This window comes from Rhipicephalus microplus, chromosome 2 (genome assembly GCF_043290135.1).
Source record: "Rhipicephalus microplus isolate Deutch F79 chromosome 2, USDA_Rmic, whole genome shotgun sequence".
Taxonomy (NCBI): domain Eukaryota; kingdom Metazoa; phylum Arthropoda; class Arachnida; order Ixodida; family Ixodidae; genus Rhipicephalus; species Rhipicephalus microplus.
The window spans coordinates 244090186-244162274 of NC_134701.1; the positions used below are offsets into that span (position 1 = coordinate 244090186).

General features: G+C 43.8%; 1 protein-coding gene across 1 annotated transcript; it reads right to left on the bottom strand.

Moving 5' to 3' along the window:
* Positions 1-8514: 8514 nt before the first annotated feature.
* Positions 8515-19913, bottom strand: LOC142775881 (sterile alpha motif domain-containing protein 3-like). Its single transcript, XM_075878285.1, has 9 exons — positions 15353-19913; positions 12396-12505; positions 12088-12318; positions 11936-12020; positions 11072-11218; positions 9434-9658; positions 9128-9302; positions 8920-8993; positions 8515-8833 (listed from the first exon to the last, which is right to left on the bottom strand). The coding sequence occupies exons 1-9, from the start codon at positions 15494-15496 to the stop codon at positions 8564-8566; spliced, it is 1461 nt and encodes a 486-aa protein (XP_075734400.1). The 5' UTR covers positions 15497-19913; the 3' UTR covers positions 8515-8563.
* Positions 19914-72089: the final 52176 nt, after the last annotated feature.

Sequence of the window (72089 nt, forward strand, 5' to 3'; positions counted from 1 at the left end):
CAGCACCGATCTTCGTCTTGTTCTTTCGTGGGTGCGTAAGCACATCTGCTCCATTACTCCCATTTAAATGTGTGAATCGTAGCGGTATAGGAAGGCATTGCTCTCATATACTGCTCGAGTGATTCCATGAGTCGCCTGAGATAAATTTCTCACGCCTGTAAAAATGTGTTTAGAGCCAGGAGAATCACTGTAACCTAGGTGTTTTTCTTTCACTTTCCTTCTATGGGAAAGCCAGTGTAAATTCACGGTGAATTTCGCTGGTTTTCTCGCCATGACGTCAGCTAGAGACTACATTATTCCTAATAGTAGGAATGAAGTTAATTGTTTTCAAAGAGGGCCACAAACTTAGCTCAGCAAGCTCCAGAATATTCTTGAGGGGACAAAGCGGCAAAAATACGAGTAAACGCTTCGCAATTCGTGATGTTACTCTAGCACTGACATGCGGAAGTTTTCACGTGAAGTTTACAAAACAAATTTCGACCTTCATTTTCTCTTTCACTAAAAAACGTATCAAGGCGAAATTAACCTTAGAGTTTTCAAAAATATTCACAAATACCCTTTTTTGTCTTCTTAGTCGACTGTATTGATCCTTCACCCTTCCCCCGACAGCTCTCAACGCCCAACGTGTTTCTGCAGTGCCTCCGGGATCAACGCACCTTTGAATAGGTTATGACGTCATAGTGTGACATCATGATATGAGGTGTCATGGGGCCGTCATACGGTGACACCATCGTGTGACGATTTTTTGCATCCCTCACGTTGACGCCGAAGGCAATGGTCGATTTGAGCGCTTCATGAGGCATGCAAGGCTTTCACGTTAATGGTTTACGAGCCCAATCACATTAATTGTTTCGCCTTAGTGTCCCTTCATAGAAAAGTAATGCTTGGAAAGAGATAATCTAAAAAACAACTTTAGATATATGGAAGCGAGTGCTGTATTGTTAGAAAAACGCTTTCTACGTCGCTTTGTAACAGTCGCGGTAACCGGTCGGTTCGCAACACGCTGAGAGTGGTAAACGCGGCCCTGTTGCAACACTGCCTCGTGATGAACGGTCGCATGTTGGCCGCTCCTGAGGCGGATTGTAATCTCGAAGGCACGGTGAAGTGCCCTGTAATATATGATCTAGGCTTGACCCCTCGCAGCAGTGCCGCTATTTCGGACGTCTTGCTTTATTCCAACGACAAAGGTATTCGCACTGACTTATGAAGGCACCGCCTAAACCAATTTTCTCGTTCCCTTAAAAAATATCGAGCGCCCCTTCAGCTCATTTATTAAATTCACAGGATTCCAGACACACAAATGTCCTTGTTGCGCTACTGTCTTCACTTGAAATTTCGATAGTCTTGCGTTTCTTCCCTCCTCTTTCACGCCCTTGCTCACACATTTTTTTTTCATAGTGATCTAAGTTTTTACAATAACATGAATGATCGTAATTATTCTATTCCGGGCCGACGTTGGAAATCGGCGTCAGCAGTACAAACTAAACAGATGATAGCGTATGCAGTGTCTAAAACGTGATGTAATTACGCGTTTGCGGTTCCCGCAGCTGAATGCAGTACGTTCAAAGCACGAAAGTATATCTGTAAAGAGAGAAAGGGAGAGGAAAAGGCAGGGAAGGTAACCAAGCTTGGGTCGGTTGGCTACTCTATACTTGGCGTGGGGAAAAGGGGCAATATTAGAAACAGATAGAAAAAATTCACAGCATATCCACTAAAAGAATGATGATGATTGGGCAAAGATCAGGAGGTACATCGGTAAGCCGTGGATCCTCCGTAAATCTTACCCAGTCAATCATCATGTAAAGACACCGAGTACACGCTGCAGTTGTTTTCTGAGTCCTCCGCTCCACCGCCTTGTTTTCGTCGCTTTTACTGGAAGTACACAAAGTGCCGGCAAAAGAGGAAGCGCGCCAAGAGCAAACGCATTATAACGCTAGAGAGAACACTGTCTCCTATCACACGAGAGTACGCATCGGAGTAGAGCGAGCACCGCAGCACCATCTAGTAATTAATCCAAATATTAGCAGGATGGATGGATGGATGGATAGATGGATATGGCTGTACTCTTTAGATCAGGCGGTGGCTAGCGCCACCAAGCCGTAATACTTAATGAACTAAAAACTATATTTTTTTCTCTTAATATAGTGAGGTTGAGGATTCGTACTTTGCAGTGAAGGGTTTAATTTTCACTCGTGCCTTGACTTTAGCCACCAATTAGATAACCTCCTTCTAGTTGATTCTACCTGCTTAAAGTCTATTTTGCCCTCCCGGTCCCTAAACCCCAGTGCTTTGAAAAACTCTGCGCCATCATCCTGAACTATAGGGGGAAGCCCTTTACAGAACATTATTAAGTGTTCGGCAGTTTCCTCCTCATTTTCACATGTACTGCATACAGTGTCTACCCCTTCGTATTTGGCCCAATAAGTCTTGGTTCGCAATACTACCGTCCTGGCCTCAAACAGTAGAGAACTACCCCGAGTATTATCATAGATCCTTTCCTTGGCAATTTCTTGCTTAAAAGTTCGGTAGATCTCTAGTGCAGACTTCTTAATCATGCCAATTGTCCACATATCGGTCTCAGTTTCCTTCACCTTCTTCTTAACCGATAATTCTTTTTGGTTTGGCCCCCTGCTGTTTTCCAAGTATTTACCAGTCAATTTTCTGGTTCGCTTCCTCCATTTTGTATCGACATTCTTCATGTACAAGTAGCTGAATACCTTCCATCCCAACGCTCCTCCCCCATTTCTCTCAATCGCTTCTCAAATTTTATCTTGCTGCTAGTTTCCCTGCCCTCAAATGATGTCCATCCCATATCACCTTGTACTCCCTGATTTGGTGTATTCCCGTGAGCTCCTAAGGCAAGCCTACCTATTCCACGTTGCTTAATTTCTAATCTTGCTTGAACTTTTGATCTCATGCACAAGACCGCATTGCCGAACGTCCGACCAAGAACCATGACCCCTTTTCATATTCCTCTCACAACATCATACCTAATGTATTTCTACAGTGCTCTGTTTTTCATTACCGCTTCATTTCTGTTACCTTTAGTCGACAAGTATATTTCGTGTTCCCTTGGGTACTCGGCCCCATTGTTTATCTATACGCCCAGATATTTGTATTTATCTGTTATCTCTAGCTTGACCTCCTGCATTTTAAGCTCACTACCTTCATTGCCATTAAAAATGATGACTGCTGATTTTTCCTTACTGAATCTGAAATCTAACCTATCTCCCTCATTACCGCAGATGTCCACCAAAATCTGCAAATCTTCCTTGTTGTCGGCCATTAGCACTATATCATCTGCGTACACCAATGCTGGTAGTGCCTGTTCAATGCGTTTTCCTTGTTTGACGAATGAGAGGTTGCGGCCCAGTCCACTTCCCTCTAATTTGGCCTTTAATCCTTGTAGGTACATCATGAATAATAAGGGTGACAGGAGACACCCCAGCCTAAGCCCCCGTTTTACCTGTGCAGGCTTGGATACCTGTTTTTTCCACTTTATAATTACCTTGTTACCTTTATAGATATCCTTTAAAAGATTAGTGACTACATCTTCCACGCCTAGTGTGTCCAGTATTTCCCACAATTCCTCTTCAACCACGCTATCGTACGCTCCCTTGATATCCAAAAATGCTAGCCACAGGGGCCTGTGTTCCTTTTCTGCTATTTCAATGCTCTGCTTCAGTGAGAACAGAATGTCTTTCAACCTCCTGTGTCTCCGAAACCCATTCTGCAGTTCCCCCAGCACCCCCTCATCCTCTACCTATGCCTGCATTCTTACCTTTATAATCTGCATCGCCAGCCTGTAGACCACTGATGTCACTGTTATAGGACGGTAGTTGTTTATGTCAGCTTTGTCCCCCTTTCCTATATAGATCATGCTCATGCTGCTAACTTTCCATCCATCGGGAACTTCTCCATCGATTATTATTTTGCTCACTGCCTCTCTCAAAGCCTGCTTAGACTTCGGACCTAATGTCTTTATCAGCATGATTGGAATGCCATCTGGGCCTGTCGATGTACTACTAGGAACCCTTTTCTCAGCCCTTTCCCACTCTTGTTTTGAAAATGGAGTCATTGCGCCACTTGATTCATCCCTTTCTACTGTGGTGCATAAAGCACTTAGTTGAAATTTTTCTCTCCCCCTTGTTCTTATATATTCAATAGCTTCGTCCCCTTCTAGCCTAGCACCTTGAGCTGTAGTTATAAATATCTGCTCTAGACTTGTCTCATTTCTTAGGGAGTTTAGATGGTTCCAAAATTTCGCAGCTGCCTTTCTATCTTTCTTATGTACTTCTGTGAGCCGCTGGGGTCCCTTTCTTCTAACCTTTTCATTGATCAGAAAGGATGCAGTCATTTACAGCTTAGAAAAATTTCCCCTTTTCTTTCAACATCATCTGTCGGTTCACCCCGCTGCTAAGCATGTCTGTGTTCCCTTGAGGCTTCCTGACGTATTGCTATGGCTCTCTTAACTTCCTCATCCCACCAATTTTAGGGTTTGTGTCTTTTTTTTTCAGGTGGACTTGTCACGTGCCTTAGCAAGCTCTCGCTCAAAAAGTTTAATTAGATTCGTGTATGTCCACACTGTTTTATTATCCTCAGTGATTACTTTCTCAATCAGTTTAGTGGTTATTTCAATTTGCTTTCAGAATAAATATTTTCCTGTAGTTGCTCATCTTGTCTCCTTCCCACTTTCACTGCTCTTCCAAAACTAAGCTTGATACGTTTGTGATCACACCCCAGACTTTTGGAGCCACCTTCATCTATGTGCATTCCCCTGAGCTTATCATACATCTTATGTGACATCAGTGCGTAATCTATCGTCGACTGCAGCCTTCCTACCTCCCATGTTATTTGCCCTTCACACTTGTCGGTACTGTTGCAAATGATCAAATCAAGCCTTTCACACATATCCATGGTCATTTTGCCTGTCGGATTGGTATACCCATCTATATTGTTACGGTGCATCATCGACAGGAGCAAGCGTGGCACTTAGCGAAGATGAAGAAGACGCCTGTGCGTTAGGCGCTTGCACGAGAGGCAACTCAGCCATCTTGTTCGGCTGCCGACTCTCGGTGGACGCTGTCCTGTAAGCCAAGACCTCGCTCCGTCACATTTGGTGGAGGTGCTGGGTAACCGCCTCGCAACGGAACTTCGCAGCGGCCGACGTTTGAAGGGTCATTCCACAACGATGACGGAGAGTACGGCGTCTGCATCTGCTCCTGGTGTTCCTGCGGCCGGAGATGATGCACCGTAACAATATCTTCTATATGTGCATTCATATCTCCTAGTATAATTATCTCGCACTCTGCTCCTAACTCCTGAATGTCCTTTGATATACACTCTACCATTGCCTTGTTTTCTTCTTTGGCCTTTGCTCCCGTCCACAAGTACACGAAACCAAGGAGTGTCATTTGCCCTGCCACTTTCCCTTTTAGCCATAAATGTTACTTGCACTCCTGCTTGACTCTTTGCCAGTCTGTACTTTTATGAATGAATGCCCCAATACCCCCCCCCCCCCTTTCTGTTGCCTTCTGTTCGATTACAATATTCCCACGCGTAGTCCGCATTGTTAGGAGGTTGTTCCATGTCCCTGAGATGTGTTTCTACAAAACCATATACCATCGGCCTCTCCTCCCTTAGCTGTTCTTCTATCTTTTCCCACTTCAGCTTGTTTCTACCACCCTGCATGTTAATACACCCTTTGTCTGAATTGGCTCGGCGCTCGTGGCTACGTCTATTTCTGCCACGGACTCTACCTATCTTAGATACTGGTGCCACTTTGGAATCGCATCTGTCCATACCACCTGTCAAAGAGTCTCCCTGGTTGTTTTCCTCGTTACTAGCTATCCTGCACCCCGAACGGCCTGCTGCTCCCGAAAAAAGCTACTGCGTGTCCTGCAAGTCGCCAACCCACCTCATGACCTAGCCGCCCATCGAAGTGAATTCTGTCTCGTTGAAAACCAGCCCACCTATGCACCTATCTGTTTGTTTCCACCACCTCAAAGCCTTTCTCTCGACTCATCCGCCATATCTCTTGGTTTGCGTTGACAACCGTTCTTTGCAGGTTGCTATCACGCACCGGTACCTCCAGTATCGTGCATATCGCTACCTGTACCTGAGGAGAAGTGGCGTGCATGTCACCGACGCCTTTCGCCAGTGTAGTTGCTAGTCTTGCTGTATCTTCATTTAAGACATCATTTAAACCGCCTGAAGTTATCACGAGGTTTCGTCTATCAGCTGTAGTTTTGAGTTTTGCGCTCGCTTGCCTCATGACTGCTTCCAGCTTGCGTCCTGGGAACGCCCCTACAGCAAGCCTCTTGTCACTTCTTACCCTCTCTTTTATGGCTTCTGTGCATCGATTTAAATTCGTGTCCCCGGCGATTATCACATGCTGTGACTTTTCAGCTGGAGCGTCCTGCACCTGGGGTTACTTGTACCTGTGACGCCGTCTGCTTTGTCCCCTCCCAGCCCCACCACTACTTCGCTGAAGCTAGGCCTTGCGACAAATGAACCAGCTGAACCTGTTTTTTTTTTTCAAACTTGCTTGCTCTTTCTTCTCCGCAGTTCTGATTGCCGGTTCCCTGTGCAAGTGCCGGTTCCCTGTGCGAGCAGTGCGAGTGCCACCGTGCCATCTAGTGAGTGCTCTGAGTACTAGCAGTGGCTAAAATACGCGGGACTTGCCTACGCCTTAAGGAGTTTCGCCCCTCAAAAGAAGAAGAGCAATGAAGAGATGCATAAAATAGTCAGCTTGCAGACTACACACCCTAGTATCGCGCTGTCCGTTCTCAAGAGCTCCCGAAATCCACTTGTCCTCAAGAGGCACAAGAGAGCTTTCGTGGCCTTGAACGTATGCGAGACCGTCAGCGAAGGTCCCAGGAAAATATTTTCTGTAAGTGGTCGTGAAACCAGGTGACGGGGCTTGGGTTCCATAGCAGTTCGATAAGTTCGGTGATGAATTTGGGGATTCGTGGTAGTTGCTGAGGAGAAACCACTTTTGTAATGTGGGTTTGGACCCATGGTCTAGCGAAATGAAGGCTCGCTGTTTGTAGGTGACGTCACTGACCCTCGTTGAGGCCAACGCAGAGTAACGTTCTACGACAAAGCTGTATGTAGTTTGGAAGTGGAAAAACGCGAACTGTTAGTGCGCAGAAACCATTATTAAAAAGAAAAGGAAGCATATGCTATATCGAAGGGTCTCCGCATGGAATCGTTTGTCTTGTGGTTTTGTGAGCATATATAGTGTTACGGGTGTTTATTAGGGTACACGCAACGACCGATACGATAGCAGCAATAGCAGGCAAGGCGTAGCCAGGGAACGAACAGCGGAGCGAGCCCGTCGATGGCAATGCACTTCTGCACGTGTCTCTTTTAATTCTCACATTCACCCCAGTATTGAAACGTATCTATCCTGGCTACCGAGAGAAAGGTCAGAGGATCATAATACGGCTGGAGACGGTCAATATGAACTGTTTCTCGGCCCCGACGAGGAAGGTTGGAAGATGGCGTAACGGGTTCAGCCACATATTAAGCAGGACAAGTCTGCGCAACCGTGGTACTTTAGAAGTAGCTTAGACGAAAGGCCGAGAACAGCAACTGACGGGACCTAAAGCCACACAATAGAGTCGATAGTCAAAGGGTCAGGAGAGATTTCGGAGTCGCGAGGCTGTTTTTGGCAATACTGTTGGCCGTACACTCTTAAAAAAAAAGTAGTGCTACTTGCTACTTTTGGGTAGTAACAGTTTGTCACATATGTTACAACCCTGTTAGTAACGGGAGTTAGTAACGGCAAGCGTAGTCACTGTTACTACTCTTGCCGTTCCTAGCAGCAGCTAGTAAAAGCAAGGGTAGGAATCCTTACTACCGTTGCTGTTACTAACAGCAGGTAGCAACAACAAGGGTAGTAACTGTTACTGGCCTTGCCATTACTACTTCCTGTTAGTAACGGCATATGTAGCAATAGTTACTACTACTCCCATTACTATAATATGGTTGTAACATATGTGACAAGCCGTTGCTACCCAAAAGTAGCAAGTTCCACTACCTTCTTCCAAAGTTACGAAGCTAATATGTTAGTAATCGATGCTACGTTCTTACTAGCTACGGCTGGTATGGAGGTACGACAGACTCTTCGAATACACAATTGTGTGCACACCAGGTTAGTTGAATTGATTATTCTGATGGCCATATTTTACCGAGAACATTGTAGCTGTAATGAATGCGACGAAAATGCGGGTATATATACCAATAATATAGATATGCACTATACATATAAAATCAGAATAATTGCCAATGTATTGCATCATGGTATTTAGCACTTTTTCTTGGAAAACACCTGGTTCTGTTCCACACTGCGAAATATATTATCATGAAAGACACTACGAACACACCTCCAAATTCACTGCTGAGTGTCAACGGCCGTATAAAACCACAGGTTTATGCGGCTGACATTGTCAGGAACAAAACAATGCATTGTTCCAAAAGCCAGGGAGCAATGAAATATGCCACACAGTGCATTTTTATATGAAAACATTTATTGATAACACACGTCTGTAGGCATAACTTAAGTTGCCTTTTCAAGCGATGATATTTGCCGTATGACTAGCGGCATCTGCTTTGCACTTGTCGGCAAGCCACAGAAATGTTCAAGTAGAGTGAATGTTTTTTTGTTGGCGCCACTGTACTTGACATCGAATATCCAGTATATTTCCATAAGCGCCGTCATACCTGCAATTACATCAAGCACCTCTACACTAAGCCCTTCAAAGCTCGCAACTATGTTTGTAGCTTCAGAGGCATTTTTGCCCTTCAGCGAAAGGGCAGGGTAGGTGTCCTGTAAAATGAGTAATACATAAAATCAGCATCACTGATGAAAAGTATACTAGCTGATATAAAAAAAGGTAAAGCAAATAAGCTCACCGGTCCCTGCAGAAATCGCGGCTGCTCCTTTAGGAGCATGGGCAGCAACTCGACAATGCCAACGGCAAAGCGATCTGTTGACGAAATATTTTTAGGCACATCAAACTTTCACATATAAGGGCATTGACAGTAATACTCCTATGAAAATGACTTATAAAAGTTTGGAAATTTGGGAAAACTGGAAAAGCTGGCAAGCTTCTACACGTACATTTCTTTTCGTCACCATCCAGTGCCTCGACTTCTTCTTCAATTGCTTTCACAGCTTCCTTCGCGCAACGACGACACTTCGCAAGCTCAAAACACCGGTCTCCATACCGGTTTATAAATTCCAGGACCTTTTTTTCTAAGTTAACGCCAGTGAGAGCAATGAACTCCTCATGAAGCTAGAACGACAAAAAAATTGTACCGAATCACCAACAAATTTGCAACTATCGATAACATAAAAAAACTCATTGTTAAGTTCTCTCACATACATTTCTGCAGCAGGATCAAAACCACAGCTGTTTCTGCTCACCATTTCAGCCTTTGCCAAAGCAGGGTATTTCAGCACCACATCTGCTGTTGATGGCCTCATTTCCTTCATCCACTTCTGTCTAGATGGTCTTGTCTGCTCCATAGAATCACCGAGTTTTTGCATGTCAGGAATAGGCCGCTTGATTTCTTTCACCATGTAGTCAATATGGCTATTAATTGTAGCCTCATCATGCTGAGAAGCGACATGTTGGGAGAGATCTACAATCTAATCAGCAAAAAAAAGATGGTACTGCACAGTGAAAGATCACGACAAATGACATGAAATAGGCAGACATGAAAACTCAACTTTTTGCTAGCTCAGTTGAAGAATGTTGGCATTTTTTTGAACTGGACATGTGTAGAGAACTCAATTACAGGGTTGACTTACGTAAGAGAACTGAAGCAGTGTGTACTGATACCATCTTGCTCTGCGAGTGTGTCATAAATTATGTTAATATCAAAGTTCTCACAATGATTCTCTCCAATGTCGACCACCTCGGCACTTCACCACTTCCAAATTTACACCTTGTGAACCAGCATATCGCAAATGTGTGTGTAAAACCAGTGAACCACGCCTCCTACCTATATCAGAAGGAGTCTGAAGAGGTAACACTGATTTTAAATATTGCCAACTGCGGTGTCGGTGTTAGAATACAAGAGTTGTTGCCTTTATATGTATGTCATATATGTAAAACTTTGACCAGATATTAGTTAGTAGTGCTTGTTCTTTCATATAAAAAGAAAGTTTGAAAACTTGAAATTTCGAACCTAATATGTATCTTGCCTCCCCCCCAAAAAAAAATGTTCACCTCTAAAAAGCTTCTGGAAAAACATTGGTTTATGTATAGTTACATGGTGTAGTCAACAAATAAAGAGCAATAAGGAGCTTTTCTAATGTAGAGGACAGACAGATATTGAAGCCAAGCATAGCATATGGGCATTGTTTATGGTGGCCACTGAAAGGGCATTAATTATCGCTGGTTGGAGCTTTCACATCACATGCTCACTGAGCTGCAGTAGTTTGATTTCACCTGTCCACTTATTTCAGTACTCATGCGAGTTTAATAGTTGAATCAAAGGATTGTCAGTCACTTTCAGTGATAAGTATGGTGCAAAATGTAGAACACAATATTTAAAGCTGGAATGATGCATGATGTCAATAACAAGCTGATACCGAGCAATAAATCTACTACTTGCTAACCAAGGAGCATGGAATCAGCCAAGTCGGGAACCTAGCTACAAAATGAAGAAAAGAATGAGGAATCGAGCAACATGCCCGCGGCACTTGCTGAAACGCCGAGTTTTAAACATACAGGGACACATAGAAGTTTGATAGAGCGTTACCATCTTGACTCAAATAATAGAGCCTTGCATGAAAACTGTGAAAGTTGTTGTTTTGTTCTCCATAGGAGATAAGATGATTTTTTTGTTTACCAAATTTATTTTGTCTTATTTTGCATTTACTATACTTTAACTGTCAATATGGCCCTGAAAACTTGCCTGGCTTCTTAATGTGTTGATATGAAGAGGTTATATCGTTAAAAACATGAATAATGTTTTACTTCAGTAGCTCACACATAAAATAAGAGTGACTTCATAGTTGAGTTCTATGTACCAGTCCATTTGACGTTTCACTTACCACATGGCAGTGCCGCTTAGTATTGGTGCTTTCTTCTAAGTCTTTGCGTTTTCCGTAAGCTGCTCTCGCTGCTTGAACAGCTGGAACTGTGCACAGAGACTTCCTCATATATGCGAATTTGTATTTCAAGGAGACTTTCCATGAGTCCTGGAAACAACAATTTTTTTTATTATTTCAAATTTCCGCACAGTGGACACTGTCCTCTTTGAACATGGTCACTTTTGAAGCAAATGATTCTTTGGGAACCTTGATACACTGCTTTTAACCTGCTATGGGGCAGAAGCAGATTCAGGTGACAATACCTGGCAAATTTAGCTGTTCCTAGTAATATCAGCATATCTGTTGTATTTTAGCTTTATCTGCTCATTCCAAACTCCGGTTCCTGCATTTTATGTATGTGCTGGAGCCATGCGGCATGGCGAAGATCGTGGCATTTCAGTCGCAGAACTGAGCTTGTGTGAGCCTCTATTCAAGCTGTGATTAGAAACTACATATACCATTAGTGGTAATATTCAATCCCCAGAAGCGATGCATTACATCTGTATTTATCCTCTTAAACCGGTGTTAAAGCTTATAACCAGGGCCAGTTTTTAACTTTATTAATGCATGATATGAATATATTGGCCATGGGCACCTAGTTGATGATTATTATCAAACCCTCAAGTTAATGTCTGCCATTATCAGAGTTCGATGAAACGACTCTAAGAACATGCATGGCAATTATTCAAATGTAATAAATATGGGGTTGAAACTTCTTGAATGCTCTCCAAGAACAAAATAACTTGAAGGGCACCTGCAGTCTAGCTCACCAACATGTATGACATCCCAATAAAGTTATAGGAATGCCATTGCTTTAGTGCTTACCCAGCCTGTGCCAATAGTGTCCCTTAGCACTGGATATTCCAACACGAGAGATTTTGCAGCTGCTTCGTAGAGGCTTCCTGGATAGCTGTAAAAAAGAGCAACTTTAAAACCTGTACTGAATTAAACACATGCAAATACATGCCTATACTTACACTGTTATAGTCATGAGATGATTTGCAATCCACCCTACAATGCGGGATTTAGTGTGACTGGACACTTTTCCTGGTTGTGTCCTTTCAATCGCATCCTTAATATCTAAGGGCACAGGTGGTAGCCTATAATCATTTTCACAGCAGGCAAGCTGCTGACTAGGTGACTGCTCATTACTTTCAAGGGTCTTGGGCAGGCTACCTTCATGCACTGCTGTCACTTTGTCAGTTGTGCTGAAAACAGAGGCTAGTAAGTGATGCAGTTTTCCAAAAGCAATATTAAACTTGGCACCTGAAATTTAGGTACTGACCTGCAGCTCATTAAGAAGTTTTCACTGCACACAAGCCTGATTTTATCTTTCTCAGAGAAGACATGGCCAGCTGGTGGGTCCACAAATTCATCATGTCGGACGTTGTATACCTGAAAGAGATTCAGATGTGATGTTCAAATTCCCATAAAGTTACCTCAATAGGCACAGAACCTGAAGTAAGCAGACTACCAATGTTATATTCAATAGCACCCTAGAATCACTTTACTTGTCCTGTTTTTTTTTATTATTATCATGATGCCGTGTGTATTGTCGAGAAACCCTTAATGTATGTATTGTAAAGAGCATTGTAAATTACTCGTCTGGACATTCGGTATCAGTAAGTTCAGATTTGTGAAATAGTGACAATTAAACTTGTGAAATTTCACTGTTTCATAACATCAATTAGAAATAAACAAAAGCATTTAATGATTGCTGTACTAGCAGAAGATAATCACTGTGCTACAACGAAAAACCACACTCACAGTATCTGCTATCTATAAAATACTGTATACGCTAATGGCACAAGTCTTCATTCAATAGACCATGGAGCCTTATATTTTCGCACGTTGAAGGAATTATTAGGCTGCATTTCTTGCGTGCGCTAAGCTGAAGCAAATTTTTTAGCTCTGTTGTTATCTCTGTCGTCAAACTTTTCTTCTACAGTGTATCACAATTTAGAAATTAGAAATGGCTCTAGCCAAGTTCGTAGAGATCTCGACGTTTCGGAACCAATTCGGTATTTTCCTAAGGAGATGACTATATTGGTCATGGAAGCATCTCCCCGTCTTGTTTGACAATGGCCCCTGCTTTCTCTTTCTCTCGCGTATCGGAGGCTGTGAACGTATACAGAGGGAATTGTTCCTAACGACCGGTTCATGTTTACAGGTGTGTTCTGAATGTAACAGCATTTGAACAAGAGCCTCCTTCATAGATTCCTTTCTGTTTCAAGAACAGAAGCGATGTCGAAGTCGATCTTATGATCGTGCTTCTCATATTACTCTGCAAGAACGCTATGCTGCACTTCTATCTTCCAGACTGTTTCTGGGAAACACTTTCTCTGACCTATGTAGCTGGCTTTACCTGGCAGCTATCACCTTTACAAAAATGGCTAAAATTCAAACTGTGTTTCAACATCCAACACCACCGCTTGGCAACACCATAGTTTTTTGCAGAAGCGAAATCATGCGCTAATAAATACAGTGTTGATAGCCCATTAATGTTTCGAGTGCACACATTTCGGCAATGAAATAGCTAAATAGAGATAAAGGATCCGTCGCTATTCCATTGGTAATTTGAATACTCACACACCTAATAATTATTGATGATTTCACTACACAAAGCAACACAATATATCAAAGAATACAAAGCATTAAACACACCTAACGACACCTGCGAGACAGAAATGCCGACCGTGGGGCAAACGTACAGCATTGGTGAACAAGCATCCAGAACACAAGACTGCGCGCGCACGCACGCACGCACGCACGCACGCACACATACACACACGCACACGCACGCACGCGCACACACACGCACGCACACACACGCACGCACACACACACACACACACACACACGCACGCACACACACGCACGCACACACACACACACACACACGCACACACACACACACACACACACACACACACACACACACACACACACACACACACACACACACACACACACACACACACACACACACACACACACACACACACACAACACTTTACGCTAGCTTTGAGAATTTTCAGTTTCTGACGAGCATACCTGGGAGCACAGCTGGCGGTCCCCCCGCCCCTCACCCTATTGTCAATTAAGACGTAGAAGGGGGTCGCCATGTTTGCCCCACTCATTGACACAATAGGGAGAGGGGTGCTGAGTTTCAGAAGGCAGCGCAAAGTCAGCCAGGGTAGTATGCAGATATCTTTTTCAGAGGGGAGGGCACGTTTCTGATCTATAGTGGGTACCGGGCAGGTAAACGTTCATTTTGTTCTGTGTAGGCAGAGCGAAAAAAAATTTCGGGGTGGGGGGAGAGAACGTGCCCGGCGTGCAACCTTCACCCAGCCCCCCTCTTCAGAGGGGAACCCTGCGCATGCCGATGCTAACAAGCAGCTTCTGCACCCACGCTATTTTCACTATGGAAGATACATGCAGTAACCACAGAAATTAGCCTATTCCATGTCCTTCGAAATTGATAATAAGTCTTTCTTGTAGTCCAATTTTATTGATTTCATGTTTTACGTGCGGTACAAAAGTCTTACTTTTTTTTGCTGATCTCCTTACATACCTAACCTCTTAACATCCTAGCTATGCCTTTATTCGTGAACAATCTCGCTCAATTTGAACACCAGGAAACGAACTCAGCGACGGCCACTCATCTTACCAACGCCGTGTCTTGGTGCATTGCCTGCTCGATAACTGGATGACCAAGCGCGCTGCCCCACTTTCCGCTAATGAAAGTTCGTGCGTGCCTCCGAGAGACAGATCGAGTGCGCATTTTTTTTTACCATTTTCACCTCTCATCCTCTACATCTGTCATTCCCACTTCCCCATCCTCGGTGCAGTGTTGTTGAGTTGACCTCCGAAGTGAGCCACAGTTACGAGGCCACACTTATTTCTTCACTTTTTTTTTAAAACCACCCCGATAGCCGATTCGCACCATTACATTATCGCAACACAACCACTGCGAATGCCAGCAAAGGGTGGTTGCGCGCCGCCGAAGCGGAGATTAAACCTGGTTTACATCTCCCATCAGCAACTCCGAGACCACGTGCACGCTTCGCGGGCCGACAGCTCCAGTGAGAGAGCAGGGCAAGAAAAGCCCCACGCTTCGAAAAGCGCGAGCGCATGCTTGGTAAAACTGTTGAAGCACGTGCTAACAACGGAATATAATCAGTACTGTTTGGGCCACTGTCACAATGCAATTCGATGCACTTCAGGATAGAGACAACATACCTCAATCCGGCATGCTTGCAAAGAATGGCCAAAGTCTGTCGTCTTCAAGGCTTCCAAAATGTCCGCCTCCGTCGGTCCACGAGCAGAAATAATCTTCTTGCGGCCTTGAAATGACACCAAATATTGGAATTCCGGCGGCTCCATGAATACACAAGCACGTGGGCGCGGGAGGAAAGCTGCTGACACGTTCACACTGCGACAACCTGCTCTTTGCCTGGCTAGCCACCCTAGCCTGGCTCAGCTTCCGTCGATGTGTGCGCCCCCTGCCGCGTTTCAGTAATCAGCGCCTCCTGAAGGTAACTATCACAACGACGCTGTCTGTTGTTAAAATTTTGAATCTTGAAGACCATTTGGCTCTGTGCAGCGGAAATTTGTCCTGTCTGAAACCTGTAGCTGGCATGCGAAGGTAATAAAGAACATTTTATTCATTATGCCGGTCCAGTTGGGGACAGCGAGTGAGTAGAAGGGCATGAAAAGAGAACAAGTTCTCCCCCCCCTTTTTTTTTCCTGGTCTCTTCTCTCGCTTTCTTATTCCCATTTCATCTCTCCACTCTAGTCTATTATCCCCCTTCCCCAGTGAACCACTGCTCAGGTGTCGCAGTTGGCGGCAAATATTTGCGGGGTTCACTTTTCCTTTCTTTTCCGATTCTGAAAACCACTGCCCCCCCCCCCCCCCTAACGTTCGACACTGTAACGCGCCACCACCTTCCATGTTTATATAGCTTACAATTATGCGCTTAACCAGATGGACATTGGTACAAATAAGTAAGACCACCACAAAGAAGCTAACTCAATTCAATTTGTGTGCATCGAGCGCACAAATTAATTAATTTATATTAATTCTCTGCTGCATGACTCGCTCGTGTAGGCAGATGCCACGTCCGTTTTAACGTGAATTTACGACGACAGAAGTCATGTGCAGCTACCACTTCGCTCAATACTAATTAAGCAGCGGTTGTGTTATTTCAGATAGTGTGATGCAGCTCCCCACGTGTTGTTTTGAAAGGTGTGAGACACAGTTTTCAAGGCCACTCGTAAAAACAAACTGCTTCAAGCATAATGTAGGCAAAGAATTCTGTTATCTCTCGGCCATTCGATGAGAACTTGAATATGTTCTCCGAGCACGTGAATGAAGTGCTAAGATTTCATTTATCGTGGCCATTGAGTTCGTGACAAAACAATCACCGGTGTCAACATCATTTATTCTACAAGCGATATTATGTCACTTCCGCACGGTCTCACTCCGAGAGAGACTCTAATGGAGTGATTGTGTTGCATGTAGGTAATATTCACTATCAAAACCTGTGTGAGAAATTTTTTTTGTTGCTTCAAGGTCTTGTTGTTCTGTTAGGAAAGATATACATACATTGGCTGAAGGAAAGAAGTGAAAACTGAACGGCTCGTTTTTCTTTGTTCGACAGAATATTAATGAGGACTAACAGACAATGATGCCAGAGATAGTATAGGGAATGTTATTCGTAGTTATTGCAATGTAAGTTTGACGAAATAAAAGTGGACGAAAAGGTAACTTACCGCAGTCAGGGACCGAACCTTCGACACGTGCGATGCTCTAGAGCAGAAGTTGGCACAGCGACGGGCCAAATGGAAGGGGGGGGGGGGCTTTGCGAGCAAAGGGATAATGTAAAAAAACTGTAAAATCATGTTTATTTTAAGCACGCGTCATGAGGTTCCAATTAAACATTGGTTACTAAAAAAATTGCATTTTAGGCCAAAACTGCCTGGTCCTTTAAGTATACGAAGAAATAAGGTTAGAAGGAGAGGGGGGGGTGGACGTCCTGCCGGGGCCACATATATAGTAGTGCCTCGCGGGCCGCAGGTTGCGAACCCCTGCTCTGGAGCATCGCATGCGTTATTCGAAGGTCACAGGTTTGGTCCCTACCAGCGGACTGCTATCTTTCCATGCCATTTTCTTTCTTTACATGTACATTGCAATTACTTCTAATAACACCCTCTATATATTTCTTGGAGTCATTGTCTGTTAGTTCTAATTAAAATCATGTTAGTTGACAGAATAATGGGGCGGGTGGCTGCCTTTACAAAGCTCGTCGGAGATATGACCATATATAGTTTAGCTAGACCACTGCGACGCATTTAATCAGGATGGCCCCGGCATATCGTACAATTGAATGGTATCCAGAGGACCGCTGAATCACACTAAAGAGTTCAAACATATCGGGCGCGTATGTCTTCTCGATCTGCAGTTGTCCAATTAATGTTTTATTATTCTTCTTAGAAAGTATTCCCAACCTCCGCTTCTTAAGATGGCACACTGTCTGCCATATTAAACCAGTACACTGCAGCGTCGAATCGGCATGCATATTCCATCGGCATATTTCACTAGACCAAAAAAAGTGACACTTTTTGGTTGAGATCTCGGTTTGTGCTCCGAAACACGGAGCCCAGAGTGGTCTATAGCCACTCTAGACCACTCTAAGTTACTGTGACCATTGTGCCAATAGACAACTGAGGTGGGTGTACGTGGGGCAACCGGGTTGGTGTGTAAAAATGGCTGATTGTTCGAGTTGGTGTCGGTGTGTAAACATTCGGCTAAGCGAGCATCTTAATAATTCTTCTACAAACGGCTATTCACTCAAGTCTAAACACTGTGTAAAGTAGGTACCAATAACACGTGTCACCCACTTCTCGACAAAACAAACATTTGGTATCGCCGCCGGGATCGTTGCACTCGAGAGTCGTTCAAATTTTTACATCATCACCAGACGTGGACGCAAAAGCAAACCTTTGCTACCTTTTGATGATTGTGAGCTGGAATAAGCATGGTACGTGGGCGTAATCTCGGCACCACACAAGTTGGCTGGACGGTGTCCGTGGGTCAGCCACGTTGACAGAAATGCCTGGATGCCTGAAGAAGCACACCATACCTTATGTGAAATGCGTGACGGTTGCATAAATACCGCTGTCGTGTGGGAATACGTACGTAGGCCAAACAGGACGCTGTCTCAACGACCGACTCGGGAGCATCCTTTATCTCTAAAGAATAAAAGAAATGCGTATTTACCTGCGCATGGTATAGCCTGCAGATGTGATCCTCGGCTTCGCGAGGTCAAGATAATAGGCAGAAGCAACGAAACATTAGTGCGAGCTATTGGGGGCGTTTGACATTAAGAAAAGAGGCACAGCTTACATTATTGATACGACTATTTTACTTTACCAAAACGAGCTGCAGCTTTCTGACACGCGAATGTGACCAGTGTTTACCGATTTTGACGCACGCATTCGCAGAGATTTGTAATCTGGTGGCCTGTTCTTTCAAATAAACAAAGAAGTTTATCGCACGACCTTTCTGCTCCCTCCTACTTATTTACTAGAATCTGTGTTTTTTCCAAGTTTGCGGTATTATGTACCCTACTGACGTTAAATCAAATCGCCCAACAACAATTTATACTTAGTGTTGCATATTCAGAAATTTTTCAAAAATAGTTTCCTTCGCTTTACAAGTACGTTTCATAAATGTTACTTTACTGTTTCTGTCGCATACATTTCACACAAAAAATTCAACGGTAATGTTTGCTTATAACACCCTCATCACCTGTCGAGAACGACGGGTGATGAAATTGGTCCCCCGCATTGAATATGTTCCATATTTTTGATCCCATAAATTATGCAGTTTAAAAGAAAACTGGGTTCCTTTTCGGGCTGCTTGGTGCTATATACATAAAATATGAAATACTCAATCAAATGTGATACATCCTTTTCAGATTCCTGTCGATCTCACTTCAGTTCGGTTTATTACCTTATCTCCCGTGGAATCACCCGTTTAATTTCTATAACCATGGTTAGGAGACTAATTGCGGTTATGCTTGCTGTGCAGTCCTTTAATTAATGGACTTTACTTGAAACAGAGGGACGCCAATCAAAGTAAGGAGTAAACAAATGTTTTGTTTTGTTGTTCTTAGGTGCAATATCAAGACTAACAAAGAAAAACTAGCCCTTGAAATATCCACTTCTTTTCTTCTTTTTTTTTAGCTGCAAGAAAAAATTCCACGATTCGCGTACTTTTTCTTCCTGCCGTGGGGTCGTGCCTATTCTTCATGATGAGCGAAATTATATTGAGCGCACTCGATTAGCAGCGCACCTTAAGCCGGTTGAAGTTACTGGCTGTCTCCTTGCGAAAGGGGCATGCCCTTCCTGTACCGACGTGGGTGCCGCCCGCAGCCGACCAGCCGTCTTGAAAGACGTCAGCTCCTCAGGGGAATGTGTAAAAAGTTTGTTGACTGACTGACTGTCTTGGATAGGCCAGGATTTCGCGAAAACCTGTTTAAATAAGCTGCATCTTGTTCGACGACGCCGGCATTGTGAAAATAGATGCCGTGGTCCGCGAACGTACTCTTTGTCACTGGAACTTGGGGACATCGCTCTTATGTTGCCGTAGCTTCTCAGGAAGTTCAATACTTGCCCTACGAATGAAATGTCACAATAAGCACGTGCGTGGCATGAAGTAAACCAACCCATGCGCTTTCCCTACGGGCAGCCTGTATTTCGGGCACGATGAAGGGCAGGTCCAAGAAATCCACCTGCACAGTGTTCTTCCACGAAAAGCATGTCCGTCCAGTTTAGCGTGGCTTTTTCAAATCTTGAACTTGTTTTGCAAATAAACAAACGCTCGCTAATTGCAACGTATATCGTTGCAAATTTGGCGAGTGTTTGTTTATTTGCAAGACACGTATGCCCCTCGCCAGACGGTGTTTCGTCGAATCCTTCACTAGATCTTGAACTTGATTTTGAAAGAAACCGTTTCTGCATCGACCAATATTCACGGCGCTGCTAGACACGTGTAGGAATGTGTACCCTCTCGCTACCCGCAGCTAAGACGGCACATGAATTCCCGTGTAAAGGCAACTACTCCTTATCCTTATTGTCAGTGAAAATATCTCACCCTTGCCACCCCCCCCCCCCCCTTCCTCCACGACGCCCGCCTTCCAGGTGCAGTCTAGCCCGGCCGTGCAAAAACCCTCAAAGAATGCGGAGCTTCCACGTGTTGCCGGTTCATGTTTTTCGCCCTCCGCCGTCTTGTCAACTTTTTGGTCCTAAATGGTAAGCCATGCTGGCCCAGTTCGGCTGGTGAAAACTACGGATAGAACTGCAGTTACGTCTGCCATGTAGCTACCTGTAATCATGGTGAGCCGTCGGCGTACTTAGTCCAGAATACCGCCCAGCGGCTGTACGCAAATACTGCCGCGAGTGAACATGTTACACTCATGCCCAAGATGTGCGTTCTCGTCCACGAAGCTCTGCAAAGTCGTCTGGCACATAAGAGACCATCGCCACGACAATAGATTTTCTATCATGTGCGGTGTGGATGGGTGTGCGAAAACCTACAGTGAGTTCGAATCTTATCGAAGGCACATTTACCGTGTGCACAGACGATATATGGACATGGATGACGCAGAGGAAGCCGGTGTTGAACCAACAGTCCTCGAAGAACCACCGGTGCGTGCCACAACAAGCTGCGCTGCGCACGACACAGTGGGTGATCACAGTGAAATGTTTTCATCTGGTTGCTCGTCGAACATGATCAACACGGAATGCGATGCGGTCTCTGTTCCCACTGCTCGAGTGACCACAATCAACGACTTCGTGCTGAAAATAAAAAAACAGCTGTGCTTACTTTTTTTTCGTGTTGCAGAAGTGCACAAGCTACCGCACTCTACGGCAGAAAGTGTTTTCAATGACTTCAAGATTACCTTTCTCGACATAATTCGGACATTCGCTTCTGTCATTGAAAATAACATCGCGATGGAGTCGGCAGGAATCGAACTGCGCAAGTTACTCGCTGGTGAATTCTTAGAGGATATTTTTCAAGCAGCAAGTAGTAAATATAAGCGAGAGCAATTCGCCAAGCGTCACCTGCCATACGTAAAGCCTGAAGTGCGTGATCTTGGTGCTGGTGAGACTTTTCAGTTTGTTCCTATAAGTGGTGTCATGCGAAATCTTATGTCCTCTGAGAACTTCCGCGACCACATAGAGCTAGATTTCTCAACAGGAGCGCCTTCACCAACGCTGCATAATTTTAGGGATGGCTGCATATACAAAGAAAAGTTGCATGCACTACTCGAGGATGGCGCGCAGTATACGCTTTTTTTTGTGTTGTACAGCGACGAAGTGGAGATAGTGAATCCGCTGGGGTCAAAGCGGGGTGTTCACAAAATCCTTGTCGTGTATTTCAGCGTGGTAAACATCCATGCCAAATACAGATCACAGCTCAGCTCTATCCATGTAGTTTTAGTTGCACCATATAGACTTGTCATCAAGCACGGAATCAATGTTATTTTGAAGCCAGTTGTAGATGACGTATCAGCTTTATGGATGACTGGTTTCACTCTGTGGAAGAACTCTGTTGCGGTAAAGGTGAGAGCGATTCTTGTTGCCTTTTCCGGTGATAACCTTTCAATGAATCGACTTGGCGGATTCACGTGTTCTTTCAGCCGTGGTCGTCCATGCAGATTTTGTACTTCACCAAACTCGGCGTTCAACACTGCCTTTCACGAGAGTGATGTTCAGGTTCGAAATCTGCCCTTGCACCAAAACCACGTTGCAAGTGCTAAAATAAATAGGCAGCTAGGCACAGCACTGTACGGCGTTAAAGATGAATCTCCACTCACAGATGTTGCCTATTTTGATGTGACAGTGCAACTGCCTCCGGACTTGATGCACGATGTGCTGGAGGGAGCCATTCCACATGTATTAAGGCACATTTTGCAAGGCCTGCTTCGTTCTGGAGTAATTAGGCACTCAGACCTTGATCGTATCCGCACATTCGTTTTTGGTGCTCACGACAAAAAGAACAAACCGGAAGAAGTCGTGAAATCCTTTCTTAATGGGCAAAGTGCATACAAGGGAACAGCTTCTCAAAAGTGGTGCCTATTCAGATTTTTTTCTCTTATGTTTGCAGATATTGTTCCTAAACAAAATGAGCACTGGGAAGTGTACCTACTTCTGAGAAGCATTGCAGATATAACATTTGCCGACAAGATTCCTCACGACCATTTGGCATATCTGCAAGATGAAATACGATTTTTTTTATCTTCATTTGCTGCTCTCTACCCTGGTGCAATAATACCCAAACTGCATTTCTTGATTCATTACCCTCGGCTCATCAGTGAACTTGGTCCACTAAAGCAATACTGGTGCATGCGATATGAAGCCAAACACCAGTACATGAAAACTATTGCACAGCGCAACCAAAACTTTCGAAATATATGCAAGTCTATCGCAGAAAGACACCAGTTGCTGCAGAGTTTCGAATTTTCCAACTTAGAAGTGGACCGTGGCATACAGACTAAAAGATCCAGGCAGCTGAAGCTAGAAGACTTGTGCTCATACATGCGCAAAGTTGTCTCTCCTGGCATTCCAGTGTGGGAAGTTGGTTCTGCCGAGGTGGAAAACTTGGTTTTCAAAAAGTTCGATGTAGTCATCCTAGAGAAGCAACAGCTGCCACTTTTTGGCCAAATAAGAAGGCTGTATATTTACTGCGGAAGCCTTTTCCTGCTTGTAGATGTGCTCATGACAGTCAGATTCGATCGTCACCGCTGGTCGTATGTTGTCGACAATACAGACGAGCAAAAACTTGTACAGCCCTTCAATCTTCCATCACCTCAAGTTCTTGACCTATATTTTGGTGCTGAGCTGATGCTACGGCCTGAAATTATGATTGTTGAATGATGTCCAAATTGTCATCTTAGACAGCTTTTTGTCACGGGCTGAATCTAAACTACTAGTAGCGTAGCCAATGTTTTTTTAGGAGAGGGGTTTCAGTCATACTTCATATATTTTTGCTCTGGAGTTTGTGTATTTGGAAATGTCCTCCCTGGCTACGCAACTGAAGATGACGTATGATTTTATGTTACATCTCTCTTTTAGTGTATGGTTTCTAGTGTGCTGTCTTTACTGTATTTATCTTTTACTGTACCTGATGCACCCTTTCATCTACTGTTTTCTAACCAAAGCTTGTTACATTCTTTTTCTTTTATCAGTGTTATTGGTCTCTTCCCACTGTATTGCTGCAGAGCGCATGGCACTTTGTGTGATAACAAATTAAATGATATCCACCACATTTATAGTGAAACGCATTGTGCATGGTTACTTTGTTACATATTGCTCTGTTTATTTAGTAGTATCCGGAGCGGATAATTGATATGATTGTTACTTTGGACTATCTGATGCGCACATCTGCTGTTAATGTGAAATTGCTACCTTCAACTGCAACCGAAATATTATCATTCAGCGAACAATTTCGGTTAATCAACATGAAACACAATGGGCAGCCACAAAGTTACGGCTTAGGGCCTGTTAGCTTAGAGTTATGCAAATGTACAGCTGTGAAAATTTACACCTATAGAATATTTTCTGTTTTTTACACATGGTGCCTATATATATATATATATATATATATATATATATATATATATATATATATATATATATATATATATATATATATATATATAAGGGAAAGAAGTGTATAATTAAGGGCTCGTGTTTGCGTGTTTTGACACAATAATAATGAGATCTAACAGACAATAATGCCAAGAGGAAAGTATAGGGAAAGGTATTAGACCAAATTGTAATGTAAACGTGAAGAAAGAAAAGTGGGTGAAAAAATAACTTTGCCGTGGGCAGGGACCGAACCTGCGACCTTCGAATAACGACCTTCGAATAATATATATATATATATATATATATATATATATATATATATATATATATATATATATATATATATATATATATATATATATATATATATATATAAGGGTCATGAACCACCCCTGGGCTTGGTGAAGAGAGAGACCGTGATCAAGTATAGAATTTGTATTTCAATACCTTCAACTACTCAACATTTCAACTCTTTACTAACAAGAATACGAAAAAGTTAGTAATACCTCAAGTGAGGTAGTAAACGTTGCAGCTACTATACTTCTTTGCATGCAGCTAGTAACTGCTTACTAATGTATGTAGTAAATAGGTAGCAAAGAGGTAGTAAAAATTCAAGAGAGGTAGTAACAGCTGCAGTTGCTACCCTATTGCAGTTAGGTTGCAACTGTTTACTAATGTAAGTAGTAAATAGGTAGGAAGAAGCTAGGAACGGTTCAGGAAAGGTAGTAACCGTTGTCGTTACTACCTGTTCGCTTGCAGTTACTACCTTTTTACTAACTTTTTTTTAAGAGTGTATACGTGAAAGAACGGGCCAGTTGTTGGCCTTTTTCGGGGCGGTGAGCCACGGCATACACCGCATCAGCGTCAGGATGGTATGGTAGAGTCGTATCAATGATGCTCAAGGGTTCGCAGCCGTATAGCAAAAAGAATGGTGAGAATCCGGAGGGGGCTTGGGAGGTGGTGTTGTACGCAAATGTGACAAACGGAAGAACAAAATCCCAATTGCAGTGGTCTGACACAACGTACATCGACAACATGTCACCAAGAGTTTGGTTAAATCGTTCCGCTAAGACATTTGCCTGTGTGTGATATGCGGTAGTGGTGAGGTCCCCATCCAAGTATTTGGCTGGAACCTCCTCGTCGCTATGCACTCTTTAACCGTATGTAGGGAGTGCTTGGGCGATGAAATGTGTAGAGCATTTGACAATGTGGAAGCTGAACAGAAAGAAAGCATCCCCCGAATTGCTGAGTTTTGCTAATGACCGGTATTATATTATATTACCCACCCATTTGCGTAGCCCATTTGACGAGCAGAGTAATATTTCAGGCTCTAAAGATATGTCAAATTGACACTGCGAATTTTCGTCTTAAAAAAAGAACAATAAGACCACTTACGCAATAGCGTCCCAACGATGTGATGGCCGATGCTGGACCGCCACTGTCGGATTAAAGATAACTCCTGAAAACCTAATTTGTCTTGGTGAGCAATGAAACTTCACCAATGCGTGCAGCAGTAGTTTTTGTAGGCACTTCTAAATTCATTGACCGAGTTAAAGTGTCGAAAAAGTTCGTTTTTTCAATTGTAACTAGAAGCCATGAACAACATTCACAAGACATTCACAATTTTTTTTAAAGTATTCGGGCCATTGACAAATAACTCAGAAGACATGTACAGCTATGTTGAGGCACTGCACTGAGGAACACGCATTGAAGTTTCAGCAACTGATGCGCTGCCAAGAGGAGATAGACTGACCACTCCGTGGTGGTATTCAAGTGAAATAATATAGATATCACACATTTCGTTAAGGCTAAATTAAACTTTTTTCGCTCTTTGTTTAAGGAATGACGACGGCGATTCGCGGGTACACAGTGAAGACCAATCTTATTGCTCCAGCACTCATGTAAGAAACCACTCAAGGTCTATGTTTTCATACGTTAAACATCCTAACTAATTATTTCTTTTTACAAGCAAGAAGGCGGTGTCGTCACCATAAAGTGGCTTTTAGCCTTAACTCTACGTTAGGGTTAACCGCCAATCCATAGCGTACTCTTTCTTCCTTTAGTTCTTCCGCTCTTTCTTTTGCTGTGGGACTGTAAAGAACACTCAAGATTTAATTTGCATTGTGTGCACGTTCTTCACTGTTTATTATTTGAATTTAAACTAGTATACTTTTTCATATTAAAAAAAAGCGGAATCCGTTCCTCCTACTAATCGAATTATACTTTCCGCTTAGTATGTTGGCGTATGCGCAGAGCTTGTTGGTTGAAATAATTACCAGAGTGAGGCATCGCGCACGTTGGACCTCTCTTTAAACATTTATTTCCAACAAACTTTCAGTGTGTTCGGGATTACAGAAATAATTTTGTTCTAAAGTTCCAATATTGCAGCCCCTGTGCTAATGAGCGTCTTTTTTTTTTACTTGGCTAAAAACCCTCGCAGTCCCCGTCATTTTATGGCAACTAGCCGAGCATTCAGTGAAACCGGCTACAGCGTTGAGCCAGCAAGTGTGGGGCGTTGACAGCGGCCACTAACAATGCAAGTAATGCGCCTATAAGCTGTCGAAGTACGGCGAAACATCTACAGCATTAGCGCGTGTGTACCTCAAAAGTAAGATACCACGCCCTGTGCTCACATTATTGAAGAAAGTTTTTCCTGAACAGCTTAAGGCCTTGACAATGGCTAACTCAACAATAAGAACCATGTGATCACAATTAATTGGTGCTGTATACTGTAGAATACTGCCGCTCAGTTCTGAGACGTTGCGTGTGCAGTTGTGCTCCCCATCTTTTTATCGCTTTTGTTAATTTTTCAATGTCCCCCCCCCCCCCGCGAAGGGTAGCGTATCAGTTATGCCAAACTTGATAACTGCCCCTTCCTTCTCATTCCCTTTTTCCTTCTGGTTTTCCTTCCTTAAAGGAAAGCTGAAGCACTTCTCTAAAAAAAATGACTTAGAAGCGTGTAAGGACAGTTTGATCTTTTCTGAATTAGAAAAGTGATGTGAGAGTTCTCAAAAGTGGACGCCAATAGCACGTTTTGGTGAAAAAACAGTGGCTGTGGTCGCCGGGCATGTTGAGACGCTGAGCGAACACGGTGACGTCATTCTTGATATGACGCGTCATCTGCAACATCAGCACTGCTGAAGTGTGGCCTCTTCGATTAGTTCCGGCAACAGCACGCAATGGGTTAGTCACGGATGCCGTGGATGAAGATAAGAAAGAACACTTTCCCCGGGCACGAGAAAACGAAGATGACGTATGTTTCCACGCCCACACTTTCAGCGCACTCGCGGGGGTGGAGCAAAGGAAGCTTTTATTTCGAGTGTTCTAAAGCTCCTGCTGCTACAACCGTGAAAACAATTATGGCATCGTCCACAATAATGTCGGTCCTTCCTAAACACGAACTTTGATTGAATTCTAAAATTTCTTCAGCTTCATTTTATTAAGCCAACTAGAAACCACATCGACGAGTGTGGCACGCTAAAGTTAACGTGGTCAGAGCTTACAACGTATTTTCTAAGATTGAAGGGCTTTTTCGCGGAAAAGGACCTTTTCAGGGTCTGACCAGAAACTCGAGTTAAGATTGTCGAAATCAAAAGTGGTGGCCCTTGGCCTTTGGAATTGGCCAACACGTAGCGAAAGACCATCTCGGAGGCCTGCGTTCACACCTTCTATTCGGTGGGTAGGGGATGGGGGTTGGGGCACATGTTGCTTTGTTCATTCCTGTCGTCGTGCATTGGCTCCAAAAAAACATGGCATGCGCTCTCGTCGACGCCGCCAAACGTGCGCTTTCTACTCACTCGGAAAATGTTTACTATAGAATAGCTATGCGTGTCTAGTGAGAAGGGCGCAAGTTCGGCTCCCACAGCCAGGAATTTCTTTTTGTCTAATACTAAGTTCCATTTAATTTACAATTACTTCAGTATAACACAACATACAATTTACGCTATGCCCTCCTCGACCCCTTCGTCTGTTGGTTTCTTGTTGTAACAAAAAAAAATTCTGTCTCCTCGTAGTACAATCTTCCAATTAGCTTAATAGAGTTTTGGCCGCGAAACGTACTAAAGAGTTCAAGAAAATAGAGCTTCAGCATTGGAGAAGTAGAAAGTAAGAGAACTTTAGAAAAATAAAAAGTTAAGCCTACGGATGAGTATGAGTAGGGGGTATAATAAAAAAAGTGTATAACAAACTAAGTGAAAGGCACCAGAGGACAAAGTACTGTCCGCCAGTGAGTAATGAAAGACGTTAAATTCGCAATAAATATACCAGAAAAAAGTATAGTGGCATTTTCGCTGGAAGCAAGAATACCAACGTCGTTTTCTGTCAATTCGTTGGCGATGCCCGGACACGGTGCTTCGCGAAACGTGACGCGAGGCAAAAAATGGCCTACTTAAGTCGAATTTGACTTATGTCAGGACTTGGGCAGCTGTGTCTAGCGTAAGAACGCTTCATATCCTATAGCCATTTGACTTATTCGGAGCGAGGTCATCACGGCAGCAGAGGGTGCAGAATTACATATCTTTGATTCACTCAGTAATATTTATCCATTGATATCATTCGCTAAAAATAATTTAATTTACTCCAGTAAACTGTGTGGTACGAGTAAGAGAATAGAACATCGTATATATATTGAGCTCAATTGCAGAAAAAAAGAATTACGTTGAAATGTACTCTGTAAAAATGTACAATGAAATCACTAATGACATTTAAAAGATATTGCTATTGTTGACGGTTATGCACACATCCACGTCAAAAGTGCCTATTTATTCTCGCATTGCTTTTTTACTTGAAGCGAACCTTTATGCAAGGTATATTCTGTGAGGCCTCGACAGCAAAGAACATAAGAATAATTGTGAACATGCTTTGACGGTTCCTGAGAGCTGAAGTTTTTATTGTTTTTTTGTTAACAATACTAGTCCTAAGGATTAAGGCTGCATACGGGCCCGTGAGTTGAAGTATTTTGACCGAAAACGGTAAATGCTTTGCGACACAAACGCACCGACACAAAAAAACTGCCCGCAGCTTCCCTCGGGGGAACACTGAGGAGGATGCGGAGCATATGATGGGTTAACGGGGTGTTAAAGTGCGACTTACTTGGGTCGATGGCTAAATTGGTTAACGTGGTTGTGAAATGGGGTGTTAAATTGCGACTTACTTGGGTCGATGGCTAAATTGGTTAACGTGGTTGTAGGAGGGGGTGTTAAATGAGTGAACACTTACACACGTATGCGAAAGGGCGGCGCTGGTCGAAGGGACGTCGATCATTGTTTTTGTGGATTCGTTGGAATTCATTTCACCACGACCTTGGACGTCGACGCGCCGTACAAACCAACCGACGAGCGGCAACTGAGCGAGCGAGCGCCGACCTTGAGTATATATACAGCGCGACGGCGCATGCACTGTCAGCTGTCGAATGTTCGAGAAGGGGAGAAGCGCAACGGCGCATGCGCGCGCGTCAGCTGCCGATGTTCTCGAAGCGTGACGGCGCATGCGCGCGCGTCAGCTGCCGATGTTCTCGAAGCGTGACGGCGCATGCGCGCTACATTATACAGCTAGCGAATATTCGTGAAGAGGAGAAGCGCACGCGGTGTGTAGAGGAGGAAGGGTGCACAGATGGTGGAGGAGTGAAGCGCGTGCGGTGTGTAGAGGAGGAAGGGATGCACAGATGGTGGAAGAAGGAGGAGGAAGCTTGCGGACGGCGCCGCACTACAAGCCTCGAGTATTAGATGCTCCGCATCTAAAACTAGAGATGGGGGAGGGCCAAGCGTTCGAGAACTACCGAGTTCACCGTCAAAGTACTCCAGAACCTCGGCTGGCAACAGTGTTAACTGGGTGGCGCCTGTGAACGCTAGGTTGAACCTACACAGGATTGCTCTTTACGGCGGATGTCGCACCCACTACGCGGCACTGACAGTTGGAGATCCGCTCACACTCCACACGCCACCCCTCCCACCTACATTACTTCCCTCTATATCTTCTCCCCTCCTCCACCGAAAGCGCGATCTCCTCGCCCAGCCACTCCCATTCTTATCTGCAGCTGCATGCGTCTCAGAACCGAGCCACAAACCTCTGGTCTAACTGGTGACCATCCGAGTGCGCCGAGCGTGTGCCACTGCGATTGCATTATTTGCAAAACCATGACATTAGAAAGATGAATTGAACTGTGTGCCGCTCAAAGAACCGTTATTTCTTCACGACGTGCTCGCACGAAGGATACGCTACACACAGGGGAGCGTTTCCACTCCGGATGGCATGCTAGGCTCACGGAGTTTCCATTCGGAGTAGATTCTTGTGCTAACAGACTCCCCTCCCCATCCGGTGACGCCACGATAGCTGGTCGAGCGGTACGACGCGTGTCGCACAGTATCTCATCTCTGACACGAAGGCTAAAACCTCCTGTACAGCAGCGTCAGCAGTGGGTACATATTAGTGACGGGTGGCACGAATCGAAGAGACGTAAGAAAAAGAGGGCAGCACATCTGCTAACGTTCCACTGTCTCCCTATTCGTCTTACGCTGGGTAATTTACACCTCAAACTTCCAGCCCTTTTTCACCATGAACTTACTATGCACTCAGCCTGGATCTGTTTGAGCACGACTCACAGTGACAGGCCAACACAACTTGCAGTAGTTATTGCAGTAGTAGCAGTAAGAGATACCTAATAGCGATAATAATCAATCACAAACACCAATAATGACACTGTTCAGAAGAATAAATATTATCACCGGAACTACACACAACTACAATAACATCTTCGCAACCAAAAATATATATATATATATATATGTGACGCGAGGTTTTTCAACGTCTATGTACAAGAAATAAATGTTGAAGCAGTTACGCTCTAGTTGTGTGAAGGCTATAGGAGTGGAAATGGGTGGGGTGCGCACTTTCTTTTCCTCCTTCTCACCCTCACTTTCCTTTCCCATCCTATGCTAACCTATACCCTCTCAGCTCATTACTCTTCACATAACTTTCCAACATAACTATACTTGCTGCCTCTTCTATCTCTTCTGTGTTTTTATACGTATTTTTTTCTCCGCATGCTCGTGCTCTCGCTTCATATCCCCTTCCCCCCAAACATTCTATGGCATTTTAGCTGGGCAGTGTACAAAAAACAGCTTCATTAACATGAAACCGGTGAAGGTGCCCAGATGACCTCACCCGTAGCGTAAAATACCTTGCACCGTGACCTAAAGCAAACAAAGCGTGCATCGAGTCTTCCTAGATGCAATCAGAGGACAGCGGCCACTCAGGCCCCATCTTTGTGGGGAAACAAGATTAATAATCTCATTATGTATGTCTACGCTTTGACCATACTAACATTTACAGCCAGCCCGGAGATAAGACACCGAACCCGTGCCTCTTCCTCATTCTGAATTTATTTTTGCTATAACACACAGAGCCCAAAATCACACTCTGCCTGTACCACTCCCCTCCACTTCAGACGAAGGTGGCGCCCCCTTGCCCCCTTTCGAAAAAAAAAAAAAACATTCACAGCATATCCATGGAGTGAATGATGATGAGTGGGGCGAAGCGTCCATCCATCCATCCGGCCGGCCGTCGTCTGTCCCATCCATCAGTCCGTCCGTCAAATATACGAAATCATTAACTATACGAAAACCACTAACGCCATCTAGTGATAATATTTTCAAGGGCTTATACACACAAGGCCATCTAGGAAGCAATTTCTAAAGCTAACTAGAAATGGCTCCATACTACTACAACTACAACAACTTCTACTATTACTACAGACGAGGAAACTACCCACACCCCAAGGAACTTCGTCACCAAAAAAAAAATTTGCCTACGCCCCTGTTTACAACTTCACACACCCCCTCCCCCCAGAACTTTGCGGTCACACGATGTTTTATGAAAGGGAAAGAAGGAAACCATCCAATTTGTGGGTTACACTGCCTTGCGCCACCTTACGGGTTTCCGCATAACTCATTTGCAACACGATGTTTTTTTTTATTTCTACTGAATTATACGATGATGAATTTTCGCTTTGAAGGACGGGTTGTCACTGCCACTTATATAGAGAGAATCACGTTAAAACGCTTTTAGTGTTGTTCAAGATGCACATAGAACCACAATATTTTCGTAAGACGCTGCGAAATAAAAATGCGTTGTTTTCTGCCCGTAGACGTCACGGGTCGCGCGTATTCTTTGCACCCTGGAAAGCACGGTAGCTACTAAGAACGCGCGAACATTAGATCGATGGCAAAGTTCCACTCAGTGGATGAAACTGGAGTATTTTAGGTATTTCTTTTTCCAACGTATGCTCTAGTAAGCGCTGTCCAAACCGATGCTGTGTTTGTCTTAAAGTGTTCACAGATTCAAAAGCAACATCAAATTTTTCGGCAGCACGACTGGTTATGCGCAATTGATCGAGATAAGTACGTCATGTCGTTCTCTAAAGGATGTTGGCTCTGTTCGAGTCGACATTACGGCGATATTACAACCAGTGACAGTTAAAATGCTGTAGGTGTGTTACTTAGCCATAAATATTACCTTTTGAACCCACGTCTACTGCGCACCCCGTTTATCACTGTGCTTAAAAAAACTAATGACCCAACATAACTTGGCTATATTTATTTATTCGGTAATATTACATACGCTTGAGGCGGAGTGCTGAAGTTGTCTTCTATCATTTCGACATATATGAAGAAAGCTTTGCACTAAATAAGCCGCCACGATTAGAATGATAATTTTACTACACTATATTTCGACAATGCACATCGGCTCTTCCTTTTTAGTGTCTTCCCTTTTCTTGAACCAGCGTAGCCCGTTACGTCGTGAAAACGAGGAGCGAAATTGAGGATTTAGCAAGTAGAATTCTTTGCGTTTGCTTTGCTGAGTCGCGATATCAAAAACAACGATAATTAGCAGGTTCTTTTCATTATTACGCACTGCGGCATACGAAATGAGAGCGAAAAAATACGCAACGGTGAGGGAGACGTGGCACGGCTCCGGCGGGTGGAATGTGTTAATGAGAAGAATGAAAAGACAACGAGCGGGAGCCCTTAATTACTGAAAGAAAAATGTGCTGCCGGTAGCAAGGCCCACTCACCTTGTGTGTAAAGCTCCCCCGCCTTTTCACTTTTGGAATCTGTGCGCGAGTAGCGTGCAGCGCTCATGCGCAGCGAGTCTAGATGATAAAGAATGTGCGCGAGTTCTACGACGGCGCGTTGCTTGGCTGATTACGAAGTACGTGCCTACGCCATCGCACTGTTCGGGCTTGTTCAGCTTTTGATGAAACGGGATGTCTTTCTTTAAAGTTTAGTACTACTTACGCTGTGCATCCGTTTAAAAAGCTCGCTGGTTTCATTCCCTGCCACTGCTCCCCCATTTAGATCCAGGCGGAATGGGATGAACATGCGTGTGCTATGTTTTGGTTGTTTCAACTGCACGCTAAAGGAACGTCAGACGAACAATGTCACATTAAAGACTTACTTCTCACTTAGTCGTTTAATGCCAACCCACTCATTGGTAAAAACTAAAAAAAGAAAGCTCATCCTGGGTTCTTTATGCATCTCACCTGAGACGAGTGGCAGGCAAAAGCCATGTTTTTTTTTTCTCAGTTTATAGCACTGATTCTGCCCCGCCACCCCTCTAAAACCTAATGCATCAAACGGGATTTGCCACTGCCTCTGTGATCGGCCCATCTTTCACCATAGTTAGAATATATTGACGCGATAGCGTTAGAAAGCTCCTTTCGCAGAAATTTTGGCGTCGATGTTGGTTTCGGTGTCATCGGTTGTGAGCAAAAAGTGTTCATCTTATGCATGAGCGATAAATCAAGAAAGATGCAAATCAAATAAATAAAAGATAAAAAATTCTGAAGCAAAGTGTGAACTGAACTAGGGGTGTTTTGAGTACAGGCGGGAATCATGTTTGTTATCCAGTCTGGGGGAAGGGGATTAGGCGGTGAAAATGTAAAAAAAGATAGAAAGCAGCAAACGCAATAAAACAACTATACACGACGACAAAAAGCGTCTCAGCGATGCTACAGAGTTGAAACTGCCTTCTTACGCGGGTGTCTAATATTTGACGACCATGATTAATAAAAGAAGAACGTGTAAGGTTGTTCTCCTGTTCTTTCTTCCTTTCTTTTTTTAAGTGAGTAGTATTCATAGGTCGGCAAAGAAATTGGAGCTCACTCAGGCTCGCTCAAAAACGTCTTTTTTTTTCCTCCTGCGAACTCACTCGGACTAACTCATTGTACTTTTCTCGAGCGAACTTGCTCAGACTCAAACTCCCACACATATTACTCAGCCGGATTCACTCAGATTCATGACTTCACCTGAGTCAGAGTGAACTTGAGTAAGTCAAATCATGAGTCAGTTAGCGTAAAGTTGGCTTTTTCAATCTTGGTGTCAATGCTCTATTACGCCAACGCAACAGTGTTCTTCGATACGCCGTTTGATGTGGCATTTTCATATACGAGCTATCAGTGGTTTCAATCCAGTACGGACAATTTCATGAAACGCGACTCGTATGAGGTATGTTTAATAAGAACTTCTCCTGAAAGAGTTCGCAGAATAAAGTTATTCCCTCCCCCACCCGCCCCCAATAAATCGCATCTTTGATCAATAAATATGGTCAAGAAATATAAAAAGACGACTACAAAACTTGAGCCATTGTAACGCTGAATGCTGAAGATAGACGAGTAGATAAAACCATGGGTCAGTAATTCAAGCTGGAGCTCACTGACACTTACTCAGAAAATATAAGTTGCACTTTCTGTTCACTTGAACTCAGACTACACAATATTTTCCTCAACCAGACTCACTCGAATTCAGACTCATGGCCCGATCTGAATCTCAGTGAGCGTACTCCTGTTTGAGCATGCTGACCTAAGCTCATACTCATATTGTAGGCCAGAGAGAAAGCTTGTCGGTATAAACTATAAACAAAGGAACGCAGATAAAAAGTTTCAAGACATAACAGTTTCGTCTAGCTACCGGCAAATTGTTCTGTAGGACCGAAAAATATTACGGCCAGTGTTTCACCAGCAGATTCTGTGGCTTATGCGGATATCAGCACTAGATAAAGTTCTTGGGCAAAAAAAATTCCTCGAAAAAAAGAAGAAAAGAAGGCAATACTATCTCCGAGAAATCAATACATTACTCTGTAATAGCACGTGCATATCATTGTGATACGTTGGTTGCGTGAGCGACACAATTTTCTAGCAGCAGAAATTGCGGGAATGTAAAACATTGTAGCTTATACATGATCTGTGCTCGAATTAGGCTCACTTAAAGTAAATGTTAGCCCAAGAGAGCGAAGCGTTCTGTATTTTGAAGTTAGAAAACCATTCGAATATACTTTTTTATGGTTTCCTTCTTTGCTCATTCAATAATTTTAGAACTCATCAAATTATAAAATACAGCAACCCGATTCTAATAAGCATGATATTTTTTGTCTTAATACATGAAACATAGTTTTTTTTATTTGTTTCAATTAAAAGTCACGTTTTGTGTTTGCTTTCTGACTGGTTCAACAAGCATGCAGTCAGGGTAAGTTAAACCACATTTTAATTCCAGAAGCACATACCATTTATCTGGCCGAATCAGGTTCAATTGTATTCGGTTTTCTTTTAACACGGCAGGCAATCTAGATCCTTTCACGACCTTTTCATTTCCAGAGATTTTCGTTTTTAAAATACATTTCTCTTCTTGCGCAGGTCGGTTCAAAGGGTGCACTTCTGTCCTCCCCATTTTTCGATTTCTTGCCCCTTCTTATACAATGTAACCGAAGTGTTTTCAAATCTCCCGGATATTTCGTTCTGAATGCGTTCTTTTTTTTTCCTTAATGAATGCTCTCGTGTATTCTTTTAGGAGCCCATTTTTGAGAACCGCCAACCGTTTCTGTTAAGATCAGTGGTTACGGTGTTGGTTGTTTGAGTGCTGCGAGCCCTGACAGCCTTCTGAGTTAGCCTTCGCGACACAAAGTTGCCTTGCCAGAGAGAATCAATATATTTGCACAGCGCAAGACTACGAGTAGTTACGTCGTAACTACTCGTACTCTTGCACTGTGCAGATATGTTGACTCCCAATCACCTACTAGCCCGAACATCTGTCTTATCCCCAGGGCATGTCTAGAAGATCATGCGTGTAGCCACTAATCCAAAAGTTCACCGGGACCCAAGAGAAAACGCACAAAAAAAGATAAATTATATTACGCTTGCTTGTTTGGATTGTTCCATCCGAGCCACTAGCCTACTAATTCAGCGGAGCAGAAAATAATGTTAACCACCGTCAGTGCTGAGTAGAGAGGGAGTGTTACGAGCTTAGCGGACGACGTGGGCAATGGCGGACAAACGACAGACGGTCGTCCGCCTCGTTCATGTAGTCCGCTGGTGGCCATTCTCGGTATTGTTGCTAGCCTAACTAGCCCAAACAACCACCCCAAAAGTTAGTCAACACTGGTATCTTCATGAGGGAGGGGTGAGTCGAAGCCTCTCCCTTCCCCTTGAAAAATTTTGAATTTTGCATGTGGGTGTGTAACACACTCAAGTACAAAGGCAAGCACGAAAATGCATAAAGTATAGTTGAACCCTTCCCCTTCACTTTTTTCTATTCCCCCCCTCCGGAAAATTTCTTCTACGTTTCTGTCAGCCAACGGCGAAGAAACGAGAAATCGGAGTCAGCCGTGTGCCGGATAATATTCTTGAGGCTATTCTTGAGACTACGGGCAGAGGTCTTGAGAAGCTGAGAGAACTTGTATTAAATTGTATTACAAACGTATGAAAGAATCAAAAAGTCGCACTATTTTTCGGCAATCTCCGCGGTTTTTCCAGAAACGTTTAAACGTTGGACAAACACGTCTGCAGTAACCGATTAGCTGCCTGTCGAGGCAAACAGCGTTCAACCCGTTATTTCCTTGCCAGCCGCGTCCCCTTGCTTGCACGCGACGCAGCACTGATAAGCTTCTGGCTGCAAAATAAATGCCCGTGCCTTGCTCTTGCCTTACAGGTAGTCCTGATGCCTATGCGTTTAGGAGCATACTCAGTTACGGGCTTTGAGTCGCTGTCGAAGAACGACTATGAGCGATCGAAGCTGTTCAAGCTATAGCTAGCTTGTGCTCCTTCGTAAAAAAAGAAAAAAAATTGGCCCCGTATCTACATGTTAATCTGCAAATATCGTCGAAAGACGGCAGTCTTGCGTCTGGAGAGAGGGAACAAGACGTTTATTTGATGTTCTGCGCAAGAAAATTGGTGAATGCTATTCTGAAGGCACTGCATGCGTTAGAGTGCCTCGAGCGTGTAGCGGAGGCGAACAAGCGCTTAGAATGACGTCACACGTGAGGCGTGAGCGCTATCTGGTAATTATCTTTGAAAACGAAGCACGCGCTGTGCGCGCCCGTCTCGGAGGTGATAAGGTGTAGAACGCAAGGTGACGGGTAGGTGCCACCTTGGAAACACTTGCCTTTTGCAAGTGTTTTTGCAACGCTTGTGTGGAAACACAAGCGTTGGAAACACTTGCCTTTTCATGCAAGCGTTGCATGGTCAACGCAGCGTGATAAACGTTACGGTCTTTCGAATTACTTATCTATGCCTTTTCTGGTAAAAGACACACATACAAAATATTGTGTTGTAACGGTGCCTCAGATATGCGCAATAATTGCTTTTTAATTGACGATTCGCACAAGTATGAACGCTGAACCTTGAGCAATATTGGTGGGTGCTGCGGATAGCGTCGGCCGTTTGAGGTTATGTCCGGTGCCTTTTAGAATACAGTTAAGGGCGGACAAACAGACAAATGGAGATACAGACCAAAATTTTTGCGTCGAAGGTCCCCAAGAAAGACTATCGTGTTTAAAAACAACCACCTCTTCGAAATAGCACGGGCGTTCTCCCTCATGTTTACAGTGAAGTTGTTTATGCTATCGGTAAGTTCTGCTCCGTCGTGCAAAACTTCTCAGGTTGGTATGAGCCCCGGGAATAGGGCAAGCCCAACTACCGTGTAGGTCCAGGCCAAGTGTCAAACGAACACGCGAGAGAGTGCATGTGCACGAGAGAGAGAGCAAATTATGAAGAAACAAGGGAAAAAAGACACGAAAAACTATGAAGTTACAGAAAGACATAGGTAGAGAGAGAGCGATAGAATCAGATAGAAAAAAAGAAATGCAGAATGAAGAAGTGATAAATAAATAAAGAGAGCTATAGAAAAAGAAGAAAGAGAATAATATACTGAAAGTGTTGGAAAAAGAAAAAAAATTGAAAAGAAACAAGGTAAGGCCAACCAGCTCAGCGCTTCCTTCAAGAATGTCACCACTACTGTGCGAAGCTGCCTTTTTTTTCCTCTACTAGCTTCAGCGCTTTCTTTTTACCCGCTACCCCCGAACGGTGTTTTCTGTTTAACCAGTATTTGTTGAACGTGGACGCAGATATTGTCATATCTTTTCCTGGTCAGAGTGAGAGCATCTGCTGTCTCTCTATAAGACTTCAGCAGGTTCCTTCATGTCGGCCATACACCATCAGTGACGGCTACTGCGGTGGTACAAACTTAGGGCTCCCCGTGTAAGCGCGGCGTTCCACAGTTTGGGAGTTCTTAGCTGCCTCCCTGTACATCCCACATCACCGAAGCCGATAACCACACTGTTTTTTTTTTAGAATTCTCTGTAAGCATGCCACAGAAAACGATATGCGCAACAACAAACAACGCACCTTGTGCATTCAATAGACTGAGTCGGGTTCACACCAATACCTGCAGAATTGTACTTTTAGAATCAATAAAAAGTTTCCGGTTGGACAAAAATAAGTTAGGAGATTTGTTTGACGTTAGCACAAACAAAGGACGATTGGCAAGGAGGTCAAAGTTTATGAATAATGAATGAGTAAAGTCGGAAGCAAGTGAACCTGCTTAGGTATGCAACAGGTGCAACTAAATACATTAGAAGAAAAAAAAAGCTTTTCTGAAATGAGGGATTTTCTCCTACGAAAGCGCGGCATCACCCCATGTTTTTCCGGGCACCTTACGTTCTCAAGGATTCAAGCCGAGAGTGGTTGAGAACTTTTGTGATCCCCTGGTGTGCCTGTCGCGAAGGAAAAGAGATGCAAATAAGAAAAGCGCGTGTGAGGATAACCGTAATTGACAAAAAAAAAAACTGCGGTTGGAAGCTATGTACGCTAAAGGGAACTTGAAATATAAAAATAAAAACAAAGAGCGTGGACAAAATGCAGGCTTGTTTTGCAAGAAAAACATTAGAAAATGTTACATCACTTCGCAAACATTGCTATAAGTGGCGTGCAAACGCGGACGTGAAGAACTAAACAAGAGAAGGAATTCAGACATGCCTTTAAAACCAAAACTAAAAAGATATCATTCGCTTTAAAATATTTCTCATATTTTGCAGAATCAGTAGATAGACAGCCGGTATACTTCAGCCGCTGCTGCACAAAAAAGATAGAGCAGTGTGAACGGGGGCAAATTCAAAAAGAGATTTGGTGCGACCCGCTTAACCGTCAGAGGGTCGGGCTTCATTTCAATGTAGGCAACCATTGAAAATAACAAAAAAGGCCAGATTCTACTCGAGTATACTCCCTGCCATGGCGCTCGCAAGTGGCAAGTGGTTCAGTCATCGTTTTCGAGGGTCAACACTTTCTCTTCTTTTCTTTCTTTTTTGCTGCGGCTTTTATGCGCATCATCGCTTGGCTGCACCCCGTATCTGACTCACTTTTAAATCACTTTCTAGTATTCCTGTTATTTGCTTCATTATTAAGTTTCGATCGCACTTATACGCCGGTAGTTCGTGCTGTCGGTGCGATTGCTTCAGTTTTCTAACCCGAGGCTATTTTTAGCTCTCTTCAAACCTCTTCCCTTGCCATATCCTTTCGTTTTCGGAAATTGCTTTCTAGCTCTTCTCAGATACGAGCTGTTAAGGCGCATCTGTAGTTAAATTCAGTTTGTAGTCTAGCTACAAAAACGCATATTAAAAACAATAACAACAACAAAAACATTCACACGAAAGAAGAGATAAATCCACAATCTTTTCTTTTGTGCGCACAATTCTTATTAGATAAACTAATAAGGATTGTGCGCACAAAAGAAAGTGAAATATAATAAAGAGAAGTGAGTATCCAGGCGTTGACAAAGAGCCTTTATGTGCGATGTGCCGAAGATAGCCTAGATTATGAGGGCTACCAGATTTGTGGAGCAAAGGAAAGCATTGATAGGAGGACAAATGGAACGACAGAAACCTCCCTCCCGGGCCCCTTCTTTAGAGGCGAAAAAAAAAAGAACTTCGAACTCGCCTTTCAGTGGCAGCGGTGGTCGTTTTATAGCAGCTCTATGAATTTCTTGGCTTTGCAAGGCTTAAGGGGTGCCTACTATAGACGACTCGTGCGCTGCCACATTCTTTATCGACCCTCCAGCAGCACCTGCTGCCACGACAGAAAGAATATTTCTCAGCGCATATGCAAGTGTTTGCGTTAGAATAGCTTGCAAGTGACAAAATTTTCTTATATAGCTGTCACCTCTCGCATATACCGTGTGGCACAGTTTAAGGGAAGTTCGCCAATTGCTTTCATATTACTTATACCGCATTTCTAGTGTACGAACTAGGGCGAAAACGTGATACGTGTTCCATCGACGCGCTTCTGCAAAGAGCGGGGCAAAATTTAAAAATGAATAATATACCTAGCCAATAATAAACGAATAATAATTACTACTGGGAATGAATCATTTCTCAGCCTCGGGGAAAATCTGTTCACTCCTGTTAGAAATTGCTTCCTGCGCACGTCTGAAGTACATTGATTTCCAGCCGGCCTACTTAGTAGTACCTGAGTGGGTGTGAGACAATTATCAAACAACAATGTGTTGTCAAGAGCGTCCTCAGGTCTGTTTCACCAAATGGTATCACTTGAACAACAGCATTCCAACATTTACTGCTTATTCACCTGCGAGCATGAAGTCGTGAAGCATAAAAGAGTGAGACAGAGAAACAGAGAGTCCGAGACATGGTGCTTCATCGGGTTGGAATTTCGCAGTGGCACCGTGGGAAGAAGCTGTGTTTTGCATGGAGACCTACGAAGAGGATGTGAAACTCACAAGGCCGCTAGTGTATTTCTGCAAGAAGTCTCCAAGGCCAATGTCATAATGTTTTTCTTCTCACTCGATGTATTGATCAATGCAACCTATATTCAGTCAACCTAGGCTGTGCCGATCGAAAGCATTCTTTCATGTGTTACGAGACGTTCACGAAGAATGAGGCAGTGATCGAGATACAGAAAGGATGCGCTTTGTAAAGGCTCCCGGAATCGAGATATGTGAAACTGCACGTAGAACTGGATTCGTCATGAAATTAGATAAGGAAAATAACACGCACTTATTCTTTTGTAGTCAGATGAGAACGTGCGCGGAGACCAGTGATGATACGAGTGAGTTGCTGTAAGTGTAAGCTGGTTGGTTGGCTGGTCTTTTTAGTATTTAGGGATAGAGAAAAGAATAATTCGAGAGAAATGCTGGCAGGACAACCGGAATTGTAGAATCCTGTTTGCTACCGGCTGTAGCGCATGAAGCCAAGAAAAAGTGCAGCATACAGTTGAAGCATGGCTCGTGCCGATGCACTCCATGATTTTCCCACAAGAAACCTTAGGACGTGGGTGATCATGGTCAGTTTCTTCTTCATGTAAGCTATATGAGGGCTCCAAGGCAAATTACGATCTATTATTACTCCCAGGAAACGGTGAGTCTTTTGATAGCTGATTGTGTGTCCATTAATTCTGACGCCTGGCAAGGCCCGCATAACAAACGTACACGTCCTCCAGTCATTACAAGCTCAAGCACTGAGAATATGCCTCGGGCTGCCGAGATGCGCATCCTCAGCAGCGACTGTCGCAATCGCTCATGAACACCCTATCACAACCTACATTCGTGTCGATGCTTTAAGAACGTACATATGACATGCCACCCGGATTCAATCGCATCACCTCGCCTCCCTTCCAACTTCCAGGCCATGCTCTGCGTTCTGCTCTATTATTGCCCCACATCGCACGGTGATTTGTCACGAACTTCACGCACGCAGCAAGACCGTCATTACCATTGTGGTGTCTACATCCACTGGAAGCCCTGATAACCATCCCCGGAATGCAAAAGAAGAAAAATTTGTCAAATTTGGCCCTAAAACAAACAACATTACTGTTTCTGCATGAGAAACACAGTGGACGCATTCACATTTACACGGATGGGTCGGTCACTTCAACAAGTTCAACAGGCGCAGTGGTAATTCCGGAGAAATCCATCACGATAAAGTTCAGGACCTCGCATCTGACATCATCCACGGCGGCAGAACTCACCGCCATTCGTGCCGCTCTGGTGTTCCTAGTTGAAGAACCGCAACAGACATGGTCAATATTCTCCGACTCCAAAGCAGCTCTCCAGGGAATTGCCTCGCCATATCGTCATGGACCAAACGAACAGCTGATTGCTGAAATACGACTGCTCCATTACCGGGCTATAGAGAAACAACATGACATAACGTATCAATGGATACCAGGCCACTGCAGCATTGATGGAAACGACCGCGCAGATGAAGCAGCCCGAACTGCTCAAGATGATGCCCCTTGTGTAGCTATACCATCATCAAGAACGGACGCCGCTGCAAGGCTTCGATCACTTGCACGAGAACTGACACTCGCTCAGTGGAATTCACCGGCATGCACCAACGTCCGCCTTCATAATTTGGACCCACACCTACAGCACAGTCTGCCATCAGGAATAACCAGAGCAGAGGAGACCCTTTTGTGCCGTCTGTGGATTGGGGTGGCCTTTACAAATGCTTATTCGTTTCGAATCGGAATGGCCAGAAGCCCGACATGTGACAACTGCGGCTGCGCAGAGACTTTCTCCCATCTTCTCTGTGAGTGTCCCCGCTTCAGCGTGCCAAGAGAAGAACTGTCAGAAGCTTTAGATAGAATAGACAATCGCCAATTGTCGAAAGAAAGGGTATTAGGACACTGGCCGAGGCCATCCTCTGCACGCAAGGCATTGAGAGCGTTGTTACGCTTTCTGCGGGCAAGTGGTCTTAAAGACAGACTGTAAACAGCGTCGTGGATCGTCTGATGACCTTCTCTCTCTTTTTTTACAACGTCTCTTTTCCCTCATCCTTCATCCTCCTTACCCCTTTCTCCAGTACAAGGTAGCCAGCCGGTCTGAGAACTGGCTAACCTCCCTGTCCTTCCTCATTTACTCCTCCTCCTGTTTGCTACCCTCCAACAAAGAGAGGGGAAAAGGGAAAGGAATATTCACTAGAGGTTATATGTATACTTTAGCCTGACAATATGGGCTGGCCATTTCTTTACCTGCTCGTCTCTTTCCCCGTTCACGAATCTCCTTCAATATATTGATATGTTTGGTTCAATGCCACATTGATACCGTAGTAAAAGGTCTGAGGATTCATTTGGAGCTATTGCAATCTCTTCGGGAAGCGTTAGTTGCTACCCATAGGTGTGTGAAAATACTCCCCATCGTTGTTTGTCAAGCAGAGCTTTCCCTTTGACACTGAAACACCAGAAGAACCGGGAGAATTCAACGCTTACCTTTACAGTCAGTACATATATACCGCATACGTACTAAATCGTTCACAATCGAATGTCCAGTCTCAGGTGAAGTAGGACGACATGATCACTGACCCGATTGAGTTTTAAATTACGAATTGATGAAGGTCCACGCCACGTATGCATAACATTCTCACTATCAACAACTGAACCAACGAAAGGGAACTGGAGCACCACATGCGATTGGAGCGACAAGCCTTACAAGGAGAGCACTCAGTTGTTACCTGATCTTAACTTCTCCAAGCTACTAGACGCTCTGGGTGTCGCTCGTTGACTTTTAAAGTGAATGAGCAGCCCGAGAGAGAGAGAGAAAGAAATGAAAAAACACCCCCACTTTTGTTGGCGCGCGCCATTCAATGGCGTGAGCGTCGTTGAGGTCTTCGTAAAGCATGGATGCTCTTTCAGAACTGAAGTGAGACCGCAGCCACAAACACTGGCAAGCAACATTCAACAATGACGTTCCCCTTCCGAGTGTTGATGCTCCAAACGGCTGTTTATTTATTTTTTTCTCAACGAAATCTGATGGGACGCGAAGGGGAGGGAGGGGACCAAATAGGCATCTAGCCTTTTGTCCTCACAGCTCAAAAGATCTTTCTCGTTCACCAGCTGGGCTTCTCTGGTTGTTTCGGTCTTAGAGACTGTATATAGGCCTGCCGCCATCGCGACGCCTTTCGAGTGGCGCTCAGCGGAAGGGAGCTCCGTGGATGATCGCGACCAACACTCCAGCCGCCGCAGTTCGGAAGTGCTGTGCTCCAGCAGGAGGGGGCATTGATTTGACCAGCCCACTGTATCCCTTCCTCGAAAGGCTTTCGGGCCCTTGTTCGTTTTGCTGAAGGCCATCCGAAACTTCGCACAAAGGACTGAAGATGGAGAGCTCCGCCGAAACAGGAAAAAAAAAGGGGGGGGGGAGTGGGTGGGAGTGAGGGTTAGGTATACAGTGATGGTGCTGGTATTATTAGCTTTTTTTCTGTTTGCGTTATTGCGATAGCGTGGGCAACGTGAATCTTCGGTGGTTCTAGGGCCATCTTAGCAATTATAAACGTAAGCCCAGTGCAGGCGTAGATAACGGAAGAGGACCTTCATTAATGACAGGGAAAACTAATTAATGGAGACCTTTTTCTTTAGTTCAACCTTTTTTTATTTGAGGTAGGGCGCTCATGAAGCACATTCCAAAAGCACCACACACCCATAATGTGGCTTGTAAAAGAGCAGCAATGGCATGGAGCTTCCTCATGAGTTGTCGAGGAATTGTCGAAGCTAGATCGCTGGGTGCGTCAGTCATATTTCATTGGCTAGTTGACGCTCACCTCATTCTTTTTGAAAAGTTGCTGATGGGGCCAGCCCAAAACAAGCTACAGCATCTTCAAAGACGAGGTAGTGTTTTATTTTTCAGCTTCACTACCCGTCCTACCGGTGCTGTTTCCTCCTCGTCCCTTATTTCATTAAACGCGTGGACAATGTCAGCGTAAGGCGTTGAAACCAAAGGATTTCGCGTTTTTCTGCTACAGGCTGTTATTTCCGCTCGTGCTGTTGAAAACGCACGAAACTGAATGAACTCAGTTGACGTCTAACGATAGTCTTGTGAGACGAAGCAGAGTGGGCGTGCGACTGTATGACAAAGTTGCGAATGAATTAATTCCCAATTGATATTCCTTGTACGTGGGCTAATTAAGAGCTTATTTGCTCGTGAAAGCATATTAACAGAATACTGTCGTCATGACAGTAGTCTGTTCATTCTCTTAATTAACCCATTCATTCACTGTATCTTCAGGGGTTCTTTAGGGGCCCTTGAGCACACTCACACCTCGCATCTATATATGCTTTCAGTACTCATCGCAATTTTGTTAAAGACCATCGCCGTTCGTCTTGTCTAGGCACATAACGACGACAGCGTCACTGTAGTACTTCATCTCGGCACACCTCTGCGGCGAGTTAGAGTCATGCCGCATCATGTTTATGCGAGCGATCGCAACTGGTCCTCTATCTCTGCCATTTTTCTTTGCTCTCATTGTATGTCTTTCCGGAAATGCAGAGTAGTAAATCAAGACATGGATTTGGGTACCTGCCTTGCCTTTGCTCTCTCCCGTGTCTACCTCTTTCTCTCCTGGCTCATATCTGCCTGGATCGCACGTGCTTTCCTAAGCGCACACTTACTACAATGTCTCAGCACAGTTCTTGCGTGAACAAACGTGAACTGCATTATTGATTTGCAAAATACAAGAGATTCATGAGCAGTGGCAGGTACTGGACTACAACTAAACAAAATACGGGTAGTATTTGTATAATCCACAAGTTAAACTACATTATTATTATTATTATTATTATTATTATTATTATTATTATTATTATTATTATTATTATTATTATTCATTTATGAGGAATCGACACCGCTCCGGTAAAGCTAGTACAAAAGTATTTTAGCGGGAGAGGCTTTGCTCACCTTTCGACTTACCTAGGCCAGCTCGTGTGGGGCGAACCACGTTCACGTGTGATTAATCTCCCTCTCTTTCATTTTCCCTGTTCTTTTCTCTTTCTTACCCATTTGTGTAATAAGAGATAGCAACACAATCGTTCTATCACCGTTTCAGTCACTGATATCAGGCCGACTCGCACTGTTTTGCCAAAGCTCATTTTCTTCTGGTTGCCTCTGGGTACTGCTGTCTGCGTGAGCGAAACGAACAACGTGAACACCACGCCGTTCGATGGCTTGTGGCTGTGGGCCAAAATAAATATTTTAACGCAATAGCGTTAAAGAACTCGTTTGGCAGAAATTCTGGCGTCGGCATTCGTGTCGTTGGTTGTGAGCGAGAAGTCATCACCTTATGCGTGACCGATAAATTGAGAACGATGCAAATAATATAAATAAAAATCCTGGAGCAGAGTGTGGACCAAAACCAGGGTTGTTTGCGTCAAATTGGGGATGATACGCGGGTCTTTTGCGTGGCAAGCGGATGTTCTACCGCACAGCCATGCCTCTGCATGTGAAAATAGCGAAAAGAACTTCTACTTGGAAATGCAGTGAAAGTAGCTTTCCCGCTTCACAAACACACGCGTCCCGTATACATGCCTCGCAACGCAACATTAAATATTGCAGTAATAATGGGTGGTACAAGCGTCCACTGCCAACGGGCGTCAGGATATGTGATTACCCTAATGGCTCCGTGGTTGAAAGTCAGTACCCCAATACAAAAGGCACACACGATACTGCGCCTATTTCCTAAAGACCGCGTAGTGGGTGGATAGCAAATTCGAAAAGGTTTCTTGTCCTAAGTGTTTCAAGTACGCACTACAAAGAGGATTTTGCTATCGGGTCCAACTCCTAAAGGCTAAGCTTTAGGGTCCCCTGAGTTTTTTTTCCTCTACGAGTGATATCCGGAAGCTCTTCTTTTAATGAAATCTTCTCGAGGCGGCATCGAAGAAACAATATCCGCGAGCAGATATACAATATAAACAGTCCGAACCGGCTCGCCGAAACCGCAATATCCGACAGCGTATAACGGCTGCGGCTAAGGCGATCAGAGCGGTATATACAGGCTAGCATCTCCTCTATTCCTCGCAAAACCCCCACGGAAAGCAAAGGAGAAAAGCAAATAAACGAAATCCTCGATGAAAATAGCGGAATACATAACCTGAGTGACACAAGAAAAAAAATGCTTGCCACAAATGGGATATTGAGATCTTGAAATAAAGACTCACCCAAACTTGCCAACAATAGGCGGCATTGAAGCCATTTTATTAGGAAAGGGGGACCGAGATATATATAGGGCTGCATTGAAGTAAAAATTGACTTTGTTTTATTTGGCAACTGCAAAAGTAAAGATGTAAAGAGATAACTAAAGAAAGAAAGAGAGAAAGAAAGAAAAAAGTAAGAAAGAAAGAAAGAAAGAAAGAAAAGAAAGGGGAAAAAGAAAAAAGGAATCTGGTTGATGTGGTAAAAGACACACAAGGATTTTTCTAGCAAAAACAAGGTACTTATGCATTCGCCTAAGACGACTGGATGGCGAAAGCATTCTCTTTGTTCGTTCTCAGTCGATGTCCTAATCTGCTGCTAACACCGTTTTGCGTTGCCTCCGGTATAGGCCCGCCGTTGACCAAGCGACGACGTTATGGGATTACGTCAAAGTGTGACAACGTAGTGACTTTGAATTCATGTTGACATTATATATTTTGTCGATCTTTGAGGTGGTCATGACGTAATATGATGATGACGTTTCGACATGACCTGTCGCACCACTCCTTTCACTCCGATATTTACGGCCAATTTTTGCGTTTGATGAGGCATCTGAGGTTTTCGCCTTGATAAATATGCTTGATAGATAGCAACCGGTACGCGACAAAAAGGCAAACGGCCAATGTAAGGAGAGAAGCTGATGTTGCAGTGAAAGAATTGAGATGGACGGGGCGTGCAATTTTCGACGAAAACAGCATTTTTTGTTCACGTCAATTTTCGGGAATGGTCTCCCGCACGTGCTGCGACGGCAAATGCAGTGGAGTAGTGGTCACGGCTTGGCTCGGTCAATGGATCATTTTCTGTTCGTGACTACGGCCTTGCTGATGCTGAAGGAAGGCATTGTCACCCCACTCTGCCTGATGGATGAAGCACCGAATCAGTGTGGGACCAGCGGATGTCCGATTGGTTATTGTGCGCTCATTTCCCATGCATACATACGGGGCTGGCACGTGGGCAGTGGTCGTGAGAGCATATGAGCCAACGATCCTTTATGTCCACGCAAAAATCCGCGTTATTTGCTTAATGACTGACACACAGTCTTTTTGTGGTGGTGCAGAGCAGAAACCTGCAGTATATGGAGCGCTAGCGACTCATTCACCAACTTCGCTGTCCTGTGTTCTGCTTTGTTGTCCTGTGGCCGCTTAAACCATGCTTGCGAAAGTTCATGGCGTGTGCATTTTGAATCATATTAGAAGCCATATTTACTAGAATTGCCTGTGATCGTCAGTGATTCTGGGGCCAAATATGCAAAGCAATTTGTTCGTAAGTTGTTCGTAAGTAGTCTGTGCAATCAGCTAGTTACGCAGCACTAGACGAAGATGTGAACGTGGGCTGTGCAGTAAAAACAAGCCACCAACACACCGTGACGAACTTATCGGTAAATGTGAGTTTTTACCGTGTGACATGGTATGTTGGGCAGTTAGAAATAATGAACTGCGCTAAAAGTTTCTAACACGGATAAAGGAAAGCACCTGAGCTTAGGGTTTGCGATGCCGTTTCAAAGCAGGCTAATGTTGTCTTTGGACGCGTCTAATCTGACCAGTTGGAGGGATCGCTATCTCGGCGTCTGAATGAAGTCTCACTCATCAGAGATAGTAAACGAGCCCTACTCACCACTCTGTTTCCCAAACGCGGAGATTATTGTTCATGTGTCTTGTCACGACTCCATTCTCATTTTTAGGCGTGTTGAGTGCCAGCCTTCTTACTAGATCAGCCTGCTGATTTTTATTGTTTGCCGACGCCTAACTTCACTTTCAAAAAGTGCTTGACAGCTTCATAAAGGCGTTTCTTTGTGACTCGGCTGTTGATGGTGAACGTTGCTGGACTGCTGCCGTAGGAAGTACACTATCATATGGCTTGCTCCGTACATACCCTGTGGGCCAAAGTGTGGCCAGAACTTTTGTCCGGTATCATGTTATCGCTGAACGAAACTTCGTGAAGTTGGGCTTTAGCGTAAAACTATCTTTAGTCACGAACACTTTGGTGTTACTGCATTTTTCTCAGAAGGTCCGTTTCCCAACTAACAGGAATCTAGTCATCACTGTTTATCAACGGTTAGAAAGTTCATTTAGCCCTCTTTTCGCCCAACCCTACCGAATGTTAAGACGGATGCTTAACCTCTCGACACTTTGCTGAGCTGCAATATGATCATGCATATTTATTTTCTTAAAGATGTGCCAAGTGAATCATTCTCGAAATTCACCAACAACATATAAAAACCTCTTTAACTAAATATTAACTTTAATAAATTTAGCCGGGAAAACAGGAAACTCATGTGTTGTGTTTTACGGGAGAAAGGGAGGCAAGCTCTGCTAGAAGGGGTGGATATAGGGATATGGAGGGGGGGAATTAAGGGAAGGAGTTTGCGGCCGCTCTCCCACTGACTCGCCTCTTTCCCTGGTGCATCCACATTCACCATTACTCTTTCTCTAATCATTTGTCTTGTTTGTCGAGTTCTTTTTGCTTACTGATATGTTCTCAGTCTATCTAACTAGATATTTATTGCTCAATTACACTGAAACTTTTAGAGGAGCGTGTGTCTATGCAAGAAGATAGCAGTATTCTTAAGGCCCTGTGAAGCGAGTCAGCTGCAGAGCCGCAGTGCCAATTCATACGTCTATGATTTTATCCCAGAATTCACCGTTATACAATTATACGAGCATTCGCAATCGTTATCTCCCCACCATCTCTAGCGCCTCATTTCCGTTCTGCTGCACAACCACAATCAGACATAGTGCTTTGTAAATAAAACTGTGTATATTTTTCGTCGAGAAACAATCGCTCCTGACGCTTCGGCGTCACGTCAGCTGGCATGCGAGCATACGGCCTCTTAGGCTAGGTAACTTCCTTTCCTCGTTCTGCGGTTCGCCACACTTGTTTGTTTTTTGCGCACGTCTGAAAAATACCGCTTTTACGACCCGATTATTTTGTTTGAGTTCCGTACGGCTGAAGAAGCGTTCATTTGCCGCTCTTATTGAATTCATTGGGTTCAAGTAACAAGGGTTTAAACAATTCACTCGCTCCAACATTTTGACATCTTTGATTGTCACTGAGCATCGCTGCACAAACAACTCCATTTTGATCTGGATACACTGAAAATGTAGATGAATCGCAAAGCTCTATTTGATATTCCGGTAGGTTTCCTATAAAGCTATAGTTGTATTCTTAGCATCCATTAACAGGCTACGCGCCCTTACAGGTGGTGTAAACACGATTTCGGGAAAAATAAACTTGTGCACGCGCCTTTGCCGTGACTGCTCAATTTTCTCAGCATCCGAGGGCGTAAAGAAATAACCTTACTTTGCTTGGTTTTCGTCCTACGTAACTTTTACAGATTACACATGTTTTCCTTTACGCTCTATGCAGTAGATGAACATTGATCTTAACGTGTTTCTCGTAAAAAGCAGGTTGAACAAATCTTGCCTGTTTTGTTCGTGCGCTGTGTGCTGCCCATTTCAGATCTTAGTCTAGAGGACTCCTCAATATTTCCTATGCATGACAATCATGCCGTGGCATGTTTAATTTGAATGTGTGCCGTGTGGCGTGTGCACAAAATGGCTAAACCAGAATTCATCCGCAAGACGCGCGATCGTTTTACTTGTTTTTTTGATCGTGCTTGAAGAGCAATCTAAGAGTACTACGCGGTAGAAAACACGGACGGGAAAAAGACAAGGACAAGCGCACTTGTCATCTTTTTCCTGTCCGTGTTTTCTACCGCGTAGTACTCTTAGATCTTGTATTACCAACTGGCCCAATCATCTACCTTGATTTGAAGAGTAAGTTAGGCTAACTTAAGGCTGGTCAACCGAAGTTGGAAGTAAGGAACTTGAGGCAACTCTGTTCTGCTATTCTCTCTTTCTCTCCTTCACCTCTCTTTCTTCTTTCTGCACACTGGTACAAGAAAAAAGGATTGTGGGGGAAGAAGTGGAGACGAGGTAAACAATGCATTACCAAATAGACTTTGCCATTCGTATGCATCTACAATTGTCAGTGGCTGCAACTGCCCATTCTTTTTTTCTTTCAAACTTTTATATACATGACGACGAACTGAGAGTTAGTCCTATACAGAGTCGCATGTCTACAAAAAACTCGCGTTAACTTGTGGAGCGGCGTATATTTTCTAGCATTGGTCGAACCTTATGGTGAAAACAAAAGTTTACTTTAAACGTAATGCATATGCAGCGCATGAAAACAACTAAAATATTTAAAAGAAAAGAGTCAGCAGCTTTGCAGAGTGGTCAGAGGCAGGACCACAAACTTTATCCCGCAAATTCAAAGGCTGAACTGTAATCACTGCCGATACGAACTGGCAACCCTTCATGGGTAAACAAACAAATGTCAATAATAAAGCCATTTGTTCAGAACTTTCAGAGAGACGTATAAAGCTGCAATGCATAGGTTTAAGAGCGAAATATATAGTCTTTAAAAATGAAGAAGATAGTTTTAAAACAGTAATGCAAAAGAGGAGTGCTGGACCACGAATCAAGATGGAAGTTGCAGACCCATAAAAGTTCCTGATTTGCCTCAGAAGCAGGCCGCTTCCGGCAAGGTCGTGTTTGAAAGAAGTGGGAAAGCCAGAAGGGGGACGATGTGTGGAAGGCGGTGAGGCACGCCGCGAAATAAAGGGGAATACACGCGGATGATAAGGATGATAAAGAAAGCGCATTCAAATGGCAGAGTGGGTGATTGAAACGCATGCATCTCAATTCGAGACTCGCTACAATCTCGCAACGGTTTCCGATGAGCAGACCGCGCCTCTGGGGGAACTTTTGCCAATATTTTTTAAATTTTTTATTTCATGTTTTCTTCGGAATACGTATGCGAGCAAGCTTCCTGAATATAAAAAGGCCCCCGATTCCGATGATTTCGAGTCATAGAAAGTTCGAAGCGCATCCTGGCAGTGTTTCTGAGTATGTTCCCTAAGAAATAATAATAAAAAGTAAGGTGATCGACTGAGAGCCTGTGCGGCTGCCATAAGTTCACCGCAATGGATTGCAAGTAGCACATTTAAGCGTACATGCAGGTCGTTGGTTTGTTCGGATTATCCCTGCGGATGCAAAGAAATGGCGCACCTGCTCTCCGGTAGTTAACTACCCTGGTAAAACGAGTCGCTTCGCTGAGTGTCCCGGTACCCGCTGGATTTTAATACGTACCACTACATGGTTAATTGGTGCGCGAATTATGTACATTCATTCGTTGGTAAATAAATGTGAAATCTTGGTCAAATGAACTATTGCATTACACATTATACCCGCTTTACAAGCATAGTATGTGACGAAGGACCCGCTTCCTGTGACAAATTGTTGTACTTTGACCAAATATAGAAACACAATGCGCAGGAGAAAAAATAAAACACGGCATATCCACGATGTAAATTATGATGAGTGGATGAAGCAGTGAGATCGTTCCGTGTTACCGTAAATCACCCGTGAAAGTGACCACCCACGCATGTATGTGAGTGACAAAGTGCTGTACAGGTATATACAATGTTTATTGTTCATAACTGGTATGTTTTGTTGAGTTGCGAGTTACGTCTCGCCTTCATTGTTGCTGCTTTTTGGTACCGGATCTAGCCTGAACTTGACAAAAACGAGGTCTGTACCCGTTTCCTTGGTGGTTGTTGGTTGTTTCCAGTCATACGATATGCATCGTAGAGCATATCTAGACGTCATCTACTGCGCAAGCCAGTCATTGCCCGTGATCATCAACGTCACCATCATCACCGTTATCAGCGTCATCGCCACAGCGTATAGTGGGTACCTTGCATGAGCTGTGCCACGATGGTAGAAAGAGAATGTGTGTCCTCGAACGCGCTTGTTCTTCGTTCTCTTCAGCTCAACTCCGGCCTCCACCCGCCCTACATCGACGTAAAGCTTCGCTTCTCTATTGCCTTTGGCTGGGATTTGTTTTCCACGTTAATCAGAATTACTGACAGCTTGCATGCGATGTTTGTGGCACCGATGAAAATATCGAACACTTGTGGTGCCACTGTCCTCAATTTGCCTCAGAGAGACAAATACTTGCCAACGCAATGCGGCAACTTGATGATGGGCCTCTTTCTGTGCAGGTGCTATTACACCAGCGTCCACATCCCTTGACAGTCCACAAGGCAGTGAAAGCTCTCTTGTGTTTTTTGCAAAGACGGGTTTGTCTGAACGCCTCTGACATGCGTGGAGTTCTACACGCTGCAGTGAAATTACTGCCAGTCTCTCTCTCTTTTTTTTCTTCTCTTCCCGTTTTCTCATATTTCTTGTCCCCTTCCCTAATCCCCCAGAGTAGAGTAGCCAACCGCATGTCTTTGTGGTTAACCCCTCCCCCCCCCCCACCTTCTTCCTTTTATGCCTTCCTTCCTTCTTTCAGTGCCCCGCCACGGTGGTCTAGTGGCTAAGGTACTCGGCTGCTGACCCGCAGGTCGCGGGTTCGAATCCCGGCTGTGGCGGCTGCATTTCCGATGGAGGCGGAAATGTTGTAGGCCCGTGTACTCAGATTTGGGTGCACGTTAAAGAACCCCAGGTGGTCAAAATTTCCGGAGCCCTCCACTACGGCGTCTCTCATAATCAAATGGTGGTTTTGGGACGTTAAACCCCACATATCAATCAATCAATCCTTCTTTCAGTATCATCTTCACCCTGCGTGGCGGCTACGGCGCACAAAGCCAACGCCAACGCCAACACTTACGCACAAGCCTTGACCACAATGAGATTCGCCCCTAAAAGGAAAGAAAGGCAACGAGCTCAACCATGCAGACACGCGTTTTGTGCGCTACCCTACATGGGGGAAATGAATCAACACAATAAAAGAATGATCACGAAGGGAACAAGGCGCCATCAGTGTCGAACATGCACGCGTGTCTGTTGCACACACGTAAACAACCGCTTAGCCAAGTCGACTTTCAAAGAGAGCACCAATGCCCGCGTCAATATGTTGACCTTCGATAAAATGGGCCGTGGTTCAAGAATCTTTTCTACTTAAAGTGCCTTGTCGTCTGGATAACGTAGTGCGAAGAACATTGCATTTAGTGACAAAGTGATCACAAAGAAACACATTTTGTGTTGCATCATTTCACCACTGCTGCACGAGTCACATCTGGTGGTGTCTGAAAGTCGTATGCAAAACGAGTATGCTTTCTTGAGAGCCTCTTCTAACCATAGGTGACGCAGTAATATCGTGTCATGGTGGGAGAGGTGCGATACAATTTGTAGCTTCCTTAATGAATTTATAGGATACGGAGGCGTAAATGAACAAAAAAAATATGGATCTGCAGGTCACGACGATGTAAAATCTGCCCCATTAGGCGCGTTGCCCCTTTGATATCTGACGCATTGCCTTATCTTGTTAGTCTAATGTTAACTACTAGCCTGTTTCCTGATCACCTAAAAATCGCCAAGGTCTGTTCAATATATAAAAGTAATAATCGGTTAAAAATGACAAACTACACCTTTGTACGATCAACACCTTTGTTACCATAATTTTATAAAATATTCGAAAGAGTCATCGGTTGCAGGCTTCAATGATTTTTTTCATTCAACAAAACCGGATATCTTTTTGCCTGTATACTGTTTTCTGAAGAAAAAATCCACAGTGCAGGCGCTACTCCTCATTAAAGACAAAATACCTCAAAGTATAGAACAGAAGCGCTACACTCTTGGTCTCCTCCTATATTTTCGGAAGGTGCTTGACTGTGTAAAGCACAATATTTTTAGAAAAGTTTGATTACATGCTGTACGTGGTGTCATGCGTACTTTTTGGTGTAGAATTATTTACGCCATATGATGCAGTACGTACGGGTGATTGATGTTACTTCTAATTAACGACCTGTCACTTGCGGAGTCGTTCAAGGCTCTATATGAGGACCACTATTATTTTTCATAAACATTTTTGACATTACAAAACTACCAGGCTCTCATAACATGATTATGTATGTGGATGATACGAACATAATTTTTACAGCCAAATGTTTTGTACAAGTAGAGGCCAAGCTAAATAGGTGCTTAGGAAACTTACAGTTACGACTACAATTCAACAAGTTCTTCTTAAATTTATTTAAAACTACCTACATTATTTTAGGCCAATTAGTACTGCTGATTACTATAATGCCAATAGTTACTTTGGGTGGCTAAAATACATGAGGTTGACTGCATTAAATTGCTTGGTGTCTGCTTCCACCAGAACCTTTCCTGGAACATACATGTGACAAAATTAGGATCTGAAATAAGTAAAAGTGTTGGCTGTCTCTACAAAGTAGCTTGTCCGGTACCCGCGTGGCTGAGATTGCAGATGTATTATGCTCTTGTGTATAGTACGTTAACCTATGTTATTCTTGTATGGGGAACAACTACGCCAACTAAATTAAAAAAAAAATACCGGTACTACAATATGCAGCTTTGCGGTGCATTCATGGGTGCCGTGGCAGACCCAAAGATTTTTTTCGTTGCCATTGTTTCGCAGTTTCGATTTGTTTAAAGTTAACCAACTCTACGTTTTTCGACTGTTGCAGTATATAAAGAGCAATCACCTACACACTGAAAACAGTACTTTGTCTAATGACGCATACCATTTTTGAAAACAACTCCACCGGGTTCCTGAGACGCGCACAAACTATGGCAAACAAAAATTAAATTATCAGGTAACTGTGCTTAATTATAAAATCACGCGTAAATGTTGACTTTGATATTGCGCGGAAATTATTCAACAATAAACAAGAAAATATTTTCTCGAGTCTCATTTTTGCTTTGTATGAATTTATATTTTGTATCAATTTGGGCCTTTTATAATGCTTTACTTTTGTCTACGTTGCATGATTAACAGCAGCATTGTGTTACACTGGCACATGCAGCTACCTTTGCAATTATGTGTTTGAGTTAATTCATGCCAAGCTGTACACGGCAGCTGAAGTCTTTGTCAGACACTGCAGCCTTTATCCCCAGCTTCCCCCTTTCTGTAGAAGAAAGGAAACTTCACTTAATTTCACTTGACTTCACTTCATATAGTTAGTGAATAAAATAATAAAATACCAATATTTAGGTTTGTCAAAGGGACGTGACGTCACATTCCGACAAATGCTGGAACATTGTGGCACCGTTACTAACGACCTCGCTGATGATGCAAACCGGTCATACGTCACACAAGGACGTCCATTAGAGAGTCCTAATACTCTTTTCAAGAAACGACGCTGCAAGGGGCCTTCACTTGCTTGCTGACACAATGTGGCAAACTTGATTGAGAAACTCCAAAACGCACCTGTTAAGCCCCCTGTATGCGCTATTCACCGATACCCGCAGTGTGGCAGGATAACAACACATATTTACGCGACGAAGTTTACCCGCAAAGGAGTGGGATCAGCGCACTTGGACCAAACACGCTCAAAAAGGAAACACGACGATGGAGCTCAAGACGCACGCAAGAGAAAAAGTGATAACAGTATACGTATATGAAAAGTAAGGTTGAACGAGAAGACCATGTGAATGCATATACGTATATAATTTATTTGTAATATTATACGCGTACGCAAACAAGACTCTTACTGCAACACGCGCACAACACAGCCGCAACAGGACGCCGGGGGAACAAGATGTTGGGCAGGTCTTGAAAAAATTCCTGGTAATAAGGTACCCTTTATTTATTTTTGTAAACCTTCGCGGCTAACAGCAAATATATACACATTTGCGTAAGAATAAGTGCACTTTTATACATCGACAACCTGTCTAAGACATTTTATCAGACTCAGAATCGATCTTTTATCAATAAATATTGGGTACAATAACGGGCATTAGGTATACAGAAGGTCCGATAGTCAAGATACTGTATCGGGACCCTCTGTACAAAAGCATTGTGTTAGTAAACACCTAATAGCAACAGTAGCGAAAGATATCAATCAAAACAAAAAAGATGTAGTAGAAAAAATTGCAAATTAGTTCTTGAAATAGTATAAAAATAGCATATAGAATCAAAGCGAAATGTACAAGAAGAAAAAAAACGATACAACAGTTTAATAATCTTTATCCAAATGGAAAACCGCGAACAAAAAGCACACATCAAATTAGACAAACAGTATAAATACAATTTTTGCTGTTTCTTTTAATTGATGAAATGAGCTGATATATTTTATGATAAGTGGAAGTGTATTCCATATTGAGATGGAAGAGAATCGTGCCGCTTGTTTACCATAATCAGCACGAATATGGCAGGTAATATAAAGTGCATATAACGTGCGTATATTCCAATATGGGCATGTATTTTATCCTACGAACGTGCTATAGGAAAAAGACAGTATACCGAATAGGACTCGTTCACTGAAAGACGTCAGCAAATGATCCTATGTTGGACAACAACTCTGCGTGGCTGGATTTATTTGAGATGTACCGTGCATTAGACACTGTTTGCACTGATTATCGTGGACGGCTGAAAATACTCTGCTTTGTAGCGTACATACATGTACATTAGAGGATACTGAGAAAAGCAGTGGAACCGAAACATTGTTAATATGACAAATAAATTGAAAGCCAATGGTTCTGCTCCGTCCGTGTTCGCCCGAGTATAATGTACATCGGGCCGTTCCACGTTGCGGTTCCATTAAAATCAAATGGCTCACGCAAGGTGAGAGCCTGAAAGAAAAAAAAAAACAAGATGTAAAAAAAAAGAGCACATGACGAAAGCGTAAAAGACAGTGCTTAGTGAACTAAAAAAACTGTAATGGTGTATCCATTGGCAGATTCGGAGCGCTCTCAGTAATACTTTCTTCTGTTCCATGCAGAGAAAGTCTATTCCATTGGCAGATTGAGAGTGCTCCCCTTATGTTCCATCGGCAGATCTTGAGCTGCTCCTTCGTGGGATCCACTCCATGGAGCGACATTTTCTACTCCGCGAAAATCGGCGGATTTGACCGGAAGTGACAAGCAACCCGTGCCTTGAAACGGTGCCAACTATGGGCGCGCCAACAGACGCTGGTCGCGTCAGTTGCGTCTCGCGTCGGAGCTCACGTTTTGCTAGCGTAGCGTCGCTGTGCTTAACGGGCCAACTCAAACAAGAAGAGGCACGCGCGCATCGCTTTCCTTTCTGAACCTGTCATTTGCTCCAGAGGGAGGACGTGTGTTCCATTGGTAGATTCCCGCCTGTTGCCCTGCGCCAGAGTGGAGTGCTCCGGCGCAGAGTTTGTGGGCCACCCTGTGTGCGTCAAGCGATGACACCATCGCTTGACGCATACGGAGCGGTGAGCGGAATAGCGTTACGAAAGTGTTGTATAAAAGAAGCACCACGCTACTAGCAGCGAAAAAGGCGGGGAAGAAATTACTAAGTTAAAACTCCGAAGGCTTGCCGATTGACATCAGAATTAGAACAGTCTTGCAAGTCTAACTGCTTGCAATACTGTTCAATTCTGAAATAAATTCTTTTAATGAAGGCTGACGCACGTATGTGTTTGCTAGTAGCATCTGGTCTGAGCCAGTATGTTAATAAAAATTAGCCTCCTTTAAAGAATGCGCGTGTCTCGTTGCCCTTATCATAGAATACACGCACGCACGCACGCACGCACACGCACACACACACACACATGCACAGAGAGAGAGAGAAAGAGAGAGATACAGACGGACACACAGATGGACAGACAGACTCAACATCCACGTGGAGCTTCTGGTTCATGGAGATACTTTACTATATGTTCATGCCAAGCTGTGCAATAGATTATCGGACGCACTAGTACTCTCTTCTATTAGTGCACTCCACGCGGCGTGTGATGCTGTTGTTTTAGTCTGTACCCACATCGAAGTCACGTGAAATGTTGTGTGGTTCATACGGACCAGCTTTTCTAAGGAGAGATGATCATTTCTGATAATTTGGTCACATCGGCACTCATCAATATCCAATAACAAAGAAACGTTACTGCTATCCTAAGCATGCAAATTCTGCTGTAAAAGGAAAGAGAAAAAGAATGAGCAGCTCTTAAATTTACTGCCGGTCGCAAGCACACCGCGCGAAACAAACGACTTCGTAGCGCGTTCGAGTTCTGCGTGATTAATTTATCACTTCCATAAGTGAACTCCGGCTGCCGTACGAGAGACTCTGTGAAGAATACGCGCTGGGACTCAAACGAAAAATAGGTGGCCAAACGAACAAAGAATAGCTACGGCCATACGTGCACCAACGAGTCCTGCCCCCCTCTCCCCAAGCTTATCTTTCTCATTATTAATTTGTGTAGAGTGTCTTTCGGAGGTGTATCCCTGAGAGCTTTACGAGTTCGAACGAGCCTGTAAACAGCGAGCAGTCTTGCAACCATGGCTCGCGTACCGTGCTCTTGTAAAAGCAGCTCACCCTAAATATTTTCAAATCTCCTAAATTGCCTCTTCTCGTTTTTAAAGTGTATACGCAACTTTATGCAGCAGTTTTTACGTGAAACGAAATTCTTTTCCCGCTGCTGCATAATCCATGTGCTGGCTTCAAAAGGCACCGGAACTGCCGGTCTCCGTAGGACAGCTAATACAAGAGCTTCAGATCATATAAAAATAAAATAATTATGCAAACAGTGCTACCTAAAGCATCGTGAACTGAGTGGAAGTAATATACATATGACGCGTCAGCTGCGTTCCACATTGAAGTGATAATTTGTAACTGAGCACTGATTCACTTGTTTTCTTCCATTATTCCTGTTGGTGCACTGAGAAACAATGCAAAGGAAAACCATTTATTCAATGTGTAGTGGTGAAGGAACAAGGTAATCAGTAATCACCAGTGAGACCACCCCTGGGGGCGAGGCGCGAACTGTCAACGCCGAGCCCCTTTGACTGTTTCTGTCTGTACCGGTTGTCTCCCTGCTAGCAGGCGTCATTAATAAACCCCCTTTCAAATATGCTGCATTTTAGGTGTTAAATGTAAGATGAGGATTTTATTTTTATCCCGAATACACATTCTCTCAACTCTATACGATCGCTTTACAAATTGCCGTATGCTTCTCTTCTTGCTAAAATGAATGACTGCACACCAAGTTCCTCATATTTGGTTTTTAAATCGGCTTCAGAAACGCATAATAACCCCAAGTAAATATTTACGTTCCAAAACTACCACGAAGATCAACCTGACGTTTTCTTTGTGTAGCACTACAAATTAAACTCGGTTCATTTCTCGAGTTGTCCATATAAAGAAGTAACTTCGGTGTGTGGTACATTTAGGAGTAAAAAAGTATTGAAACTAAAGCTTTATTATTAAGTAAATTCACTTTAGAGTCGGAGTGACTTAGGTGCCCATTGACCGCAGAAGAATCACGATGAATGGAAATTTCCACACGTGCGCTTATCCCATTTCCTGATGTGGATACCTGGAATGAATTCCAGTAGCTGCTTTTTCAGTCATGGAGGAACGAAAAAAAGCGAAAAAAATAACGAAATAAGCGTCAAGGTTAAAGTTCAATATAAAAAACTGAAAACGAAAAAAAACAAGATGCTTGCCAAAGTTTTACCGGTACTCTGCATCACCTAAAAAGAAGAAAATTGAAAGAGAAGCAAGAAAAGAACACCGAACATAAGCATCTTAGACGGATACGCAAGGATTCAACAAAAACGGGAGCGAGGACCTAGCCACTTTTTCAAGGAAGGGCCGAAATCGCGTTAGACGCGCTGATGAGTTAAATTGCCGCCCTTTGTCGGCAGGCACACCCGCCAAAGAAGCCTCCCGAGAAAAGCCAGGGGCAGAGGTTAAGCCGGAGTTGGGGGGGGGGGGGGGGTGATATTTTAATCTCATCCTTTCGGTTTGACCTCCGAGATTGCATTTCACATCAGCGGATGCTGTGCTTGCCTCCGCTTACGCTTCGTGACGACATTGTTTTTAAGGAGGTATGGCAGGGTGAATGGTATATGTCAGTTTTAGGGTAATTTCTTAGAAATGGCTGCAAGTATTTCCATGAAATTTTTTGTGCTTCCAAAAAAAGGCGCTGGATATCAAATGACATCCTTTTTTATGCATAGGTTGCTTATTGTTTCTAAGGCTTACTCTAAAATTTGAAAGGAGGTTTATTTATTCAATGTACATTTTCTCTGCAACTACCAAAAATAATGCATCCATAATCAGCCGTGCTGTTGTAGAGACTCATATGTTACATCAGAACTAAAAAAATATTAAATTTTTATGAAGTTTTTGTGAAAAAAATAAACATTCTGCATGCACAACGCCTCAGAAGGTGCGTATTGTTGTGTATTTTTTTACAGCTTAACTTTTTGTGAAATCATGAATTGCTTTAGTTGGGATTGTGTCTGACTTGTTATAGCTCACGCATACAAAGTTTCATCGAAAGCGATTCAATACTTTTCGAGAAAAGGTACATTAAAGGTGAAAAACTTACAAAAAATGCAATTTAAGAAAAACGAAGTTTTACGTGCGCTTTAGTTACGCCAGAGGGCATCTTGCGCACTTCGGCGCGGCATTTAAACCACTTGGAGCAGCCACTCGGCATCGGGCTTCCACAGGCTTGTTTCTCAGAGTACAGTATATTGTACAGAGTCAAAATTGCAAATTAGATTTTTTGGGAGGCTCACACTACCATATCCCTTAAAAACTGCACGACACGAACGACCTCGTACACTGTAGCTTGTTCGACGCGAGTGCACTTTTCACTGCTGCGGTTCCCATATCACTTACAACGCTTAGCATGCATTCTCTCACCCCCCCTACTCTCCCTCCCCCTCGGCGTAGTCATCGCGTTTGCATTTTTCTAGCGGTACTCTCCTCCCTTCTCCCTTTCTTCCAAAAAAGATCGTGGCAGTGGATCGCGCGGAATTAAAAAAAAGCTACGCCTTTATCTTATAGATTTCCTCAGGGTCCCCGCACGCCCCACCGCAGTGATCTATCTAGTGGCTGAGGTACTCGGCTGCTGACCCGCAGGTCGCGGGATCGAAACCCGGCAACTGCAGCTGCATCTTTGATGGAGTGAAAATGTTGTAGGCTTGTGTGCTCAGATTTGGGCACATGTTAAAGAACCCCAGGTGGTCAAAAATTTCCGGAGCCCTCCTTTATATGGCGTCTCTCATAATTATATGGTGGTTTTGGGACGTTTAGCCCCACATATCAGTGTCCCAGCTCTTTAATAAGCACACAGCTGGGTTTAAATTACGAGAAACGTTGACAAACTGGGAATGCGTATGTACTAATACTGACCAGTGGTACGGAACACCCCCGAATCCATCTGGTCTCGGGCAACGTTTGGAAACGAGATGCGATGAGAAAGTAATATTATTGTCAGACAAAAGAAAGCAAAGAAACAATCGACACAGCGCATCTAAATTGGGGTCATGGAAATGTCAAAACATTGAGGTGACGTCGAAGGGAATAACAGCGCATCGATCTCATAATACAAACTCCTGGGAGCATGGCGAAAATTTTTCCTTCAAACTTCTCTCTTTTTTTTTATTATGTTAAGCGGAACATTGATTTGGAGTAGGGCCCTCCATTTCATATACTTAAACACAGCACCGGCTGGTCGAGAGAGACGTTGATTCATTTCCCGTCTTTTTGTTTCGCCGCTTAATTTCTTCTCTCTCTCTAAAGACTAGCTCTCTTATTTCAAGCCATGACAGGCGTCCTTGCCCTTCTACAAATCATTCCGGTCCTATAAGTCGTTGCGCTGTGTCCTTCTGTTTTATTGTGGTTTTTTGTATGAACGCTTGCGCTTGACTCGTAACTATGTATTAATCTGTCCTTCCTACGATGCCGCGAAACCATCATTGGCTTCATTTCTAAGCGTATACGCTAATTATACAGTAACAGCTGTTACGTGGATATTCGATATACGAGTTTCGCCTCTAGGAGGAGGTAGGAACATTGAAAAGAAAAGCGCCATGTGAAGAAAAGAAGGAAACATAAATTGAGTCGTGCTACACTTCTATTGCTCGTGTATATATTAGCGTTTTCAGATGAACCAGACAACTACTTCAAACTCTAAAGTTTCGAACTAAAACTTTTGAATAGTTCAGCTGCAAGCTATTGAAAAAAAAAAGTAAGATAAGGCAAAGCTGAACCTAACGCTAATTGTCTCTTTCAATACATGGGCTCTTTTTCAGTGCAACTCTTCAGCAATTCTTGTAATAAATATAGAAGATATAAAGAAAATAGCAAACAAATGCTGGTAGAGGTGAAGCCCGGGCAACTTTTTTTTTATTTGTGGCTTTGTTGTTTTGTGGAAAACCGATTATGATGGTGCGACCGTAATCAAGTTTGAAGCAGTCCTGTGCTACAATATCACTTTTATTGTGTTTTCACATTCTTGGATAGTATCCCACTGGAGCAATTGTCTTTGTTAACAAAGATTTAAAAGGTGGCTGTTGGCGTTCTGTTAACACCAATTTCCGTGGCCGAAGATACTGGCATACATCGCATCGCTGTTACGATTGTTTCGTGGTTTGAAAGCATGCATACAAGAAAATAGCAGTGTGTGGGGGAGATATGAGAGCGAGGGGAAAGCCTGTGGCCACTACCGGGCGCTGTACAACACTCACCGTACGGAGTTCCAAAAGTGTTCCAAAATATAAAAATAACAAACACTTAATTAAAACAATGACAAAATCACAGATGGCATCAGGAAGAGGAAGAAATCGTCAGTGATTTTCAGAATTACTGAGAAACAAATAACTTTAAGGCCTGCTCCACCGTTCTATAAAAACAACAAAAGACCAATCTGTCAACGTTAATAGAATTAGGCTATATTCGTATAGTTTTTGTATGAAAAACACTTCATAGGAAGAACTCACAAGGTCTCTCATGCAATCGCTGAAGCTGACAAGAAGGTTAAAGCCAACTCGTTATTTCCCTTCTCAGTCGATTGTTATAATACTCCTTGCCTCCGAAATCCTGCTAAACGTAGCGTGGTTTAACAATGTTTCCGAGATCGGAGGTACAGCCCAAGCTTCTGCGACTCACATGCCTCCGGTGTCGGCCCAACTATGAACGAGCGACGTTGTCATGCGACGACACCAGCACGTTACGCGATGTCATAGCGGCGTCAGCATAACGTCACAAGTTTTGTCATTGGTGACGTTGCTATATATGGCGTCATCACCTGGTGTTATCTAATAATAATAATAATAATAATAATAATAATAATAATAATAATAATAATAATAATAATAATAATAATAATAATAATAATAATAATAATAATAATAATAATAATAATAATTTATTTTTATCTATAAATATTGTTATTATTATTTTGCATCACTCGCGTTGACGCCAAGGGTTAATCACGTGTTTGATGACGGATCCGCATCTGTTCTTAAAGTTTTATGCAGCTTATCGCAAGCTAGAAGACCCTGCTGATTGAACCCGTGCCCTAGAGCTTAGCAGGGCTTGCATGCAAACTATACCGCATGCATGCAACACGAGACAGAAATATCCTCGTAATTGACTGGACATAGACGTAAGCAACCCGCACGCTTCCACTACGCTCTCTGGCAATTGTAACGTATGACTTTGAAAAACGCCGTGTAGCAGTGGCTTTGAATACGTCTACGTTAAACGCAGCACTGCAGGCGCGGGGTCTCAGCGTCGCTTCTTAGTGACGCCGCTGTCAATTACGCGTCACCGACCGGCTGTCGCAGTGTCGTGGCGCTGTCGGAGTATATAGACTGCCGCCGAGCTCGCTTCATGGATCTGCCGTACGGACATATTCGACCAAGACATGTATCCTTGTTTTCATTTCACGTCGGACAGCAAGACAGGCCTTCATACCATGCCTTTGTTGTGCTTCCAACATAGCTGTCAAAATTTATTCCCTTCCTGTTATTATTAACGTTGTTTATTTTTATGTCGCAGACATGCACAATATCATTCCCCATCCGCTAAGGCTGTAAACGTGACCTTTGTTTTACAGTATTATATTCAGAAAGTGCCTTTTTTCTTAAAAACAGAAGAGAAGCTTAACCAAAGCAGACGCGTCATTGACTACCTTGTACACGGAGGAAAATGATAAAATTCAAGAAGGTTAGAATGTTAAACTAACAGAATATTGCAGAAGTTCTCACAAGAAAGTGGCCTGACGTATCACAATGTTCGAAAGCTCGGACGACGTTCTAACGCTTGAAGAAATAAAATCGCCGCCCTGCACTGCGCATGGGCGATTAATCAGGAAAGCTTAAACGTGCGGATTCAGTGTTTATCTCCAATACCGATGGTTAATTAACGTCTCTCTCAAATAATTGTTGCACTTGTACTGACGTATGAATTAGTGCTTACTGTACGCGTGTTCTCTTTTTCATTTTCAACGGGTGACGAGTGATTAGTGTGATTAGCCGAATACCTGTGGCGCATACGTTTTTTTGCGATTGTTGTTGTGCCCCTACATCTGGCTCATATCCACTCTGGGGGATTGGCCGAGAATTATAGATATAAAGTTTTAAATTCGAATAGTAATATAATAAGTATTGATTAAATACAAAAAAATCTAACGTATATAAGAAAGAGTGCAATAATTATGGTGTAATTCGGACCAGACTGCCGACTTCCTCATTTTCAGTTGACTGGTGCCGAATAGTGGGGTTTGCTGAATATCCGTCGCACTTAGGGGTTAGGAATTCTTGCGTAAATAAAAGCGGACAAACTTCGGTTTATTCTAGCCATATACAGCTTTGAACCGAAAATAGAAAACATAGCAACGCAGTGGGTGCTTCAAATACTGATACAGAACCTCGGAAGTTGGACACCGCATTCGGGGTGCGCAAGGAAGTATACGACCAAAACGAATGACGCGAAGAGCACCGCGCTGATGCGCAGAGATTTTGAAAACCTCACACACCGAGAAGAAGCCACACCGCAATGTGCCGCTCTTTTCCCGGCGGGACGATTTACCACGTCTCTCACCCACCCGGTCAGTCTGTGTAGGTCTGTGTAGGCCAAGGCGCTTCCTTTTAGGGGAGAAGAAAGAAACAGGGAGGAAGGGAAGGATAGACGGGATTAGGGACCACGACCTGTGGTTACAGCGGAGACGGATGCCCGAAGCTTCAAGCACCGCTGGACCGAGCCAGTGTCGCGATCGAGCGAACAGCGGCATCGTTTCCTCGGCTGGTCGTCGAGCGCCGATTTTCTCCCATCTGCTGTCACCGCCATGCTCAGATTGAGAGCTACGCGTTGCTTTTCTTTTCTTTTATTGTCCTTTCGCTGCTTCTGGCAGCCATCGTTCTGGACGAGTGGCCATGCGCTGCTTTCCTCAAGTACAAAGTCCTGGAAGAATGGGAGAATTGAAGGCTTTTATATAAATTGTGCGAAGTGGGTAAAATGAATGCATTGAAGTGAAATCTGCGAAATGCCGTTGTTTTGGAAATTAAAGCTCCGGAAATGGAAGTCTTCCTCAATTGTCGGTTACGTCAGTCCAATATTCTTCATAGGTATTTGCTGCATTATGTGTTTCTTGCGAGGATGCATATTGTGTGAGTGGATGCATATTGTGCGTTTCTTGAGTGGATGTGCGTGTGAAGATGCAGAGTGTTTTTCGAGGGATTACCAAGTTGCGCTAAGTACCTAGAACATGACGAGTTATCAACTAGCGAAGCCTCGAAACTTAAAGATGGGTTGTTCTCTCGAGTGCCTTCTAGTGGGTCATCTCCAAAAAGGACGCCACTCGTGCTGAGAATCCGTCCCTGGCCGTGACAGCCGCCATGACACATTAATACTGAGTGCCGTAATATAAACACCTTAATAAGACAAGCTCTAATATGATAATGGCTGCCCGTGTGTTCCCTTCATTTTTACTGGACCTGGGTAAACTCTGGGATTTGCAGCGGGATTCCGTGGAATCGCGCAAGATGGTGGAAAGGTCAAGACAGGGAAAGATTCAACCACTCCTTCGTAGCACGAATTCAAAAGAAAATAAAGTTTTTCTGTTTCAACCCTTCCGCCATCTAGTGGGATTTCGCAGAACCTTAATGCAGTGCTTCAGTCGCTATTAGTTACACTTCGCACATTTGTCGCCATACTGAAATCACCGTATACGCAGCGTCCGTACAAAAGGTCTTTGATGTTTTATGTTCAGTGATCGCGATCCTTCAGTAATGGCGCCATGCCTCGACTGTCTACAGTCGAACATGGTACGCCTGAGATGCGGGTCCAGTACTATTGAACGTTGCAATAGCTTAATGTTACGTGAAGTTTTCGTATGGTCACTCTCTTGTACCTCGCTATTTTTTATTGATATTATATAAAAGGAGATGTTGGTGCACGAGTGTGGCCCCAGCTACTCCTTAGCCCTTGACCTTGAGTGAAAGCTGAACACATATTTTTAGCCCTCAACTTCCTTTCCACAATCGTAAAGCAGCATACGTGATGCGCGTCTGGTTGATCTTACTGCCTTTCTTTCCTTCCACGTCTTCGCCGTCTACATCCACTTGCAATATTCTGTGTCCATTCCATGTACTTCAATTTGTCGATTAATACAACCTCACGCCGCTTATCCTTAAGCTTTGCCTTCAAGAGTTGAACGCGATAGCAATATTCTGGCCCTCTTGCGTGCTTCAAACACTTACTGCATGAACTCTTTCCGAACTTGCTATGCACCCACTGCGTGCCCTTAATGGAATAGGCGCATAACGTGTCTGCCTTTTGTAGTGGGTGACAGGCGTTAAATCATGAAGTCATTATGACAATCCCATATTTTGACACCCGATGGCAATGTACGCTTGTACCACGCGCTATCACTGCAGTATTTTATGTTGTATTTTGGAGCATGTATACAGGAGGCATGTGTTTGTAAAACATGTGTTTGTAAAACAAGTGGTTAGTAAAACGCGTTTGTGTTGAAGAAATGCGGTGCAAAACAACGTGCTTCGGGCCTCGAAATGTAAAAAAAAATGGGGGGTGGGGGAATGTAAATGTGAGGGTGTCTGCATGCAGCGTAAAAAGACCAACGAGTCGAGCTACTTTGTGCATTCTTAACGCCTCGTATAGTAGCTGGGGGTGTTTCACTCACTCGCTGAGAAGGCGGCGTAAGTGTGACGCCGGGCGTGATGGTCTGAGGCTTTTCACGATGAAGGTGACGCAGAGGCTGCTACTGCAATGGTCACAAAACGGGGGAAAAGGGCGCATGAAAGAAAATAGTTGATTGATAGAGATGCGATGTTTTGCATTCTCAAGCGGGTCGGGCCACGGTTCCCGTGCTGCTGCCTCCACAATGAGGGTCGATAAAGTGACACAACTTGTGTGTGGAGATCACTTTCCTGTTTCCATTTCTTTTTCAGTATCGAAAACTTCTCGCCACCTTTCATCTGTTACACGGTCGGGCCTTCTTGAAAGAGATGGACGCCACAAAAAAGAGGCGTCCACACCACTGCTGCTGAACGAATCGTGGTGCTGTGGGACCTGAAGTGACTCTTAAAGTTTAAATTGCCAACGAAGCACAGACATACTGACCTGTAGAGTACACAGAGGAGCGGCCAAACCTTAACTAGATACAGGAAGTACCCAGAAAGGTATAGATGAGTCTGTAATGCGACGTGTTTTACAAAATAAGTACGAGGGAAAACAACGAACAATCACGAACTTGATGTGCACGTAACTGTGATGATACCGACCATCGCAGTAGAGTTTTGATAAAGGGGAAATTCTAGAGGTCTATGTACTGCCCGATGACACTGGACGCTAAAGAACGCCAGATGAACGAATTTGCCGGAGCCCTTCACTACAGCGTCCCTAATAGTTACATGGCGGTTTTCGTACTTAAAACCCTAATGAATATTAACTTCCGGCACACAGCTAGTTTAATGCTGGATTTGTCACTTAAGCACCGTATGTTCTGACTTCGCTTCTCGTCTGTGCCGCACTGCAGATTCAACCAAATATGTTGCCGTACCGATTCGCCCAACTGGCTTGTTATTCGTATGTAGGCACTTCCATGTTGTTTCAGATGTTATCAAACATACCTGCTCTAGATCGCCTGTCGTCCTGCTAGAGAAAGCTCCCCCCATAGTTGTTAACGAGGCTCTTTCTTTACGCCAGCTTTGGCGCCTAGCAGCTGTTTTCGTGGCGCACGAGCATTTTCATTGAACGCTGCTTCAAGCCATCATGTCTCCTCCACGCAACGATGGAACATATTTAGGCATTGGTCGAAGACCTGAATGTCTCTGTAAAAGCTTCGGGCTTTACTTCGTGACTGCGTGGGTTCATTGCTTACATCTCTTTTCTTTCTCTTTTTACGAATGATGCAGATCTTTGTCAACTGTTGTAATATTGACTGCTAAAGGCCTATACTGTTGGAAACATGGGGATCAGTCACGTCTGGTTGTTTATCCGCGCACTCGATAACTAATGTGACAACACCCTGCGAGGGAACGATTCAGAAATCAGGTGCTTGTAATGGGGCTCTCGGCGTTTCGCTAGGTCCGCGACATCTGCAATGCACAAAGTGGTGTGCGTAGAACTGAAGCGCTGGCCGTTTCTGTGGCAATGTGTCGCGACTGTTACATTGTTACAACTCGGGATAGCCAAAACATCAAACTCACTTGTCGTTCATTACCAGTACCCGAAGCTCCGCTCAGGCAGACTCGTAGAAAAACTTTATAAGCAAGCGTTTTTGGACCCCTCAGGGTCCCGGCACCAGCGCGCAGACCCACACCACGTCTACACAGTCATGCCTCTCGCCGCGATAACATCAACTGCCCAAGTCACCGCGGCAAGCTGCAACGCCGGGCCGCCAGACGAAAGCAGGACCTCCCAGTCTTGCAATTCACATTAAGCGGCATATTTTCTCTAAACATGTTGGAGAACTGGATGTATTTCAGTTAATATCCCTGCAGTCTCTGTCTCTCTGCGTAATATTATGGTTTGTATTTTTACAAAAGGCTTTTCCCAGTCAAACTGTTGATCTGCGTGTGACGTATAAGGCTGCTGTATTTATAAATATAAAATAAAATAATCAAATTGAATTGAATGTGCGAAACTAACATGGTAAAAATATATGAGGGTATGCAGTGGCGTAGCCCTGCCATGAACCTTTTTATCTTGCAGCTATTTTTGGAATAAAAAATTGGCCCAAATCTACACGTTACACTGTAAATGACCTCGAAAGACAATAGTCTTGCGTCAGGAGAGTTTGAACAAAACGTTTATTTGATGTTCTGCGCAAAAACAATCGGTGATCGGTATTCTGAAGGCGCTGCGTTAGAGTGCCTCGAGCGTGTATAGTGGAGGCGAAAAAGCGCATCTGGGCACGTTAGACACGAGTGCCATCTAGCAGTTATCTTCGAAAACAAAGGCTGGCGTGACCACGGAGAAAGATGCGCGCCTGTCTCGGAGGTGATAAAATATAGAATGCAAAGCGACGGGCAGGTGCCACCACCGTGTCGTCGTAGCAAAGCGTTGAAAACACCTTCTGGTTCATCGCGTTGCACTGTCAGCGCAGCGCGATAAACGCTACAGTCTTTAGAGTTACTTGTGTGTGCCTCTTCCAGTTTAAAGGCAGACATACAAAACATAGACGTATTTTTATGGCACCTCAGATATGCGCAAAGTTTGCTTTTTTAATTGACAATCGCACAACTATGAACGCTAAACCTTGAGCAATAATTGTGGGCGCTGCGGATGGGGTTGGCCGTTTAGTACCGTTTGAGGTATCGTTAGGGCAGACAAACAGACAAATGTACAGACCGACAGACAGACAGACCAAAATTTTTTCGTCGAAGGTCCCCAAGAAAGACTGTCGTCATTAAAAGTAGGAACAGGCAACGTAATAGGGGAACAATCTGTCCAACCGGTTTTCGCGCTTGGGGAATGTGTTGCTACTCTTATCCTAGCAGCCGATGTCACAGCTTTAGAAGTGAGTAAAACATTGAAATAGTATATTATATCAAAATTTACATAGTATGTCCAACTGCAGCTCTCGCCTAACTTACCGTTATTTTCTCTCGAGCAACGTGGGCCTTTTTACGCTTCATTCATTCTGACGGCTTTCCATGGTTCTCCCCAAATACCCTTTACGAACATCTCACGGAGTGCAGCGGTGTTATGTCTACCAGCGTGTTTTTTTTTTACTTTATGCTTGACTGCGCGCGTTCGCAGCTGCTCCTGCAAAGCATGACGACGTATTCGTGAGTGCCTGTGAATGTCCAGGTCTCTTCCTCTTTTCTGCTTTCGGCACTCTCACCAAATCTGTATCGATCGCGAGAAAGCAACGGAATGGTCGCGGAAATCCAATTACGCGCTATCCACGCTGTCTTCGCCGCCACCGCAGATTTAAAGATTACTACAACAACGATGTGCTGCGGCAAGCAAGCCAAAGGCGTCGAGAATTTTCTATGCATGCACAAACAAAGGCGACTTACCTCACAGTCGCTTTCATTTCCTTCTTTTTTTTAATCGTCTTCCATAAGAGCGACAAATGCAATACGTGCGCAAGAGGAAAGAAAGGCATGAGTGGCTCGCATGGTGATGCAAACGCAACGTTCGTTTTAAATGCCAAGCATTTCTTTGCGTACGCAAGCACTTTTGGTATCTATCTATCTATCTATCTATCTATCTATCTATCTATCTATCTATCTATCTATCTATCTATCTATCTATCTATCTATCTATCTATCTATCTATCCGCTTACGTCTGGGTTCTCCCGTGATCACCCCCATAACTTGGCGTGAACCAAAATTAGTATGGGAGGGTAAGACGGTTCGACGAATCTGACACGCTGGTCGAGATACCAATAATGTCCCAATCCCACCACGTACATCACCAAGGACTTCACGTCACACAGAGGCACGCACCCGAGGGTGGATATGTGCCGCTGGTATGCGGGTATGTGCCACAGGTGTATCCAACCAGGAGTGACGAGAACATACATGAGGATTTTAGGGGCGAAGCTCCCTTCTTATGGCGTGGCTTGGGCGTCCCTCGTAGTACGTAACCACCAGTGGCACATACCCGAAATAGGTATAACATTTGACCTCCAAGGTGGTGCCGGTGAGAGATTTCTTCTGTGCGTTGTTTAACAATAGAAAATAGTGCTCAATGTACATGCCAATGGCTGCTAATGGGGAATGAGAGACAGGAGCATTCGGCTTTTAGTCAACGCGCACGC

What these genes read in the sequence shown, in the direction of transcription:
- LOC142775881 (XM_075878285.1), bottom strand. Translation starts at nt 15,496, where the DNA reads ATGGAGCCGCCGGAATTCCAATATTTGGTGTCATTTCAAGGCCGCAAG. An exon ending in AACTTCTTAATGAGCTGCAG is followed by an intron (nt 12,319 to 12,395) that starts GTCAGTACCTAA and finishes CTCTGTTTTCAG; the next exon opens with CACAACTGACAAAGTGACAG. An exon ending in CATCTCATGACTATAACAGT is followed by an intron (nt 12,021 to 12,087) that starts GTAAGTATAGGC and finishes TCTTTTTTACAG; the next exon opens with CTATCCAGGAAGCCTCTACG.